Genomic DNA, 72089 nt, shown 5'->3' with positions numbered 1-72089 from the left:
GTTTCGCTTCTCACCTGAGCAGGCTTCATCAGTTCACGCTCAGAGAAAGGATAGCTCGTCTGGCAGGATGGTGAAGGACCCAAGTATTTAGAGGCAGGCCCCAATCAAGAAGGGATGGGAAAAGACAGTTGTAAAGATAAAGTGGACAGAAAACTCTGGCAACTAGTGTTAATTTCGTCAATGAAAACTAAACATAAATAATTTAATCAACACACGTTTTCCACCAAACTTAGACTAGACTAAAACCCTCATTAATAATTATATAATTGAATTAGATTATATAATAATTATATAATAATGATAATAATTAAATAATCAATAACTGGGACTAAATGAAGACTAGATGAAAATGTAGCTCACTTAATAAAAACTGGACTAAAATCTATGGACATTTTAGTTTGTGAACAAAAACGAGACGAAAATGATATGATTTTGTAAAATCTTGTCTCTGCTCATCTGTCACTGTCATGTGACACACGGTGACACACCCCCTTTCAAATCTGCAGCTAGCAAGTGCAACATGCACAAACACATGGGATAGACAGGAGGTGGATTTACGGTGAAAGATTAAAAAAATATATATATTATATTTAGAATGTAACATTAATCCAACGGCTATAACGTTCCAATAATAACGTTAATCTAACCGCTAACTAATGCTGACGAAACTTACTAGCTCATAGCATGGAGCCATAGTAACCAGTTGTTGATATACTGTCATTGTGTGTCAAGTTGTTTTTCAAAGAGATAGTTTTTTTATGTGAAATAGTTTTAGATCTGAAATGTTCAACATCATCTGCTGACAAATAAAATACAAGGGTAAAATAACTGTTCTGACTAAAACTAGACTAAAACGTTGACAGTTTTGTTGACTAAAACTAGACGAATAAAATTATGTTTTCTTGGACTAAAATAAAGACTAAAATGCTAGATTTATAGTCGACTAAATAAAAATATGACGAAAACTAACAAGCATGATTTAATTTGGATTAAAACTGAGATGGATAAAATGAACACTACTGCCAACCAACGAAAGTTGTGAGGGTGTAATCACCTGTGTTAGTATAATCAGAAGCCAAGAAGAAGAAGCAGCCACATGCATTCTAAGCGTAGACACGGGCTTTCATGTTGAGGTATACAGAAATCCCACAATCTCAACTTTTCGACTCAAACCCCCCACTAGAACACAAACTAGGCCTTTTCAGAACCCTATACCACAGAGCTGATAATATAATCAGCGCACAGGCCAAAGACAAGTAGCATTCGCTGAAGAGCTGTGGTTACCAAGCCGGTTGTTTGGAAAAGGTGCATCTAGTTCCAGAAGGAACAAAAGGAAAGTAGATGGGAAAAAAACAAGAGTGGCAGATCAGAACCAGAAGACATAACACATAAGTAGTAAGTACAGAAAGTCATTAGGTACCATTTGTACTGTAGTACCAACCAATGTCAGGCTAACAAAGTGACCAGTGGTGTGTTGAATATTTCCAGGCATCCTCCTTTGCACTTATCTTATTATAATTGCTTACACATTTAAGTGATAATATTTTGAACAAAATACTGTTGAAGGTAGCTATAAATAGAAAAGTCCGATAGTTGCAGGATCGACTCAATTAAATGGTGAATTTTTGTTTCGCGCTTCATCCAATTAATTCCTACAGTCTTTCTCAACATTGAGAGCTTATGTTCAGACTGTATTCCATTAGAGAAACAGGCTGAGGTATTTGCTGGATTGGTAGCTGAACGTTTATGTACACCCCCGAAGTTTAATTGCATACATTAGGAGGATGGGTTTGCTGGCCATAGTCACTAAAACATTCGATCCTGAAAGCCATTTGGAGCCTCGAGAGTAGAATCACTTCTACTTGTATTAAGCCTGAAATGCTGTCAACTTGTCTCCAGAGAAGTTGAAATTTGCATGAACCTGTTGCAAAAATAATTAAAGCGTTGATTGCATTTTCGTGGAGTGGGCTTATTGAGGTGTTGCTGGAAAAGTTAGTTAACACATTTAGCCTGCCACCATCTCATCACCTCATGTGAATTTTCAGTGTCGGCGCAGCGGGTGGTGGGGTGGCAGCGGAGGTGGGGCGTGGCTTGTTGGGATGGGAGGGGATGTTGGGGCCGAGTTCCTATTCATGCCAAATAGGGATGGGAATTGATCGGTGTTTTAAGTGAAAAAAAATAATTATTTGTTTTCCCTTTTTTTGACTGAAGCAACCCCCTTCGCTCCAGGCAGTTTTACTGGATTTTGACAGTTTTTGCACGGACCACAGAATATTGTGTTTGGTTGCTATAAAAACATGGAACCTACCAAAATAAAGATTAGAGTCTCTTCTTTGGTCAGGAAAAAAGTCATTTCTATCTGTTTCCGTTTTGCAGCAATTAGCAGTAAAATATAGCCTTTAAAGTTTCATCATTATTCCCAAATCACTTCAAAACGTTGGGGAAAAGAGCTTTTTGCAACATGGCCCTGGTTAATCTCTTATACTCTGCTGCCATCTGCTGGCCATTTTTGTAATAACTACCATTGCTTCAAGCGTTCTCTTCAGTTCAGTGGCTGCATCAAAGCCTTCTGTATGCTCTAGCATAAAAAAGCATGAAAAACGTAGAAGAAAAAAAAGTATTTGTACGTTTCTGGGAGCAAGCGAGTTGGAAAAATGAAAATTTTTTGGTTACTTGCTGCCCCCTGTTAACAGATAAAGTTTATAAAGTTAAAATAAAGGTTTGTTTGTTTTTTTATTGAATTGAATCGGTAATCACGACGGCAACCAATACCAATCTATATCAGTATTTGAATTAGAAGAATAGAATATTGCCATTCATTTCATGCAACTTTAAGGAAAAATGCTATATTGGGATGGATAGGGTTTTCTTTAAAATAATCAAAAAAATTTAGGATAATTTTTCTGTATTAAGAGTGCTAGGAGTATTAGAACTAGGCATCGGTGTCTACAAGTACTCGTGCTGGTAATGGTTTGAAAAAAAGTGGCATCGAGCATCCCTACCTAAAAGGCAACCCGACTCAGCCAAAATCTCTCACATGGCAAACTTGCTCGCCTTTTGCAGGTGTGTAGTTTGCTTTGATGTTTCAAATTATGTTCAGTAGGACCTCTGTAAAGGTCAACTAAATTCCATCTGGTGCTCATGAGCAACGTTTAGTCTCCAATCTAATCGTTGTGTTTGGATTGATTGCTCTGTGCGAGAGAAAAAACAGAGGCCAAGCTGTAATGACATAATATTGACTTGCTGTGTCTTCCAATCATCAGTATTTCAAACTGCACAAGCCGCATTAGATTCAATGGTGATAGCTCCACTGTAACAATGCCATTTGTAAATCAGGCAACTGATGCGCAAAGTCTGTTTTAATTTAGTCCCTCAAATTATCATGGTAATGTTTTATCTGAATAACCAGTAAACATTAGCATTTACACTCTCTGCTAAAATGATTTCTTTTATGACCATGAAAATGGCCACAGAGCTGCGATGTTATTGTTGCTAATGCATTTTTTTTTGTCTCTTGTTGTTTGTCAAGCTAATGGGAATTTTCCAGCCCTTGTCACGGTAGCTGGAAGTCAATCTCAGAGATGTGATGGCAAATGTGAAGCCCTCGAAGTGTTGGGGAAAAAAAGGAAATAAAATGGTTCTGATTGCCACCGCTGTGATGACAATTTCTGTCATCTCAAGTGTGACAGTGGAGAGCATCTGGCCGGATGCAATGCAATGTAACCTTCAACCTAGGAAACATGTTTCTTATTCCTGAACAAAATGAAAATCTTGCAATCAGGTAAAAAACCATGATAATAGAAATGATAATAGGTGGCCCGGTGGGTGGTGTGTGGTGTCTGGTCGGTGCTGGATTTCGCTTTCCTTTCTTTGGTCCTTCCTCGGGTCTCCTGACGGCCTCACGACTGTGGCTGGAAGTGTTCGGTTTAGGTGAACGGTATGGGATTTTTTAATAGGTAACTAATGAATACACACGCACTCACACGCACGCACGCACACACACACACACACACACACACACACACACACATACAAAATAAAAAAATAAAAAATAAAAATACAAAAAAAAATAATAATAAATTAAAAATTTAAAAAATAAAGCAATGATGATGACATGTCAAATCGGTAAAATTACCGAATGAACAATACTAAGCTCTATAAGAAAAAATAAATAAAATGATAATAGACGGCAAGGGAGCAGTAAAGACGTGGAAGCACGCATCAGGTTGGGCCACAGAAGTCCGTAAAATACTTCAGTATTGCAATATTTCATTATGATGCCATTTGAAGGTTCAAATTTGTTTGCTAATGGGCCGGTGAAAGTTGCCATTGAGCAATCAAAGATAAGTCACCTTTTTGTCACCGAAATCCTGCAGCGCTACTGCAGGATTGAGCTTGGCTTTTAGTTTGGGTTTAGGACACGATGAAGCTGCGAAGATTGATGCTTTCCAGCTCAATTCTTGAGTTTACGTGGGATGACTCGTGCAGGTGGTTTGAGAATGTATGCCATCCCTCCATGGGTGGCTGGTGGGCAAAAATAAGCCTCTCTCCCTTTTGTCTTCTCGTGCCGGGAGTGAGCCGGGGTTGCAAATGAATGCGGTTGCCAGACACCCATATTTTACCTTCTCATTAGAAGCAAAGGAGGACGAGGTAATTACAATGCTAGAACAGCAGCAAGACTCGCAGCTCCAGGAAAGAAGCTCCAAATGATGAGATACGAGTTTTAGTCAGGGAGGATCCCCAGAATGGATAACTACAAAGACAGATCTAACAGCTAAACACTGCAAAGAAATGTGTCTTTAATTTGGCAAGAAGAAAAATACAAATCTTAACAAAAATAATACCAACACTTTGCATGCATCCAAACAAACAAAATATTGGTGCTGCATCCAAATTGGCTAAATACTTGCAATAATTATACTATCATTATTGTGCACTCTTGCCAACAACAGATGAGCCATAACAGATACACACTCAACAACCAATTTCAAGCTGTCCGTCACACACATAATCTTCCTTTTCAGGCCTTTCCAATTTATACCAACATTGTGCACTTTGACTAAAATGTTCAACCAAATAAAAAGAGCTCCCAGCTACATTCTTGCAGGAGATAATGTGAACGTTGCTGAACATAATTGAAAGCAAATTAGACTGTCATAAAACGAGAAGTCGAATTTGACTGAATAACACAATGTCATCCATGTGCATAACTGGGCAGATGACTATGTTTTAAATTAAAAATGATAACAACGCTAGTTTAATCTGCGCCTGCATCATGCAAATATGTTTTTTGTCCGAGCAGTAGAGAGATGACAAAGAAATCTGATTGGACCATGTCGTGAAATTATTGCTTTTGTTTTAATTGGGGATAGGCCGAGTACCAATACCAAGTAGGTAATTGGTATCGGGCCGATACATGGCCTTACAGTATTTCAAGATATCAGTAAAGTACTCGCAAAGACAACTGAAAACAGTATCTGCCGCCATCTTGTGGCCATAATAGGATCAGGAACTAAGGCTACGAAAATCGGGTGGCGTATGCAGCGCCCCGAGATAACCAAAAAAGACTTGTGTCCAAATTCACAAGGCTGGGTCCTCCGAAGGCCCAATTTGTCGAGCTTTGTGAATTCGGACACAAGATTTGTTTGCCATATTCGAAAATGATCAGCAAGTGAGGTATGAATATTTGAATGTCACATTGACCCATTTTTGCACATTTACAGGGGTCATACTTTTGCCCTCTTATCTTAAGAGTCTAGACCAGGGGTGGGGTACTCGGTCCTCGAGGGCCGGAGTCCTGCAGCTTTTGGATGTTTCCCTTCTAGAACACAGCTCATCAGCAAGCTCTGCATAAGCTTGGTAACGATCCTGTTGATTGGAATCAGCTGCGTTGCAACAAGGAAACCTCCATAACCTGCAGGACGCCGGCTTGAGGACCGAGTTTGCCCACCACTGGTCTAGACGGTTAACCTGATTGACTTCAAACTTGGGCTATACCATCTCAACACCTGGAACTACACCAGGGGAAAAAATGTTGATGGGGGCGGCGCATCGATTTAGCATTTCTACATCTTAAAGCTGCATTGTGGATTTTGTCACTTTTTTAACTCATGACTGCCACCTCTGGTTTAAAGCATAACTGCAGCCTCCAGGTTAAAAATTATGCTTTTTCCCCCCTATACATTTGATTAAGGTATTTTAAACATTTTTAAATCATGTTGTTGTTTTAATTTTTAATTATCTTAGAAAAACCTCTTTACTCTTTTTATAGTTTGCTGCCTAATATCTGATGCTGTTTTTGAGGGTCTAATCATACAAAAAATGCTTATCCCTTGGCATTGACGCGATAATTCATATAAATTGGAGATTCCTGCAAACGAGCAGTTTGATGATATTGAACCTGCTGAATGATCTCGTCATACAAAATACACCAGAGGGACAACTTGACCATGTTGCCTCAGCGGCGCCGCCTTTTCAATCATTGTCCACATAATGTTAGCAAAGCTGATTTGTTTCAAGCAAATTACTGACAAGGGATTTAATTAGCAAGCACACACACCCACTGATGAAATTGGATTTTATTGCTGAGTGACAACTAGTATCGTAGAGTCAGCGGCAGAAGCCCGGCGCGCTCACTATTTGACTTCCTGCCGCACTAAGCGAGAAAGCCGTGGCATTACATCAGAGGGAAGCCATTACTTCTGGGTGGTAGGCGAACGTTATGCGTGGCAATGACTTGTGTCATGTCCCATTAATAATGGTAATGATGGCATTAGGGGGGCTACCGCGGGATGTAATTCAAAGATCTGCCGAGCGCGAGTGACAAGGTCATTGCAAATGACAGCACGCAAGCCTGACAGTCACTTACAAGGAGAAATATGCACTACTTCTTTAGGGTGCCTCAAAGTATCACAGAACTTACCAAGTGTCATGAGTCATCAGTCACAATCAGGAATTGTCACATTAACGAAGCAAATCCACCACACGGCTTCCATTTACTGTGGATGTAACAGTATGCAGTATTGGTGGGAATTTTTTAATGTCTCAAGATTCGATTAGATTTCGATTTTTGGGTCTGCGATTCGATTCAGATTGGATTTTCAGTTAAGAACGCTTTTTTGATTCAAAATGATTTGATTGACAACGATTTTTGCTTCAATCTATAGATGTGCAAGGAATTGTAATGATCTACTCCAGTCTGACTCGCTAATGCTAATTAGCGCGGTGCTCGCGGCACTTTTATCACTCAAAAAAAACTGCTTTTATTGGAATAACTTGTTCGTGACTTTTGCCTTCTACCCTCTAATGTGGCTACAACTTAACAGTGTATTAGACCGCGTAGAACCACACTGCCCCTCAGTGGCCAAACCGGGTACAACATGAACAGCGCTCCCAATAAAAGGCACACACAGACAAAGGCAAGACAGTATAAAATTATTTAAATAAAATGGGATTTTGGGACATTTAAAATCGATTCTGAATCGTACTAAATGAGAATTGCGATTCTTATGAGAATCGATTTTTTGGACCCACCCCTAGTATGCAGGTATACAGTATATCTCACAGGTATTATAGACCAACTGTAACTCTTTAGGCCTTTACAGGGCAGTCATTGAAATACTATCAACTATTAGAGCAGTTTTTCATCAACTGTTGCCAAACTGGGACATCTCTCCTGTACCACTTTTCTAAATGTTACAAAGATCAAAAAGTATTGTTCAAAAATAGCTTTTTTATGTTTTATTAATATAAATAAACACAAATCATTTCATAGCGTGTGTCTTGGCTGCCCAGCTTCCAGACGTGTAGTATACTTATCAGTGGTGATTGCTCTAAGACTGCAAGGGAAGCTCAGCTTCCCCTAAATGCCCCTCCTCCAGAAAAAAAATAAAATGAGGAAATATACACTGCTGTGTGTACAATTTATGCGCTATAATACCATCATCTTTTGTTGAGAATCAGGTACTTATCACAAATAACTGACACGACTTCCTTCTAATTCATCCCTGCAGTTCCACGGTACTTTTATTTATTTATTTATTTATTTATTTGCACCGTCGGAGGCTGCTTTGTAGAGTGGCTTGATCCATTGCGCAAACCTGGATGCTCATTGGATACATGCTGGGCTTTTTCCCTGCCCATCGGACGCTCAGCGTCTCTGGGGGTTTATAGAACAATGGGTCGGCCAAGACATTCGGCTCATGCGTGATGATGGGATGATCTGTCTGAGGCGGGGGAAAAAAGAGCTTCCTCTCATTTGAAGGACCAGCAGCTGACACTGTTTTAGATGTGTTTGTCCAATCAGATTTCAGCTTCTATGTGTTGCTATGTAAATATAATCTGCCCAAGACCTTCACAATCCCAAATGCTGGCGTCAAACACGCACATCAAATTTGAACCACTTCCATTTTCAAATCACCATTCAGCACCTTCGCGAAGGCTCAGAGTGACGTCTGTATTTTTCCGTCCATCTGATTGGTTGAGCTAATTTGATTGCCATGTTGACTCCTCTAATTGCTTGAGCTTAATATGCACACCACAATATTTATTTACAAGGGAGGACAATGTCAGACATGATTAGAAATTAATTTCCAAAGGGAACATTTTTAGGCACTTTCAGGGCAGGATGTATTATCACTGCAGCTAGCTTACACAAGCAGGAGCAAAGAAAGCAGATCTGCTCCAGCATATCTGGTGAAAATGTTAATGTTTTTGTCATGTTACTTAAGTATTGATTGTGAAGTGCTATGTTGTAATGCAGGAGTTTGTGATATAATGAAAACCAAGTTCTAAAAAATATTGATTGTGTGATATATTTGAGAGTAGCGGTTTGGACTTGTTGAGGTGACCTGTTGGAAGATAATGCTAACTGTATTTCTTGCCAAATGCCTCTGTCTCTTCTTTAATGCCACAAATAGTTATATTGTATTTTTGAATCATATTTTGCAACGTGGTGGTGTTATTGAGACGTGGATTATTTGATTTAAGTCCCCAATGAAGGCCCGGGTCCAAGACTCACTGCCGACCGCCATGCAGTATTAGGACTTCAAGCGTTATGTGCAAAGAGAAAGATTCGAGCTAACCATCGTTTAGTTGAACCTGAAGATATATAAATACTCATTTCTCCTGGTAGTTGAAGCCCTTGTGCAAGTTTGCATATCACTGGGGAGAACCAAAATGATCTACGGGTGGTGTACACACTAGCATTAGCATAAATTAAAATTAAATTAAATATTGAGAAAAAAATTTTTTTTAATTGAAATTACATGAACATTTGGTTTGGTCTATGTGCTATTCTCAAGAATCAGTCTTGTATTTCTTTTTGTTCACTTTATTTATTAAACTGTTACCGTTCGACGTCACGCTACCTTTTCTTTTTCGTGTTTGTTCGACTAAATCTCCGTGCTAAACTGAGGGTACACATTATGAATATTATTGCTCTCATAACTTGACGGTCCTCTGCTAACGCAGTTGTAAATTGATAATGATAGTAAATATTTGTATGAAATTCACCTTAATGCTGAAAATACAAAACAATGCATTGAAAATGTACAGCGTTAACTGCACCGTAGTTCATTGCACGCCATCCGTAACCTCAAAATGTCACAAACACACTGAAATTGTTCAGTTGAGATTCAATATATATGTATTACTTTATATTTGTGACCCACAATTTCTGATATATTTTTCATTATATTTCTATTCCATCAAAATATCGCAGTCATACTCCCATTTTAGAGATGGCGTTATATGCAAGTCCAGTTAGAAAATGCCGTCCGAGAAAAGAGTTTCCAAATGTGCTTCATATCAAATGGGGTGACGCAACATTTGTTGTGATTTGCTTTTATTCAAAAATGTAATTGCTTTGGGAAAAAATGCAGGTAACCCCCCCCCCCCACCCCCCCTAATGAATGGGAAGAAAGTTCCAAGCAATTAATCCCAACTATCAGGCGCCTTCTGTGCCGCTGCATTCAATGTGTGTGGATTTCTCTGCTTGTCTGAGTTATGCTTCTAATTTACCCGAAAGAGAATCCACAATAAATCCTCATGAGTAAATGTGATCATAAAAGCAATGCAGACTCTTGGATCGTTCACGTCTTGATGAGAAGAAAGCAAACAAAATTTCAACGGACTCTTTCAGTAGCGTCTGGTGTCTAACCTGGAAAAGCCACACACAATGACGACAATAATTCAGACTTTCGCTATGGCGCTGCACATCATCAGAATCCATTTTGTTTGGGGGGAAATTAATCTAAATTTGATCTGCACTCTTTCTGCAGGGACATTTCATTCTTCTGCGAGGACACATTTTATTTTGAGTTACAGTTCTGCAGCAGAGATGTTTTACAGCGTCGCCGGCACAGGATTGATTTCTTTTACTTGGGAGTAATGGCTTCTCCGTGGGAGAGGCATCTTTCCACTGCGGAACATCTCGCAGCCATTGTTCCCGCTGCCTTGGCTGCGCTACCGCAGCGATCTGTCTAACTTTACTGCAACAACACTTGCTGTGGCTGCAAGAGCTGCTTACATCTGATTGAGTGAGGGTACAGTTGACCTTCAGCCATTTTACACAGACTGTATTAAAAAGGCCCAGCCAGAGCTGGTATTTTATGGCTGAGCCATCCCAAGGTCCTACTGACCTGATGGATATTACGAGGATAAATCGAACTTTCTTGCCAGCACGCTCATCCGTAGAGTGATGAAGTATGAGCACGTGGTGAAAGATGGCGGTGTGGCCAGTTTGTGCATCCGTGTGCATGAAAGAGTTTGGTAGTTGCGGAATCAATGTTAGGGTCCATTTCACAAAGCATGTTCAACAACACCGAGACTAACCCTGAACAGCGAGTTGACATATACTGAGAGAGGAAACTCTGCGTTTTCGGTTCCAGGACAGCTGATTTGAGGTGGTTTTATCAACGCAGAGTAGTCTCATCTGGCGTTGCCGCTACATTACAAAGACCACATCAATGGAGCCCCGATTCATTGAGGCACCATGGCAACGGGGAAGCGGAAAGCGGCGCCGACCTCTGCTTCCGCGTTTTTTGTTTTTTTTTACCCATCTCAACCGAAAACCTTAATGCGATCATATGGCGAATTTGAACATATCTTTAGAAGAAAAGTGCTCCTTATAGAGATACTGCTACTGCTCAGGTCAATGCGTAAATTTAAATGGAGTCCTTTGCAATCACAATAATATTACAGGGGAAACCTGTTGAACGGTAGCTCATTAAATCATTTATTTTCGGTGCAATCCTGCAGGGGAGAAGCGCACTTGACTTCAGATGAAATATAAAAACATTCAAACGGTTCTAAGATAAAACACACAATATATGCTGTGATGTGAGCGCATGACTACGGCGCCGGTAATAATGCAAATGTAAGGGCGGATTAAGTTGTGCATGTAGATGATGGACTTTGATGTGTAGCAGTACCGCTCAAAAAGATAACTGCCCAGCATATCTACGCGCGGTCTGATAACAATCTCGCAACGAATATTTAATTCTCAAAAGTGGATTTTACGCTCTGGACTAGAGGCGTATTTACGCAAAAACTCAGACTTTATGAATGAGGAAATGAAATGTCGTGTGTGGCTAAAAGGAGGCTGGGACAGAGAAAACCTTGAGGTTCATTGTGAAAAACCTGCTACTAACCAGGTTTGGTTCACAGATAATGTTACTAGGGTAACTGACCGTTAGCTTAAATTACCTCTTTTTATGAAACAGGCTAAAGTTACCTCTGTCCCTCTGGTTTCAGTTACCTCCCTTTCTGAAACGGAAGATGCAGAGTTTCCCACATTTCAGGGTTTCTGGACTCAGGGTTCTCACTAAACCTGCTTTGTGAAATAGACCCCAGACGTCCTGCTTAACCACGACAGTCCCAGGTTTTAAACCTTGTGTCCCGAGCGCCGGTGGATTTCGCCAGCCCCATTGTTTTGTCCTACTTTTGCACTAGTCCCATCCTGTTATCCTGTTTTTATTTTTATTTTTTTTATAGTCCAGTCAGCAAGCCAATTGTTTGGGTCATGTGTATGTCAATCACACAGTTGTCATATTGATTATCCCATTAAGGCCGGGAGCGCTTTACTGAGTCTCTACCATTAGAGGCGGGAGTGCTCTAGCGCTCTTCTACTTTTAAAGCCAGGAGAGCAGACAGCATTTTGTATTGTTTTGACGAATTCTCGGTCTCTTAGCCGATAAAAGGCATCAGTATATACACGTGCGGTTGACGTGGGCCTCGTAGTATGTCCTGGAATTTTATTCGAGCGTTTATGGCTGACGCAGACGACGACGGCGCGTGGGGACTTCGAATCCGTGTAACCAGTCAACAGTTGCATATTTTTAAGAAATATTTTTGGAGACAATGAGGATGTTGAAAATTTCAACGGCTTTGTAACAGAATGGACGACGACTAATTACCACTCGATCCCCCGATGTTATACAACTACACTCCAGTGTCGAAGGTAAATATAGCCGCAGATGTGACAGTATTTTGTTGATTTAATAAAATATATACATTGAAGGTTTATAATAATAAACTTAGGTTTGTGTGAACGCCACACAAACAGGTCTCTCAAATATTTTTGGAATTATGTTTCGATCTGCTTCAGGAGCTGAGATCAATTATTTAGTAGGCATTGACAATATTGTTGAATTTCCAGGGAAGGTTTTCGGCTTAGGTTTTAGAGGCATGTTTTGCCAGTTGCTGTAAGCCTTTGATAAACCAATTAAAAAGGGATTTAACTGTTAAATGAAACATTTGCATTCTTGTTGTCATCCTAATCGCTACAACTACTTCCTGCTTCCGTGTCTAAGAATCACGGGAAATGTAGTCCTACTAGCCAAATGCTGAGTCAACCAAGATAGCATTTAGCGTTAGCTAAAGTAACAAAACAGGCCTATACTTACATTTTCTGCGAAATTGTAGTGTCCCGGATTTCGTTTTAGAAAGTCTGGTCAACCTAATCAAAGTGTGCTTGACAAATGACTAGTGTGTAGATGCAGGTTTGAATATGCTTGCAGCTTGCAGCTGTCAATCAGACAGCACATTAAAGACCCACAGTTTGACAGTTGCAACATAAGCATTTAGCATCGTCTTCTGTGCATGTGTGACAGCTCGCTTTCATGTGCACAGCTTAACAATGCACACGTGCCACGGGGTGAGCACGGGGACAGTGGCGCACGGCGCTCATATACGCTGACCACATCCTCCCATCCGGGAGCCGGCGAACGTTCCTCATGCGGATTTAAGCCACAGCAAGCTTGATCAAGCGTTCTTCTCTGGAATTACTGAGGTCAGATCATCTTAATGACGCACACGCAGTCAATGACTTCTTAACGCTGAAAGCCTCTTATTTTGGCTCTTCATCAAAGCATATTGTGGCAGCAGTGCCCAAGCTCAACAAATTATTCAAGCGTATTCAACACTGACAGGTATATGCTTGTTTTTATGGTGAGAAAGCCGAATAAAGTAGTGAGGTTTGCAAGATTTATTTCATCTACCGTTGAATCGGCCGGAGCAACCACAGTGGCATATTTGTTCCCTCGCAGCAAGAAGGTTCTAGATTCAAATCTCTATTTAGATCCATTGATGTTCTGTGTGTACTTCTCTGCAAGTATTCCAGCTTCCTTCCACAGTCCCAAAACATGTAGGCTACAGTGCCTTATTATATTAGTATTAGTCCCCCTTGAACTTTCTGACCTCATGCCACATTTCAGGCTTCAAACATAAAGATATAAAATTAGATATTTTTTTGTGAAGAATCAACACCAAGTGGGACACAATCATGAAGTGGAACAAAATGTATGTTATTTAAAAAAAAAATGTTTTAACTAATAACTGAAAAGTAGGATGTGCTGAATTATTCCTCCCCCCTTTTCTCGCAGCGCAGCCAACCGACTCCAGAAGTTCCCTGATGATTTCTAAATGATCCAATGTTGACATAAATGACCAATAATGATATAATCCCATTTGAAATTTGCCACAACAAACGTGGAAAATGGTGCTCGGTCAGATGAGACCAAAATTTAAGTTTTTGGGTTACATGCAAAACCTTGTGTTTGGCGTAAAAACAACATTGCTCATCACCCTGAAAACATGTTGTTCCTTTTCCAGATTATGTCCCGCTTGGTGTTGACTCTTCACAAAAAAAAATCACATTTTATATCTTTATATTCAAAGCCGGAATGGTGGCAGATGGTGAAAAAGTTCAAAGGGGGTTAATTAGTCTCGCAAGTCAATTTATGTTGGCTTCATGGAAGACTCAAAATTGTAAGTGAGAATGTGTGGTTGTCTGTTTCTGTTTGCACTTTCATTTTGCAGCAGTATGTAGATGCTAGATTATTAATCATTATTATTAATCAGATTTCCTTTACTTGTACTTTAGACAGTCAGATTTCAAATATGCCACCGGGTCAATTAGCTGCCACACAATAACAGGAATGTTTTCCCACACAGAACTTTTACAGACAAATTCGACTAGTAAAACAAATAGCAATCTGTATTAATGTTGTTGTTGTTTTTTACACTCACAACAGCTGACTAGGGAGGAGAAATTTACCTGATCCCAGACATACCTACAAATCCATTTTTAAAGCCGACTTTTCCAGGAAAGTCAGACATCACACCTTGTTATTTTTGCGCTTTTGTGCAGTATTGATGAATCCTATAATTGTGGTGTGATAGTGGTATTAAGAGGTCAATGAACTCAAAAGGACAAAGACTTGCGAGAGTCTCTGCGAGTAATGGCTGCTGGCAACATGAAGATAAATTGAGACAAAACGGAGACACAATCATAAAGGAATATTTTGGACACAAATTATCAGCGCTTTTCTAATTAGTCCTAAAGACGGTCTTTAATTCTAAATTAGATCAGAAATATATATATATTTTTTTTCATTACAGGGTTTGTTTTGATAAATCACAATATAATAAGAATTTTTTTTCTTTTCCCCCAATTTTTTTTTTTTTTTTTAATCTTTAGCTGCAAGTTGCTTTACCCTGCCTGCACCGCTTTGGAGTCCAACAAGGATGATCTTATCTGAACTCAACGGGATTTACATATATCAGAGCCATTTCTGACAATGCAATGTTCGATGTCATTTTTTATCACATGCCTTAATCTCTGTGTTTTACATCTGTGATGGTCAGGTGATCCGTCCAGGGTGAATTAGCCCTCTCAAACCTTGACTCTTGCCACAATAACATGTACAGACGTGGATGGAAATGATGTTGTCATAAATAGGGATGTAACGATATCCAAACATCACAATACGATAATTATCACGATATTGTGGGGGGGTTGGCGGTACAAAAAAAACACACACACAATATTGTGCTTTTGTATATCAAAACAATGAAAAAGCTAAAAATATTATAAATATTATATATTAAAAAAATTATATATATTGTTCCCCTTCATCTGACCATTAGCGTAGATTTTAAACATAGAAGGGCAAAAACATGCCTTGTGAAAATTAAACTGCACTATAAAAAAGAAATAGCCACCAGAGGGTGCTAGAACTGAACAAATGGAAATCTATCCGACTTTTTTAACAGATGTGCTGCTTTTAATAACGTGTATTTGATATCACGATATTGCCGTTATAGTTACAGCCCTAGTCATAAATAAAAGGAAATAGTCAACATTATTGTACTTTGCACCAGCCCTCTTTCCTTCTTTCTATCCGTTTGTCATATCTTGATTGGATAAGGAATAAAAGTAGACCAAAACATTCTCCATCTGAACGGCTAATTAATAGAGAAACTAGAAAGTTGTTTTTGTTCATTTCATTTCTGACAGGAGTCAGCACAAGAGATGAAAGCTGGGTCGGCAAATGGTGACGATGGCGTACAGAGAATTAAATGTTCAAAACAGGATAGACTTTCATACAAATTGTATAATGGGTGTCAATTTAACAGCAGCATTGCGTTTCATCTCCCCCAAGAGCATCTTCGACCATTATGCTGCCTTGCCTCTTTTTTTTTTTTTTTTGTCTTTAATCATAAATCCATTTCTCCTGCTTCTGGGCCAGAGCCTCTGCCCGTTGGGATGCTGTGTTGCTTTAAAAACCAATAACAGAAGGCCTCTGGCAAGTTTCCACACCATTTATCATTGTTGCTAAATGTAAGCAGCATGATGGGGGATGCTTACAAATGAAATGGCAGGTTATGAGAATGCGACTTGGGCTGTCCACAAGGTTGCCATTACAATCATCTACAGTCCAAGTCATTATCCCATTTGAATAAAACCACACAAGTCAGGTACGCTTTATGTTGCCGGACCAAGACTGGAATAACTTTTAATCACATGACAGGTTGTCAATGATTTCAAGTTGCATTGCATCCAATTGGATGGACAAATATTCATTTCTCATGGCCAAAATTACTTTTTCTTTTTTTTTGCAGTCTTGCAACAGTGTTTTCATGAGGATAATCACTGAAAAGAAAACACCATAAAATCTGGAAAAAATGACTTGGGCGATTATTTTAATAAGGTGTCAATATAACAAATCAACCTTCGTAAATTACTTCCTGGATTTCTCGACACGCTTTGGAGCCTCTGCATTTTTTGTCACATCCCAAGCAATAACATGGACAATCCGTTCAACTGCACTGAATCATTAGAGATGATTTATTCAGTGGATTTGATTAATTTACTTTCTTACAGTTCAGTCATGTGATTTACAAACACTCTGTACTATATTGACTGTGCCTCAGCATGCATCTTTCCTTTAGATAGCGACTCCAAATCCCAAACAAATGCTCATGATTGATATGTCATACCATTACACAAATCAAAACCATGTTACTGTCAAATGTTTTTGGGGGGTAAAGTGCGGCCACACATAATGCACATGTCAAAAACCGCCACCGCCATCAACATAATGCTGAAATTTGTTGTGCTGGAGCGGAAAATACTTGTGATGAGGCAAAGTATTGATAAGGTTTTGGAAATCTCTCCTGATTGGCCAGAATGAATCCAGTTGTTCTCCAACAAACTCAACTGTGGCGCATAACACACAACAATTTGTCCTAGTCGACTTTTCAAAACATTTTCTCCGCTGCGAAGAAGCAACACTCTGCCTTTAATGAATAAGAGATCAAAAATGTGATTGCATCTGCTCCACTGATGATATCTTTCTATCTCTACTGCGCTGCTATAGTGCACAATGATCCAAAATATTGAATGTGAAATGTCACCAAGATGAACGACTCCATTTCCAGTTAACTGAGGACATTTCCTGCTCATGATGGATGTGTTTATAGTGCGCCAAATGACCTTGACAACAGATGGTGATTACACTTACACTTCTTTTGTGTCTTTGCAAGGCCTCTGTGCAACCACAACAAAGAAATGTAAACACAAACGGAGAGCGGTAGCGACACACAAGCAAGCAAAACGCACAACTCGGCTTTTCGACATCAACTCCCTTTCGCTCACCTTCACCTTCAATCGGGCAGATTAGACAATGACAGACAGGTCATGTTTTACTGTGACCCTACGCTTTCTTATTTAATAGAGGTGCATGCATAATTGATGTATTTGTGCACCTAATCACATTGTGATATGAGGATTTGCAGCCATTTGAAAACAAACAGTCACCTTTAAGGATTAATTGAAGAACTTTATAAAAGGGGGAAACATGTCGCTAAAGTTACAGATCGTGATTAGGCTTTCCATTGATAACCTAACAGTGGGGCATCTTATCTTTTTTTAAATAATAATAACAATTTGTGATGCAACGGATCACATAAGCCACGAATCACAGATTTGAGTCACGGATCAGATCAGAAAAAAATTACAGTAGTAGTAGTAGTAGTAGTCTTCATTTATTTTGTAAAACACTTTTTCCCATTAAATAAAAAAAATCAATTCAAAATGTTTCTAATATATCCGTTTACGATTTAGGAACACAACTTTAAGTGCAAAACATTCTTATTTCATACATGGTCCATATGTAAAATGACTTAAAGTTGTGTTCATAAAATCTAAACGGCTATGTATGTATTGTTTTCTCTTTTTTTTTAATGGTGAAAAGTGTTTTATAAAATAAATGAAGACAAAGTTCTATTTATCTTTTGCTTGTTTTTTTTAATACTAATGAAAAGACCAAGTAAGCCAGTTACCAGCTGTGAAACTCATTTACAGCTACCAGTCAGGCTCTTGTTGGTAATGCTAACAGCTAGCTGCTAGTCACTTACATCGGAGACGTCTGCCGTATCACACAATGACGGCGTAATTAATTAGCGGTTTCTTAGCGTCCTACATTAGCGATTGAATATGAGTTCGGGATAGCGTTGTGTTGATGTTGGTCTTAACTTTAATGTCAATCAAAACTATGATAAAAAAAAATGCCAAACTCTAAAAGGGAAGTCAAGCTAGCCATCACGCCACGACGTGGGCCACCTTCAAAGTAAAAGTCTACTAAGGCAAAAATAAAAATGAAATGAAATGAAGGCTATTTGTATTGCCACCAATGTATTATTTGGTCAACTTTATTTTGAAGTTAGCCTTAGTGTAGGCGGCGTGTTGTTTTCAGCTTCCTTGACATGTCTGAATGGTGTCAAGACAAGCAGCAGGGGAAAAAAATCCTGTACCATTATTTTGAGGACTAATTTCACCCCAAGTTGCCTAAATGCGGACTTTGTTTTTTTCCCACCAACCAATCTGCAGAATGTGCGCGATCCTACCCAGTGATCCGTTGCACCACTAATAATAATAATAATAACTACATCAGCATATTTTGAGCTTTTATCCCCCACAATTAAATGTTCTCGCAGCTGAATATTCCAGGCAGGAAAGGTTTGAAACCAAAATGCTAACAACCTTCATGTTTGTTGTTTTAAAAAAAATATATATCAATTGCTCATTAAAATCAGTTTAGCTCAAAACTTCTGGCGTTGAAGTTTTTATTTTCTCATCATACAGTTACCTTTAAAACTAAAGTCTGCTGTTCGGTTCCATCCATCCTGCCAGGTGTAATTACCCGTTTGGAAGTTTGAGCCAATCTGGTTGCTTAGAGATCTTTTCAAATGAAACCCTTTGGTGTAATGAATGTGGACGTGTTCTCTGGCGGTTGGTTCCCTCGCCTGAGCTGAAAATGCTCGAAGGGAGCATGAAAACAACTTGAAATGGGCTGTTTGTCACTTTCTGAAAATTGGAGCTTGGATCTACTGTAATGCGCTGCCAATTCACCGATGACACTGTAATTAGTTTCCACTGTGCCACAAGTTCACACGCAAACTCTTTCAAAGGTAAATTCCCAGGGCTGATTGGATAAAACACATCACACAACCAAGTGGATAATGAAAACAGTGTTATGTCGAACAAGGTGTTCCAGGTGCAAATGACAAGCACATACAGTATAATAAATAATCTCAACCCTCACCTCAACTTTTTTCTGGGAGGGGGGCGGGGGGGAGCAGTTGCTGGGCAAACTAATGAGAAGGAGGGAAATTGTAGAGCTAAAAGACCCGTGTCAGGTCATTATGTACCCCGCACCTCTGAAACATTATCCTGAGTAAGACACTTTTCTATCAAATTATGAAGACAGAAACGTTTCCATAAAATTATGAAGAAATTGCCCAGTGAATTATAAAAGGACCGGGGGAGATTCTTCCCACTATGTTCCTTTAAAAAAATATAATATATATATATTTTCTAATTGAACTACACCCATGTCAACCCTCTCTAGTGTGTTGCTGCCAAAATGTATACATTTATTTTGCAAACTCAATTTCTGCATGGCTGACAGGGTGGTTTTCTCTTTTAAATTCCATCCATGTCAGGGGAGCACAGAGAAAATTGTTGTTGCTCATTTTCTTTCCTGACCCACCGATCTCATGGGTGAACTGAAATACTTACTCTGCGCAAGGTTTATTGCTTATATGTGTAGATGTTTCATTTTAATATCACTTCTTTCTGTTTTTTTCTTCTGCTTTCATTTTCTAATTACAACAATGTAGTTATACAAGGGCAAGGCTAAACGATGGCATCTTATAAAAAATACAATTCACTGTTAAAAAAATAAAATAAAATTCATATTTAACATAATTGAGTTGCATGGCCGTTTGAAAAATGAATTGCCCACCTCTGACTTGCAGTTTGGGATCCAATGATCAGCGAACTTACGTACATTCCAAAACTAAAATCACTACAATTCAATTAGGGAGCTGCATGAAGCAGTGCACTTTGTGACAGCAAATATAATAGTCAAACAAATAATTTGACCGCAGATTATGATAAAAGTGAAACTTTGTTTGTCTGTGTGACTCTTTTTATTTGATTAGATTTATTTAAAAGGGGACAGTGCAATTTAATAAAACACATAGAAATTCATGAGTTAAAAAAGCCAGAATTAGCCAGAAGGCTTTTTTCCATCTGTAGTCAACTGGCCATGATAGTGAGTATATTGACAGAAGGATGCTGAGTTTCCAAATGCCAGGCAAGAGGTCTAAAGGAAAACCAAAGAGGAGGCTTATGGATGCAGTTAAAGAGGACATGAAGATAGTTGGCGTGAGAGCAGAGGATGCAGAGAACAGGGTTAAATGAAAGCAACTGATTCGCTGTGGCGAGCCCTGAAGGGAAAAGCTGAAAGGAAAAGAAGAAGAAGTCGCCTGGCCATGATGTTAAAAAAAAGCTATAAAATACAAAAATATAAGTACAGCACAGACACACAATTAGTAAAAGCATACAAATGGACAAAACAGGTCCTGACACACTAACAAGACAACACAACTTTGCTGTTAATAATAGAAACAAAAAGCAGAAATGCAATGTTGAGGCTACCAAACCGGACCCCCTCAAAGCCTCGGTTGCGCCTAGAAATTCTGTCCATAAAAGTTATGAACAGAATCTGTGATAAAGGGCAACCATGGCGGAGTCCAACCCTCACTCGAAACGAATTCGACTTACTGCCGACAATGCGGACCAAACTCTGACATCGGTCCTGCAGGGACCGAACAGCCCGTATCAGGGGGCTCGGTACCCCGTACTCCCGAAGCAAACCCCACAGGACTCCCCGAGGGACACGATCAAACGCCTTCTCCAAGTCCACAATTTAGCAAAAATCATTTAGCAAAAATCTGCATATAATTGGGGGGAGTACAAAACAACCCCCCCCCCCAAAAAAAAAACGCTGATAAACATTCAAGATATGTTTTCCACAAAAAACTACTTAAAAAAAAAAACAAAGTTTTTTAATTGAAAAAAATATATCAATATATAAAATCCAGGTTGCCAAGATGGGGGTCGATTGAGTTGAACCCTGTTTTTGCACGGGGGACAGAAACTGGGTGAGTCTGCAAATGTGGGAAATCCGCATAGATTTGACGCCTACTGAAATACAATCGAATGTTTGTTTTTTTGAGGGGGGGGGGGGTTGTAAACACCAAAAATTCATTTAAAAAATGCTGATAAACCACCAAAATAAATTTTCCACCCAAAAAAATAAAAAATACTGGAAAAAAAAATATTCCTTATGTGGCAAACTGTGACTAAGAGAAACATGTTAATCCCCTAAAAATAAAACTTTTTTGTTTGTTTGTTTTAGATTAATCAAGGAGCGACTCATGGGCCACCAGTTGCCCATCACTGAATCAACAGTGCGACAAACCTCCCTCAAGCCACTCGGCTGTTTTATAACACTGACTCAAGGTAGGCGGGCTTCCTCTGGGCTCTGGCCAAAGGTCAAGAAAGGAAAAACATGGAGGATGGCTGAGAGAAAGTAAGGAAAATGTGTGCGGTTTGTTCAAACTTGTTGACGGAAGACGCTGTGCATTCAAACTCAGACCCCAGGCCTTGAGATGAGAACAAATGAGGCTCAGCGAATCAAAATGAGTCCATGCGACCTCATGTTTCCCTTGCAGGCGTAATGTTGATTTGGCACAGGGCTGCGGCCATATCACGCTGTCCATTACAAAGTGTCCTCAAGATATTTTGTATGCATGTCGAGGTCATAACCTCAAAACAATATCTTCATAAACGTATGGCAGCATTGGAATCTTAAGGATGCATGAAAATGGGCTTTCATATCTCGGAGCATGTCCCCGTGGTTGGAAAGAAAGACGACCGGGCAAGTCGCAGGGAGGAGGAGCATCATTGAAAGTCTGGACGATGGCAGGGAGGAGATTGAGGAGGAAACGCAGGGGGCAAATGATGTGAAATATGATTATGTGCTGTTCAAAGGAACCAAAATCAATAGGAGGAGTTCATTTGTCAGTAAAATGGTCTGTCAATCAATAGCAATGTGCAGTTCATTGGACCGCAGCCCTAAAAAATGCAAATGCTAAAATGTCCATTTCATTAAATGTTTGTAATTAATAACTTCAACAACCGCACACTTCTTTTTCTGCGCTTTAATTCTATTGGCCTGCAGAGAATTTGCGCAATTAGACCCTGCTGAATAACCATCAGCGGGTTATTTGAGATTGCTGCCAGCTCTTTCCTCTCCATTTCACTAACTGCCTGACAATAGCCAGCTCATATTTGTCCAATGCATTAATAATTGATTCCACTTCCATATCTATTGCCGCTTCCTCTTCATCATCACTGTAGAAAATGAAAAGAATAAAGAGGAACATTTGCAATTTCTCCTAAAAGTCCAGTTTCTATTCCTCCAATGAAATACATACAGCTGCAACATTTTTGGGAAGCAAAATGTTGGGCCATGGATTCTCCTGCTGCCAGTCACTCGCGGCCTAGTTTTAAATCAGATTTTAACCCTGGAGAACCCAAGAACCCTTTTCTTCTTTGGAAAATTATGAATTATACATTAAATGACTGCTATAAGTTCACTGAACACCAAAATATATATATATTTTCTATTTTAACCCTTTTATTAACTAGCTCAGAGTTGCTAATTTATCAAAATATATATATAAAATATACTCCTAGGCATTCTGCAACATGATATGAAATAGATTAACAAAAAAAGCAAAATGTTACCATCTGATGGTTTGCTGAGAAGATGGTTTTGTTTGGATTGATTTCCAGCTCAACAAAATTGGCATGTTGCCAGCCATCTTGTCACCACCACTCTGCTCATATTCATCCATTCATCGTTGCTAAATGACATCGTCATTCACACGTCAAGGAAGCTGGAAACATACTCACCGTAACACACCGCCTACACTAAGGCTAAAGCAAAAGCATTCCAAATAACACATGACGGCAATGAAAATAGTCTTAGTAAACTTTGACTTTGAAGTTGGCCCGCAACGTGGCGTGATGGCTAGCTTAACTTCAACTTTTAGACGTTTAGGATTTCTTTACCGTAGTTTTTATTGACATTACACAATTGCGACCAACATCAGCGCAACGCTATCCCGAACTCGTGTTCAATCGCTAATTTAGAATGCTAAGAAACCGCTAGTTAGTTACGCCGTCATTGTATGGTACGGCACAGATCTCCGACGTTAGTGGCTAGCAGCAAGCTGTTAGCATTAAACAACGAGTACCTTGCTTTTAACAGTAAATGAGTTTGACAGTTGGTACCTGCCTTCCTTTCTTAGCTTTCTTAGCTTCTTTTTCAATATTTTGGACCAGGGCTACTTTGTAATTCATTTTCCACGTTTAAAGGAAGGGAATGTGCCTTAAATATGCACGTTGAGGTCTTTTCATTATTAAAAAAAAAAAAAAAAACGATAACGAGAACATTGGCTTCATTTATTTTACAAAACACTTTTTACCAATTAAAAAAAAACTCAAAATGTCAACCTTATAGCCGTTCAGATTTTGGGAACACAACTTTAAGCCATTAATACTTTATTTTCCACATGAGCCATGGATAAAATAAGAATGTTGAAAATTCTTAAATCCTTAACGGCCATATTGGATATTTTTAATGGGCAAAAGTGTTTTACAAAATTAATTGAGACAAAGTACTATTTATCTTGTTTGTTTTTCTGATCTGAAAAACGAACTAAAATAAATGTGAAAAATGAGAAGTACTCTGCTGTTTTGTTTTTCTAAAAGTAGCTTGTGGTGGGGGAAAAAAAGGTTGGAGACCCCTGCTTTAGGCTATACTGTAGAATAGCCAAATTCTCTTTCAAGTGTACAGTCCTTTAGTATTTGTGTAACGTTCCAGAAAAGCTCAATCAAAATGAAATAGCGTGACTTTAAATCAGCTCATCAATAAGGCGCATATTTAGACTTTCTAGAATCTAGAAGAGATGCAGCATTTCATGTCTGTATTTACAAAGAGCTCAAAGCAGGATAAAAGTGGCCAGAGTTCAACAAAGTTTAATGTGACAACTATTATGTCCGTTTGACACGGCATCAAGGCGCAGGCCGCCGATTTAGGGCAAGTGCAAGATGCTTAGAGGCTTTCATTGTGACTGAGGTCAATGCAATTAGCCCAACGCCAATGAGTCGAGTGACCTTGGGTCGAGCAACTTTGTATCAGAGTGGATTTTGCGCTTCAGTGTCAGTGAGAGGAGGTCAAGCACCAGTGTGCAGTGCAAGACATCAGAATTGTAGTCAGCCATCAAATCAAAGATATTTATGGATTTACAAATGAACTGACAAACATGACTCGACCTTATAAGACCATGTCTACATGTGGTAATAATGATAAATGAAATCTCCTCGATGGATTCCGAACGCTCTATCAAGCTGTATACTGACATTTTTATTTCTTGAGTAGTAAACTCCATTTTTAGTCTTGTGACTGTCAACTGAGAATCATCAGAGACCTAAGTGAGACCTAAGTCTGCAGCGTTTCATACCAGGCAGAATAGAACATACCCCCCCCCCCCCCCCCCCCCCACACCATGCCCAAGAGGCTCAACTGCTGAAAAAACTGCACCTCGCGTTGTACAGGTCAATACTCCTCCATACACAGTGCAACTCTGCCTTCAAATGTTGCAATGTTTTCTTCATGCACAACACGATTTGCTCGCCATTCACAATCAACACTGAATAGCAGAAGAACAACACAAACAGCGGCCGCACACCATGCAAAAATGGGGGGGAAGGAAGGGGTGATGGGGGGCATCAACAATCAGTGTGATTTTCAGATTTGAACCCAATCCGGATGTAGGGACAGACATTGCGATGAGAGCCCAATAATGAAATTATTGGGCTAAAATGAGTTTGATAAACATAACTTGTTGACTGCATTGCATATTGCCCATTTACTTTACATGAAAATTCTGTAACCGGGACTAATCTCATAATTGGATCTGACCTGTTTACATGCACTTTAGAAATGCTATAATCACACACGCACGCACGCGCACACCCACACACACCCACACACATGCGCGAGCACACAGCGAAGAAACTGCACTCAACAAAAATACAATTTCTGAAAATTGGTGATTTTAATTAAGTACTTCATTATCAAAAAGGGTTATTACACGAATACGTGAGTGCCATGCAATATGCATCTTAAAAAAGGGCCTATAGATTTTGTTTTTTTGCTTAAGAGAAGAGGATGTTTTTTTGGGGTTTTTGGTTTTTAAATCAAAATCTGATTTACAGATGCACAAAGAAATCAGAGAATTGGATAAAAAACGCACTCTGGCATCTCATTATCAAACAATAACAGTTATCCGTTAAATTGCAAATTGTTACGTAATCCTGCTAAATGGTTTACTTAATTTAACCACTGTCCAGGAACTCAGAATCGGCCGATCTCAAAATGAGGCGACTGACTCGGGTCCAAAAAAGTGTGACCGGGACAGCCCTAATTCAAAGTTTATAAAAACTACTACTAACCTAACTTTTTTAAGTTGGTGTAACTTTGTATGCTTGTATGAGTCATTTGTACTAATTATTTTTTATTAAATTGAACTATACTAGTTTTGGGGTATGGATAACTTAAAAACATAAATTAGCTGTAACTTAATCAAATTTAGTTATTTCATGATTACAATCATGTTTCTATTATCTCAAAAAATGTAATATTTACAAATAAAATTAATTTGTATAGTACATACTAAAAATAAAACTATGTACCAGTATGTAATGTAATTTTTTTTTAAATGTTTTGCGTATATGTCTCATAATTTATTTGACTTGCCTCCCAGTGCAAAGGTTGTGAGATTGAATCCGGCCTTCCTGGGTGAACGTTTCATGTTCTCAACGTTCTTGCGTGGGTTTTCTCCCGCGTTCCCTCCCACGTTCTGAAAAATATGCATGGTAGGTTAATTGAACACTCTGAATTGTCCCTAGCTTGTTTATCTGTGTGGTGTACGCTTCAATTGGCTGGCAACCGGTTCAGGGTATACCCTGCCTACTTCCTGAAGACAGCTGGGATGGGCTCCAGCATTCCCACGACCCTCGTGAGGACACCGTGTACTTGTGGTTTGGACTTTAACTTAATCCAGTCATTTTAAAACTAACATTTATAAGTTAGTAACTGAGAATAATTGAGTTGCTGTAACAGAAAGCTTCTAAGTACACGATGTATCAAAAAAATGAAGTTGGGTGTAATCCAACTATTCAAGTTCTGGAAAACTTTAACTTTTGAGTTGATCGCCTCACTTTTTTTATTTTGCTTTTTTAGATCTGCTAACTTATTCGGGGCTAACTGCATTATCTGCGAGTAGAGATCTTCTTGCAGTTCCTTGAGTTGTCTGTGCTCACTCCCACAACGGCGCACAACAAGACAAACGCCCTCTTCTATCTGCGCTCGTGAGGCGAAATACCAAAAGAAAGAATCCACCACATGTTTACATTTAGACTGCGCTTTTTGTTATAGAGTTGCAACACGTCTGAGGTTTGGAACACTGAGACAAGAAACAACAACAACAATTCAAAGTTGGCTAAACGAGCAGGCCCCTTTTTACAATCTGCCTTGCTGGAGGATAACCTCGGGAAACTTAACTAAATGCCACTGATGCATATAGAGTAGAGAAGAACAATTAAGAATCACATTAATGACTTATCATTTACCCCGTCAACCTCTAAGCTCAGGTCACAGTGAGAGTCTTGTCACGAATAATTAAACCAATAGCCAAGTGAATTAAACGGAAGGCTAAGATGTCTCGTTAGCTGCATGATCACACAGTCTGGAGGCTGCTCAACGACAATATGGAGATCTCCAAACAGGTTAACCTGATTCCGGATCGACAGCGATGGTGAAAGGAGACACATGTTGATGCTTTAGCACTCACTGTGAACCATCTGGCTGCCCTGACCTGCTACCTTTGTGCCACGGACACTCTTTGCATATTTGAGCATGTGCTGATGATTGGCACGCGATGAACTATTTAGTGAAATGAAGAAACAGGTCCGTTCGGGGCCCCAGACTTGCACCGTTTTAACATCCCAGACAGAATACTTGTCATGCATGAATATAAAAGAAATGTATTTCAATAACATGATTAATTTCCTAGTAATAGCACATGGTCATTAAATTTAATGGTGACATGAACAGGATTTAAATTGAGGCCAAGGCCTTTTCAAAATAAAATGTAATGCGAGCATCAGTAGTACACAGAAATTCTTCATTGAGGGCAGCGAGGGAGATTAATGAATGAATTAAATGATTTAGTGATCCCTGCTGGGAAATTGTGTTTGTGTCTGCACTGCACTGTCAAAAGGTCAGAACGCTGGCTCAGTAGCAGAACTTCTGACCCGGCCCGCGCGCGCGCGCGCACGCACACACGCACGCACACAACCCGCATCCCAGTCAGCAACAAACGCTGTCTCACTGTGCTTTTTATTATTTCTATTCTCTAATTATACACTTCCCTGCCTTTTACACTTTGCTTTGATTTGTCATAATCACAGCTCATTATGTTATTATTAGTTGCTATGTGATCATTAGCAGCATTGGCAACAAACTTCATTAGTGCCAGCAGGTATACCTGTATTGGGCTCCCGCTTCATTCTTCATAAGATAGCGCTACAATTATTGTGCTGTTGCGTTCAAAAGACAGAATGCACTTTAAAGGCAACAAGCAGCAGAAGATGAAATATGTTTTGTCTTGCTGTGTATAATTCATTTTATTGCCAACATTTATACAGATGTACTCTTGTAGCATGATTAATTTTTTTTTTTTTTAAATCATTGCACTCCTACAGATATTCTAAATCAGTTTGCACTCTAAAAACAACTCAAATATTCCTGCCGATTTGTTTCTTTCTTTTTGTAAAACCCTACAGGCGAGGCTCCGTGTGAAACAGGACGGGAGACATCTCAAGATGATGTCGAGGGGAAAAAATGGATTGGTTGAAAAATAAAATAAAAATCTCCTAGGTTAAGCTCATATTGGCTTGATTAACCAATAGATTGGCCATTCCGGGTGGTTACGGGCTAACCATATTTTTGGGTTAGCCAAACAACCAATGAAATTGGTTACAATAGAAAGTAAATCTAGATAGAACGCTTGGAAATATATTTATTGGATTAATTTATTGTATTCTAAATGTATTTATTAATTATTATAAGTGATTACAATATAATATAGTGTTTAAAAATGGAAATGTGTGTCTAGATAGACCACTAGGCGAGACCAGCTCAGTGACCTAGTGGTAGAGTGTCCTCCCTGCAACTGGGAGGTCGTGGGTTCAAACCCTGGCCGGATTATACCAAAGACTATAAAAATGGGACGCATTTGCCTCCCTGCTTGACACTCTGCATTATGGGTTGGAATGGGGGGGGGGGGGGGGGTTAGATCACTAAATGTTTCCCGAGCGCGGCCACTGCTGCTGCTCACCGCTCGCTCAGGGGATGGGTCAAATGCGGAGAATTCAGAAAAAATGTCAGCCTCTAATACAGATTAACCAATATTTTGGTCCGAATGGCCAATTAGTATGGTTGGCCCAATCAGCAATATATTTTGGTTGAAAACACCTACCAATCTCGAGCGGTTGTTTTAACCAAATGATGTGTCAGACACATAACTACCAGCGAGATTGGTCAAATTTAATCTCAACTCAAACTAACGTTAAGTCGTATTATTTGTATTTTTGAGTATATTTTAACTAAGGCGGCCGTCGGCGCTTTGGTCACCACCGGAACACGTGACGTGACCCCCATTTGAACACCACAAGTTGTAGCGCCAACAAGTGGCGAAAGGAAAGGAAAACGGTTCTAATAATGATGGACTTTGTTACATTCTATGGAATACGTGTGTGCGCTGTGCTCGGAACAGATTGTGTTGAGAGCAGGGGATGTCTCACACATGACCTTGAGGTAGTGATCATTCGGAACAATAGCAAGACTTTTAATCCGTTGCCTGAGGGGAAATCACTTCCTGAACTTGGCTCACGATCGGCGGACTGGAAGATAGAAGTCAACAAACAACTATGTTCCCTTATAAGGACACAAGTGATGGACTGAGCTAACCAGCGAATGGTTGTATTATTATTATGATGATGATTATTACTTTCAAAATGCAATCTTCTTATAGTTTTTTTTCCAGGACTTTTTAACTTTCTGCAGTATTCATCTTTTAGACTACATTTTACTTTTCTCCGTTACATTTTAACATGAGTATGTGTACTGTGTACTTTTTAGTCAATGCATTTTCCAAACAAGGTAATTACTTTTTTTAATTCAGTTTTAAATACACGGGCGGGGGGGGTAGACTTTGAAGAAAAAGCAGCCGTCAATGTTTCCTACACATTACATTTCATTGTACATTTCAGAGCTTGTACTTTTTTACTTTTACTTGAGTAATTGTTTGAGTGAGTACTTTTACTTTTACCAAAGTTGTTTTTTACACCAGTAACTTTTACTCAAGTAGAGAATGTCAGTATTTTCCTATCCTATTCCTATTTTCGGTGAAAACCGATGTTTACAAATGTCTTATTTTGATTAAACACATGAAGGGACTGCAGAAATCATTGAACAATTACTTTTCATATGCTGAAATCAGAAGATTTTAAATTTAAAAAATGGCTCCAAACGATTCCTCGATTATTAAAATAGTTGTCGATTAATTTGATAATCAATGACTTGTCGATTATTTTTGGCAGCTCTAGTTAATACTCATCCATCTGTTTTCAATACTGCATTTATGCTCACTGGAGTCACTGGTGAGCTGGAGGCTATTAACATGTTTTTGTGGGAGGAACACCGGAGCAAGCACAGGGTAAACGACAGATTCAAACTCGCAACCTCAGAGCTGTGAACCACTCCTCACCGTGCTACACTGATAATATAAAGATGTACAAATAAGATATTCAGCCTTGACTGTAATGTCTTGTCTGACTTTAGACACTTATTTTTCATGGTCCATTTCAGAGTTGATTGCCCAAATCATCTTCTGGATTCCACTTCATGAATTACATTTTAAAACTATTCACCGGCGTGGCTTGAGTATATATTCCTTCACGCTGCAAACACTCTAAATTGAGCTAATGTGCTGAAGTGTTGTGGATCCTCGAGTGTTGTGGGTTGCCACACCACACTGGGAAACCTTAGGTTAATTTGTAAGTATTATTACGAGTGCAATATGGAGATTTTTTTTCAAGGCGACCTTTGGCTGCTTGTTGGATTCTCGCGGTGTGCAAGCCAGGTCAGGTATTAATGGGAGCTTGTCGATATCATTGAACACTAAATACAGCTACAAGGAACTACGGAGCTGCTTGCACTACGTCTTGGTTGCCTGGCAACATTGATTTATTTATTTATTTCCAATGTTTGCCATGTATTGAGGATAGTGCAGTGACTGCAAGGGGGTTGAAATGATTGAGTTAACTTTCCTACATTACGTAATCGCTAATCACATGCTTTTGGCACTTCATCTTCCAATGAGTTGATAAATAGAGGACTTTTGACTTTTGACCAACGGTAAAATGTTTGACCGTCATACAACTGTTTAAGTCCAAGAGCACATAAATAAGATCGTTCATCTATTCCAACCGGTGTTAGTCTAAAAATATTCAAACCAGCGGGACTGATGGCAGAACGAGGGCATCAGCGCAAAATGTTATATCCAGTAACGCGTGGGCAACAACTGCGTTTTAATGAGAATGTTATCCATATCACAACATGCACCGACATCACCACACTTGTTGGCTTTATGACACTGCGGCATTAGTTTGGCCATAGCATAGCCAATTGCGAAATAAGCAAGTCTATCCTCCAATAGAAGAAAAGCAGAAAATGTCTACGATGTCCCATTTTATAACAGAAGTTAACCTTTTTGACCTTGGGTCCAACTTTTCCTTTTTAAAGTCACATATTATGATTTGCGTTGACTTTTATTGTGCTTGTATTCAATAACTAAATCAATTCAGCGTACAATTTCAAAATCCTAAATGATATCAAGTAAATAACATCTGCAAGTACACAGAAAATCCGTCATTGGTAAATTTTCCGTGTTCAATCAAGTATGCAGTAAGCAGAGTTATTTTAACCCTCTTTAAATAAAATGTTACACTGTCAGAGTAAATGTCCTTGAGCATTGGGATGGATGTTGGGTGCAACCTGAATAGCACTACCTTGAGAGTTAAATCCACCACTACCCTCATTTCCGGTGAAGGAGAAACTTTCAAAATGTCCAGCGCGATGTCAACATTTCAATAGCGATTGATCCAGTTATTGTTGTGGAGGGCGGGAGACTGGTCGCCTCGCAACCCCGAGAGCGTGGGTTTGATCCCAGGCCAGTGTGACTATGTCAACGTATCCTTGAGCAAGATACTGAACTCCCAGTTGCTTCTGATGCTGTGTCATCAGTAGTCAAAATATATATCGCTTTAAGGGCCTTGGAAGGAGGAAAAACACTATACAGTAGGGGTGTTATAAAAAAATCGATTCGGCAATATATCGCGATATTACAGCGCGCAATTCTCGAATCGATTCGATATGCGCCGAATCAATTTTTAAACATCAATTTTTTATGGGAATATTCAATAAAACGTCTTAGTTAGGGTTAAACGGATTCACACATTAAGCATGGAAGAATGTTATATTAATGGAACATTAAGCCTTAATATTTAATTTTGGTGCTGTTCAAACATAAAACAGACTGTTTGTTAAATGCAGTGGCTCAGTTAAGCCAGAAATTTCAGAGAAATAAATTTCCATACAAATTTGACAGTGTACATGAGCAAGTTTACTGATCAGTATTTTCTAAATTTTAATTTAAAAAAAAATCTCAATAATCAATTTGTAGATTTGCATCGGGATTAATCGGTATCGAATCGAATCGTGACCTATCAATCGTGATACGAATCGAATCGCCAGGTACTAGGCAATTCACATCCCTACTATACAGTATAAGTGAAGTACAATTTACCAGAGTAAAGTGTAGTTAAAGTTAATCTTTTAACACTGACACTAGTGCAATAATACTTACAAGTGTTTAAACACCAGTTTAGTGTAGTTGGGCAAAATTTAATGTTTAACACTGACACTAGTGTAGAGTACTTTCAACACTATTCAGTGTTTACCAGTGTTTTTTTTTTTTTTTTTTACCACTATACGGTATTTGAGTAACACTGGTTAAGTGTGAAAAAGTAACACTTTGAAAAGTGTAAGATTTACACTCATTGGTGTGGACACATATAAACACTTTTCTAGTGTTAGATTTAACACTCTCAGTGTTAATCAAACACTGGCGATTTTGCTGTGTACAATGTGGTCATCAAAACGACATTTATTTATTGTTGCCAAACAGGCAAAGAATGAGAGGCACCAGTTGAGGTGGCTCGGGCATCTGGTTCGGATGCCTCCTGGACGCCTCTCCCTGGAGAGGTGTTCCAGGCATGTCCCACCTGCGGGAGGCCCCGGGGACGCTGGAGAGACTACGTCTCTCGACTGGCCTGGGAACACCTTGGGATCCCGAGCTGAAGTGGCTGGGGAGAGGGAAGTCTGGGCTTCACTGCTAAAGCTGCTGCCCCCGCGACCCGACCCAGGATAAGCGGTAGATGATGAATGGATGGATGGAAGTTTGGACGGGGCCACGGCCCTATGGTTAACAATGCCTGCATGGCTATGCTCCGGAACACAAGATCAGACCGTCTGGCTCGTTAAAGAGAAAATCATGCGCAGCGATCCCACCAATAAGTAACTACATTCAATATAAGGTGACATATATTGTTTATCATTTGTTTTTATATTTAAGTCAGGTCGAATATGCCTTCATGTGAAACCGGTCCATGGGTTAAAAAAAGTTTGGGGACCGCTCTGCTGTGCTGAAAAACATTTAATAGCATTGGCGTTTGAGAGACTTAACCTAACATACCAGTAGCTAACTTTAAAAAAATAATAATAATAATAATAATAATAATTTGACACCTAGTGAGTGCTAAAAGAATGTGAAATTTGTCTCACGAGCCTGCATTATCCATTCTTGAGACCTGCGTCGTTTGCCTGGCAACAAGTGAAATGGGTGCACCCCATGGTCCAACTCATTGAGGATTTAGTACAACACCACATATAATATATACACCTTTGTGTTGATAGAAGTCGCTAGTCTCTTCTTCTTTTTTTTTAAATAGCCACTCGAAGCGTCAGGAAAGTCCATCAAATAGCAACAAAGTTGTGAAATTGGCAACACTAATGATGATCGAGAGAAAGAACGAGGGCTGTGTGAAAACAAATATGTTGGTCTGTATTGAGCGAGGAAGAGGAAACAGACTTTAAAAGAATCGTGAAGGATTGATGGCCTAAAAAGAGAGCAATTACTCGCACCAGCAGAACAACAGTGCTGTGAATTAAAAAGTACACACAAAAAACTCACAAAGAAACAAAAGTGCCCTTCCTAAGGTGAGACACAGCTAGAATGATCTATTTCATGGTTTTGTTTTGGCAAAACAATCACTCAGACTTTGGCTGAATAGCCGTAGACCCCAGAAATAAAGTTTGTGTTAATAATTGATGCTGTATTTGCGTGAACAAACATGTCGGCACCCTCATGAGCAAACGCAGCGAAAATCATACACGCCAAAGGTTTTTGTTGAAATTTGTCTTAGAGGCAGCAATTAATCGTGCAACCACTTTAATGCTCGCCATTCGCCTTAAAACATACATCAAGATAAATGGAAATCAATTAAATGTCTGAGCAACACAGGAAAATCCCATCCCTGATAAAGTCCATGTGGGTTTAAGGGAATGGAAAATTGACACAGCTGGTGTCAGCTTCACTCTTTCTCCAAACTCAATCTCATACAGCCAATGAAATGCTACAATCGCTGCAGTTTTTAGATATGATATTTACTCATTTCTGTATGCAAATGAGTCTATTAAAACAGTGATTGGGGTGGAATCCATTACGGTGGCGTCACAATGGCGCCACACCATGTTGACGTTATCCAGGTCAGAGTTTGAATTGAAATGAATTGTAATATTTTCAGAATGTACTTGTTATTATTAAATGTTAACAAATTAAAAAATATGTATATTTTTGACCTTTCGTTATTGGTCACGGACATACCGGCCCAGCCAACCTTGAGATCAAATTTGGGAGAAAGTGGCCCCTAAATTCAAATGAGTTTGACATCACTGGTTTAGTCGATATTTTCCTTCAGCATACATTTCAGGTTTTATACAGAAAATTATAACACACCTATAGTTTAACACGCGAGACGGTGTCTTTGTTAATTGTTTCAATGAAACATGTTTAACTGACAATAATATAACTTAGTTTTCACCGAAATAAATAAAAAAAATGAATAATTGCTTGAAATAAATCTTACAGCTGCTCAATGAATGTAAACATGTTTGAACATGAAATAAAGTAAACAGTTTCTGAGTGGTTCTTTTCTCCAACACGCGTTTCATTCCTTCTGATCGATTGTGTGAATTTTCGTCCCTGTGTTGTTTTCATTTTCATTTTTAGTCATTGACGAAATTGTCAGACAATTTTAGTTATCATTATCGTCTCAGTGAATGGGTTTTATTTTAGTTTTAGTTTCATTTTCTTCTGAAAAAAACATTTTCGTGACGTCGATGAAATTATCGCTGCCTCAGAGAAGGTTCACTGCCAGCTTCAGCTTTTGTAACCGTTCGTGTAATATTGGTAGTTCCTCGAGGCTCTAACCTGTAAGACGGAGAGTCGGCCAGGGCTCCAGTACTGGGAATAAAACCTGGTTGAGTATACAGAACATATTGAAATTACTTGGTGAACAAATTCCTTCCATCAGGAGAAGTCAGAGCATCTACGGCAATAATATATGAGACAAAAAGAAGAGGCTGGCTATCATATTCGACAAAGACCCTCCAGCTGCAGCACAAAGAACAACGAGCCGTGTGCCTGCGGAATTTCCTGCCGGTGTTCTTTCTTTAAACTCGGGCATCTGAAGCCTGGCAGCTGAATTTATTTGAGGAGTTGAAACGGCAATCAAACAGACAAAGCCTGCGATCATTAACTTGCTCTCTCGTTCGAACTTCCTCTGCGGCCGAGCACATCTGAAGTATGACGATGAAGCCGACTGTCTGCTAATGTCTGGCTAATGTGTGCGAGGGAACAAAAGACTTGCAATAACCTACGTACTCTTTTTTTGACATTTCAATCTGCCGCGATTCGACTCCTGAAAATTCCAACTCAAGTTTCATTTTGCAGGACATGCTCACCAAAAGATGTTAAATCAATGTTGAATCCATGTTGAGAAGGTTGATTTAACATCGATTGATTCAACCCTTTGCTATCTGGGCTTGCATCCTTCGATTTATCTGAATACGGCCCCGTAAATGAAAAGTTTGGACACCCCCTCAGTATGGGCATCAAGGTACTAAAACAGAGGTATAGTATCAAAGTTTTGACTTTGATACTCACCAAATGACATGTCATGACAACATTGATCACTACAGTGGTTCCTTGAGGTCTGGCTTTATTTCAGAGGATGAAAAATTGCTGACGTCGCAGACTAACCTTGTAAGAACTAATTAGAATTCGATTGGTTAGAAGAAACAAGACCGTTGCTAATATAATTAGCATGAATGCTTATGCTTATTGACATGGCAGCACATTGAGGCTAAATATGATTGGATAAAAGAAAAAAATGAACATCCACAAACAGTACTACTAGAAGCAGAGCAGTAAAACAAAAATCTACAAAAAGAAGAAAATGTATTTGATGGAGCAAATATTGTTATTTAGGATTTAAATGTAGATCAGTAGTTCAAGCAAATAAGGTTTTGCTGGCCCTGACTGTACACAATCATCACTGAGTCAACATATCAGAAGAAAAAAAGAAAAAAAAAAGTAAATTTCCTTGGATTTGCTGAGGTTTCCTCCCACCCCAAACACCATTTTTAAATGTTTGCATGAAGCAACGGCGTGTGCTCAACAGAACTTTTTTTAAGTCAAACCGGGCCCTCCATCTCATTTTGTATTAAATAAAAGAACACAACAGTGTGGCCGTTCAATATTTAATGAGTGGCACGGTGCACATATCTCACACATGCCCAGCATGCGATCGGCATAGGACAAATAAATATGTAACGACCCACCAGTTGTCACTTATTCAAACTACCTACAAACCTATTCAAAGTCGCTCTAATGAACCGACAGCATATTAATTGCAATAACTAATGAGGCCGTTCTGAATGATAAGCTTCCCCACCATTCACTAATGAGCGCATACTCAAGCTTCCAGGCCTTCTATGAACCCAAATTGCTATCTTACCTGCCCAACACCGGGACGTCTATTTCAAGACACACATCACAGATTGTAGTATGAACTTTAATCATGTTTGGGATTATTTTGTAGGCACAGAAAAGCAAACCTTATTTAAATATGTAGAGTAGAAGTTATTCAAAAGTTGAATAGTACAGAAAAGGGTAAAGGAGAAAAAAAGCTGTACAATTATCGCCGACGTCAAATAGATGTCTTCTGTCATCATGTTACCTGGCAACGCCAATGCTATGCACGTAAATCTACCTGAACTTACATTTTTGTTAGTCATACTGGTTCACAAGCTGGCTCCTTCCCACTTGATTGCATTCGACATTTAAACCGCTATAGCAAGAATATATCTCAATTCGCCATCGCTATGACAACACCCTCAGGTGGACACACTGATGACGCCAAAAGCCTGGAATTCATTTTACAATATGCACAATTAAATGTACCGCATGTACTATTGCAGAGAGTGAATATTCATAACGACCAACCCGTTTCATGTGAGCCGGTGCGGCTTGCAGCCTTCTCATAAGCTTGTGGTGCAGTTATGATTTAGTAACAGAACTGTGTGTAAAGGGTGTGCCGTTTCTTTCCCAACACTCAGATTTTGTTATTCTAGCTTGTTTACTGTAGTGGGCTTGAACTACCGGTGACAGATTTATTGTGATTTTAACTTACTTGGCCTATAAAAGACAAGTCTCTCTCTCTGATTTTTCTCAACTTTATTCATAGAGCACTTGGAAAAACAAGCATTACTGCATACAAAATACTGTACATCAAGTAAAAATCTCTGGACGTTCCGTGGACGAAGCTATTTGCAAACCCGGCGCATCTGGCAGTGAGGTGACAATAAGTAAACTCTTGCTAAAACCAGGTCTAACTTGTGGCGCAGACGGTGTGACAGAATTTTGGTGGATTTCTTCTTTCTTTCTTTTTTACTGAGAGAGAGCTCAGTATTGTTCATTCTGTAATTTTACCGATTCGACATGTCATCATCATTGCTCTCTCTTTTTTATTTTTTTTGTATTTTGTATGTGCGTGAATATGTGCGTGTGTATGTGTGTGTGCATGCGTGTGAGTGTGTACTCATTAGTTCACCTAAAACCTATAAAAAATCCCATACCGTTCACCTAAACCGAATCCAGCTAGAGTCGTGAGGTTGTCAGGAGACCCGAGGAAGGATCAAAGAAAAGAAAGGAAAGTAAAATCCAGCACTAACCAGACATTACCTACCACCTACCGGGTTACCAACCAGAGTCTTTCACCAACCCCAGAAACATCTCAATTCCAACAAATTAGGGAGAATTTTGGTGGATTTCAACGACGCATAGACAGATTGGACCTGAAAGTTCCGAATGGGGGGTGGGAGGTGCTTTTGTGAAAGGTCAATTCCCCCCCCCCCCAAAAAAAAAGAAAAAAGTCACATGCACGATTTACCTGCGTAAACCCACACTGTGTGTACGCTCTCAAGAACAAACCCTAGGGATAGTAGCGGTCGTGAAAGTGGGCCAGTGGGACAACTGATGGATAACATTATGCCATCGTAAAGACACCATGGATCATAAACAAACGACATAATAATCATGAGTCAGTGTAAGTGGAACAGGGGCAGAGTCGTTGGCTGTTGTGGCCATCCACCCACAACGCTACGTGCAGCAGAAGGTGATTAATCAGCAAGCCGTAAACAGGAGAAAGGCCAAAGCTGATCCTCTCATCTCATTGTCTTGAAATCCGCCCTCATGGAATTTTGCACAAGAACAGAACAGCCCTCTTCTCTCACCTTTGCTTCGGCTGTTCAAAAGTAGCCTTTGGGCTTGCTGAGCTACATTGTTGACATCGACTTGTAAGCGCAAAGTCTGGACCGGATCTTGTCATAAGTTGGTGGCACAAGACTGGAACATCATTCGTCACAAACGACCTCAAATTGACCCCTCAACAATGATTTCCACACGTGAGAACAAATAGTTAGCGAGAGGTCTTATGTATCATCTTAATAACGGCTCGTGACAAGGAAGCATATCAAGGGACAGCGGGAGCCTGTTGATTCTCCTGATTTGCAGCTCAAAACGGGAGAAGCACGCGGGGCAATTGTTGCCCCCCCCCCCCCCGATACATCACTTAATTTCCTGATGTAATCTCCCTTTTGTCACATTCTCATTGTTTTTCTCTTTTAACTCTCCAACTTTTCAATTTAGATTTCAATCCAAGCAAATGTGATTTGTTTTCGCTTGTTGTTGTTGTTGTTGTTGTTGTTGTAGCCTCACAACAGGAAACTGAGAATGTTCTTTCACAATGCTGTCCAAAGAGGGTCCGCCTAAGTGAATCACAGATTGCAGTTAAACACTGGTTACACATTTGTTATTGCAATCTTTTTTGCCCAAAAGCCACAACAACATTTTCCAATCCTGCGGATCTGATGAACAAATTGACAATCGTTTGCATCCAGTCTTTTGATTAAACCGCCTCTCAGCTTGCCAATTACAACCATTGCGTTATTATTCTGACAGTTTCCAAATTGTGGGCTCTGACGCATTTAATTGAATTCATCCACTCAGGTTTCTCTCTTGAATATATTTCTTTTTTTTTTTTTTTTTTTTTTTTTTTTTTTTTTTTTTTTTTTTTTTTTTTTCTTTCTTTTTTCTTAAGAGCTCAGTATTGTTCATTCGGAAATGTCATCATCATTGCTCTTTTTTTTTTTTTTTTTTTTTTTAAATATATATATATATATATATATACACATATATACATACATATATACATATATACATACATACATACATATTTTTTTTTTTTTTTGTGTGTGTGGGTGAGTATGTGTGTGTGCGTGCGTGCGTGCGTGTGTTTGTTAGCTCACCAGAAAACCTATTAGAAAAAAAAATCTTATACCGTTCACCTAAATCGAACACCAGGAGACCCGAGGGGACCGAAGAAAACCAAGGAAGGTGAAATCCAGCACCGACCAGACACCCCCCACCAGAACTCCTCTCTTGAATATATTTCAATGTGTGACACAGTCTCACAAAAATGGCTCCTGCAAATGGATCACATACAGTGCAATGATCAATTTTCCCTCAGCACAACACAGCAGGTCCCAAGTAATGACTTCAACTATGCGGTCACAGTCCAGCTTTAAATTTTTGGGCCGCAGTGTCACGTTGCGCACCATGAATGAAGGTTGACATGCGCTTGGAACAGCTACGGAAGCCCGCTGGCAGGTGCATTGTGTCAAAGATTGCCATCACGGGCACAGCCACACAATAGGAAAGAAAATGAAAGAATGTTCACGTGTTATTTGGCGGAAACAACACTTTTTCATATTCATAGAACCAAGGTTCCCCCCGCGGGGCCTAATAAAGTTTTAAAAAGTCTCAAATTCAGAAACTTACATTTTAGGCCTTAAATGTCTTTAAAATCACCCAAATTTCCATCCCAGGTCTAAAATTGTATCTACCCAAGTCTTAAATTCTTATATCCGCTCCGTCCATTCCGAGAACTGTACGTAGAAAAATAAATAGTGCCTGTTGCGTTGTTGTTTGTCCTGTCTGCGTGCTGAAAAACGTCCACAACAAAAGCGAAGGGGGGCATTTGCAGTTCGAGCGGGCGGGTAGTTCGTACCGGTTAGCATAACAGCTAGCTTGTTGCATTCGGATCACAGCAGATGCAACTCTTCGATCGCCGCAAATAGTTTTAAAATCGGGAGGGGGTCGCTGTCTGTGCAGCATTCTCAGCAATTAGTCTTGTATTTGTCTTTATTCATTTATTAACAGCTTCAATTCAATGTTAGCACATGACGCTATCGCGGCTCTCTTCTTCGGCTGTCTATGTAGTACGTACGTCACTATGTGGGCGCGACCCAGTGTGCCACCAAGTGTTCAGACAAAGACACTGCAGTTTGTGTGGAAAACGGTTAAATGTGAGCTACCCTTAGGCACGCTGTTGTATATTGAATTTAAATATTTGCACTTGCCTTGAAAAAAAAAACTTGTACAACTACATATTTTGAATGTGACTTTTATGGTCACTAGATATATATATATTTTTTTTTTTACGTATTTAGTTTTTAAACTTCATTTTATTGCGCCTGTGTACGCTAGTGAAACACTAGTAAGTAAGGCGTAATGCTCCCTCGTCCCTACGCTTTTGGTGTGAATGTCACCTTTCAAGTTTTTGTTTCCACTGAATGTATGCAGTTAATCAGAATGGGGAGTGTGGACAACGTGTTTCAGTAAAATGGGTAAATGTCAGTTTAACAAGAATTGTCTTGAAAGTACAGAGTTTTCCAGCTGATTGGAAGAGGTAGCAGGCAATCGGCACTCAGCTCATTGCAATGTATGCAAAAAATATATATAAAAAGTTGGGGACTTTGGGTGTGAAGGCCAAAAGCCGGAAAGCACCAGCTTGTTATGACTTGAAGTTGGTCTAAAATCTTTCTCATAATGTTCTAAAAAGGACTATAAAAAAAAAATGTTTTAAAGGTCTAAAATTTAACTTAGTGATTCCTGCAAGAACCTTCCATGCCAACATGTCTATTAAACATGCTTGATAACTCAGAAAGCTTTCATTAATAGCATACATCTGAGGCAAAGCATCTATGAGACACTTGTACCGCATGTTTGGGGGTGCTCAAGCAACCCTAAATTGAATCCCAGCACCCCTAAAATATCAACGCCTTCGTAAAATAATCACCAGTCATTTTTTCAGATTTTTGGACACACAAAAATTAGCATTATGAGGAGACAATAACAAATATTTTTGGTGAAATTATTATTTTTTTAAATGGTCAATTATTTTAAGAGGGTGATGATATGAGATTTTATTTTATTTTAAATTTTTGTCTTTTTTTTAACCATCTACAAAAGTGAATAACCATACAGTGCTGGTTATAATGTAAAAGTTTAACAAAATTTAAAAAAGACATGCGCACGCACACGCGCACACGCACACAAACACCCTTTGAACCCTTTTAACAGGAAGAGTGGGTGTTGCAACATCCACACGAGGACAACGCCTGTTGCGATTTTCAGTGATGCACCATTTTAGTAAATGACTGGTGATTAAAATGTTCTAGACATCCAGACAGTTTCGTTTGCCATCCAGTAAATGTCATGATGAGCGACCAACACACAAAGCGGGTGGCCTTTTCAAAATGATTTTTTTAAAGCATTTATTATTATCATTATTATTATTTGAAAACATACAAATAATTGCCATGGTCCCAAAAGCATATTTAGACTTTTTTTTAAATTTATGCTAGCATACAGAAGGCTTTGATGCAGCAGTTATTAAAAAAATGGCCAACAGGTGGCAGCAGAGTATAAGAAATCAACCAGGGCCATGACGCAAAAAGCTCTTTTCCTCAGTGTTTTCAACAGGTTTGTGAATAATGATGAAACCTTTATTCTAATCATAATTGCGGCAAATACTACAGCGAACAGCAAAAAGACACTACTTCCCCTTTTTGGACTTCTTAGGTGTTCAATAACCTTCCTGACATAAAATGGCGCCCCAAAGGACACCTTAGCTGTCTAACAATGTGCCTGATGGAAAATAATTGAACTTGTAAAATAACGAAGTGAGCACTAAACTAATGCTGGAATTTACAACAGGAAGAAAACATTATCATCGCGGTCTGTCTGTCACCTCACCTGAGTTCTACAACATGGCCTACAGGGGCGGTCTCGTACAGAGCCCCACCCATACAATGATATACTATTACAAGTTATTTGTGCAATGAAATTCATCTAGCTGTTCCCTCTTAATTATAAACAAGCTACAAATGTATTGAATAATGTTAAGTACAGTCCAACTATTGGCTTGGCTGACTGCGTTTCATTTATGTTCAAGTATCCACAGTCTGTATGTATAAGTACAAATGCAGCGCAAACTACAATCTGCAGGTCTGCCTCCACAGAGAGGTCAGAGGTCACGGTCGGCTGATCCCGCTCAAGGACACGACAGAGAGCCGATATGGGAAGCTATGTCAAAGGTCAGCCTCTATTTGAGGCATGCGACTGTAAACGCAATTCATCACTGCATGAAATGGATCTCTTGAATACATACAGGTAAAAAGAACCGCTACTTCCTTTGTCCTGCTTTGCGGAAAGGAACACTGTATCTTTATCATTGTTGGCCCGTTTGCATTTCTACCCGGCTAGACTTGTCTATTTTGTTACCTCCGCCAAGGTTTTGAGTGAGTTCTAATACATTTAAAATTTTGTTCAAGACATAAATAAACATGGGGGTACAAAATTTGTGCTCACTTTTTTGCCATTACAGTCTACTTGCATCGGGGCAAGGCCAAGCAGTGCCAAGGCTGAATAAGCAGATAGACAACTGCCTTCAAATTTTTCATATGTTTAAGATGAAAAGCTATTAAAATGTTTTTGTCATTGCACGCTGTTGCCATGGTGATGCGCTGCTTACAAAGAAAAATGATGCTGTTTTTGAGTGTCCAAACCCAGGTGGAAACTCATGAAACTTAGATTTCTTAAGCAATTTTCACCAAATGGCTTAAATGTGACCCCTACAATTTTGAACAAATCGTTCGTTTCACCAATATATACGAAAAATTAGGAGGCATATGTAACAGCCCAAGTCCTACAAAAACGTCTTTTGGAGGGATATGTTTAGGAAGTCTCACCATTTTTAATTAGTTCTGAAATTGGGCACCATTTTTGGGCTTTTTATAAGGTAATATATTAATGAATTACTTCCAGCGAATTTAGCCGATCCTCTTCAAACTTTGGGTGTTTCATCTGAAGATGTTTAAGATGAAAAGTTATTGAAAGCTTTTTATTTCATTGCTAGCTGTTGCCGTGGCGATGCATCGTTTGCAGAGGGAAATTATGCCGTTTGTGAGGGTCAAAACAAGGCGAAAACTCATGAAATTGCGTACACACATCAAGCCTGGCAAAAACATGTGCCAGTACCCCAACGTGGCCAGCAGGGTTGGGAAGGCAAAAAAAAAAAAAAAAAAGGCTTAGGGTGAATTGTTGGGCCAAAAGCTCTACAAAGTGTTCTTCAACTTTGTATTTGATTTTGTGACTTACAGGCACCAGGGATGCAGTTTGGCATTGACAATCTAAATGGAATCTCATCGATTCTATCTACGGCGAATCACACTGGAGCAGATTAAATATTTCCTTCCTCCATACACCGCCTGGCACACGTTCACTAACTCGCGCTGTTACTAATGCGTATCTTGTTCGAGCAAAAGAGAGATTTTGTGACGACACATCAGAAAAGATGACAGGCGACTCATTTAACGCCCACATTCAACCTTTCCCCTTTCGCTGCAAGCATCACAGTCGTCAATCTGAAATCGGAAGGTACCAAATTCTCAACGTGTTGTACATTTTATCAGCTTTTCCACACCGACGCGCCTGTCGCAAAGTTGCTTCCCATTAACGTCCCCCTGCTAGGGCTCCGAAGCAATGATCCATGACACTAATGATTCATGAGAGCGTGACATGTAATGTTTTATATTGCTGTAATGAAACTTTTATAAATGCCACCGAGAAAGGACAGCAGAGCTGCAAGACTGAGTGCTGTTCTATTCGCGGATGCAGGGTGAGCTCCAAGTCGCGTTGCAGGAGACAGAGACAGAGAAAAAAAAAAAGAAGAGATATAACACCCCCAGCCCTTCAAAACGAATGAACAGCTTGGATATGGCAACAAAAAGAGTCATGTTGAGGTGGTCATCATGAAGAAATATATTGCTATAAATCAATGATTTCATCAATTCATCAAGCCTGATGACCATCTGTAAACATGCTCACTTTGTATGAAGTAGTGTTCAACACCAAAGAGTAAAACACGAATAGACAGACATGCACACAGCAGCTTTTTTTTTTTTTTTTTTTTTTTTTTAAATGTGCTGCATTTATCTGGGAAGATAATCTTCTATCACAGTGTGCACAGAGGCAGCTTCATCCCACAGAGTTGATGAGTCACAGGCCAACTTCATCGACCGTCGGAATGTTTGAGCTCATTTATCGTAATGACCCCTCCCAACCCAATGAGATTTCTTTAATTATAGTGCCGTTTCTTTTCATAAGACAATGTGTAACTTTCGTTAAATCAATAATGTGTGGTTTGTTTCCCATTGACAACAACATAGTGGCTCCATTTCTTATCCTGTTGATGATTTCTTGGCTCTGCTGTTTGTAAATGTGGTTTTGAATACCCAACACAGCACATTAACTCTGCGATATTGCACTTCTTTCACTCTCGTAGGTGTGAAATACAAGCAATGGGGCGGCATTAAGTCTGCCATTTTTATATCTTGGCTCTAAATTGCAATCAGCAGACATCAAATGTTCTGCAACCTGCAATCATTGAAATAATTTACAAGTTCCTGATGTGAAAGTACGCTGAATGCAAGCAAGCATGTGATGTTATGTAATTCTGCACACACTGAGCATGCTTTAAACTGTTTAACGAGTTGTCGTTTACTAAAAAACTACACAAACAAAACAATAACTACACATATGGTTTATTTAAATGCAAGCAAAGCTTTCGTTTGAAAACATCACCAGTGCTAATGCTCATGTCAATGTTATATCCTATTGAAATGCTAACAAAGTTAGCATCGAAGTGATATGTCGTCAAATAACAAATATTCACACACAAACACTGAAGGAGCACATATACACAACAAAAATATAAACGCTTTTGTTTTTGCTCCCATTTGTTACGAGATTAACTCAAAGATCTAAAATGTGATGCTGATGAGACACCATGGTTAGTGCACAGGTGTGTTATTGTTTTGTTTTTTTCATTATTGATATAGTTTTAGTTTATTCTTATTTTACTTTGTTACTAATCTATTTTATGATTATTCTTTCAAGTTATATTTAAAGTTGAGTTTAAGAATTTTTTATTGTTGTACAAACAGAATTGTACATGAAATGGCATAAAATAATATGATACCGGAAGTCCCAGGTGAGCCCTGTAAGTCCCAAGAATTGAGAAAATAAAAATTGAACAACAAAATGAAATGGTACACTGTAGAGCAGGGGTTACCAAATGGCGGACCGCGGTCCAGATCCGGACCCCGGGACCCTTTCATCCGGACCTCTATATGTACTGGGGGAGTATATTGAGTTTTACCATTAGACGATTTTTGAATAGGCACCCGCGAAGGCCTTTTGCTGATTCCGAAATAGTCGAGGAATGTTTGGAAGCAATGGCAGACATGCTATTTGAAGAGAAAGGAGAGCAACTTAAGGTCCGTCAAATTCCCTTTTCATTCACAACAACACCAACAACAACATGCTCTCAGAGGATGTGCACCCCCAGATGGACAGCGCCATCCAAAGTGCCCGGTGTATTGCGTTAGCTGTGGATGAATCAATCAACTGACGTAAGTGACAATCCTCAGCTTTGGTTGTATTTACGATTCTATCACGAGGAGACTAAAACATTAAAAGAGGACATTTTGGGTGTCACAGCTTTAAAAACACATACGAGAGGAGAGGACATATATTTAAATACTGAAAGAGAAAGGAAATAATGTGAAAAGTGAAAGATTTAACAATTTAATATTTTCACCCCAAAAAAAAAATGTGAACAATAGACTAAAAATAAGTTGAATAATTTAAGAAATTGAATTTTAAAAAAAGCAGAAAATGAAATGATTGCAGTTGGGTGTTTTTCATGTCCGGAACCCGGTCAATTGGGCTTATCGGGTTAGTGGACATCTTGCCTATTTAGTTGGGGATCCCTGCTCGAGAGGGTAGAACTCAACCAAGGCCCACAAATTTCATTTTTCATTTAACCTTTATTTAACCAGGAAGAGTCCCATTGAGTTACAATAACTCCTGTCCAAGACAAGCGGCAAACAGTTGCATAACAAACAAGAGACAAAACAAAACTCCACGTTACAATCCCAAATCGAAAAATGTCTGTCTGTTTTTGTTTTTTTATCGGAAAATGTTTAAAAGTTAAAGGTGATGCCGTTACCTTTCAAACCTGTAAGTTCACAATGAAATGACAAAGAAACCATGAAAGGGGGGGGGTTCAAATTAGCCTCTTAATTGCTTAATTTATACAAACTTAGAATACTCTAAATTAAAATGTTTAACTTTAACTTGGATAACAGAAATAAAAATAACTTTTTACTAAATTCACCCAAAAATGGAGATTCCCGCTTTGCATTTGTACCCTTCAACTCCTCCACAGAGTTTCCAATCGCTTGACGATTAGTTGTGTAATTTTGCAGAATCCAATTGAAAAACAAACAAAAGGTGACCCGAACAGCACCTCTTGCCCTGACATCTTTGCCCTGAGCGGGAGGTCGTCAAATGATAAGAGTCTAACATTGCGCTCTTCAATGGCATAGTTGCACCTCATTTAACGCTTAACACACATCAAGCTAACATGGGGGGAAAAAACTTTTCTCCTCGTCAAGCCTTGTGGTCTCACCCGCACCAACGTCCTCTAAATAATTCACAGCCGCTGAAACCGTGCTAAAATATTCATGTTAGCTAGAACAAGTTTTCTAAATAATCAATTAAGCTCAAATCCTGCCATCTAATCAGAGCGTGAATGTAAATTGATGGGCTTGTTTTTACAACTTGTAAACTTGCACGCTGCAAATCAAGGTATTTCCTCAATCACGTTTCTGCCACGCACTGAATGAATTCCATCCATTCCCTTTGTAAGCGTTTGTCCTCATCAAGGGTGCGGGTGAGCTGGTGAGCTGGTGAGCTATCCCAGCTGACTTTGGGTGAGAGGCAGGGTGCACCCTGGACTGGTTGCAGGGTAAACAGCCTGTCCGGAACCCGGTCAATTGGGCTTATCGGGTTAGCTTACCTAACTTGTGTTGCACTTCATAAACTGTCAATAAAGAAGAAGGGATGTAACACTGCACACATGGTAATTAACCACAGGAGGTTTGAACTGCTCTCCATTCTGATTTATCATTTCGGAAAAACAAGCGATAAAAAGGAACGATTCTTTGATGACAAATCAATGGGCTGCATTGCTGTGTGTCTTGCTCTTCTGTTTCGATTCTGGACCAGTGCGGTTGGTAACCAAATACTGCACATCTGTTATATTTAGGGATGGGCGAGTAGCAATAGTGGATATCGGGCTGATACTGGCCTTATTTCAAGGTATCAAGTCTTGCAAAGGCTCCGATACCACCCACTGGTGCCCTCTTGTGGCCGTTTTACAATCATGAATTAAATGGTATGTATGACTGACAGATATACATGCATATAGCGGATTTTTTATTTATTTTTTACTAATTTTGACTAATTTCCCACATAAGAACAACATGGGGAAAATATTTTGGGGTTACCTCATGTTTTTATTTGTTATAGTAGACGCCAGGATAGTAATGGCTGTAACGTGTTGTAAACTTACCAAGCTTATATGCAACATTTCTAACATGAACATCATGCAAATCAACTTGCGATTGTGATTGGTTAGCTCGGATCCCATCATGAACCAGAATTGTTGACATCATCCAAATTATGCGTTTTGGTTCGTTTTTTTTAGTTTAGACATGCAAATATGTCATGTCCACTGCAATCATGTATGGGTCCGAAGGGGTTAAAGTACATACTTTACACTTTTACCCGCTTTCATCAACTGAGAAAAATAGAATGTTGTCATTCAGTGCGTTATCAGCAAAGTTTTTTTTTTTCCCTGTTGAATTCAGTACAGGCAACATTTACTTACGCGTTTGTATTATACAGAGTCTTATACTCATCTGCTGCCTACTTTTTTGTACTTGTATGTACCTATATGAATGGCATTTTTCCTCTGTATGCCCTTGTGTATTTTATGTTTAAACAATGTAACACGTTTTATTTATTTATTTTGTAAGAAAAGAAAGAATATATAGGTCCAAAGTCATAGTATGACTGTAACTACTGTAGCACTGTAGCAGTTAACAGTTCAACTTGTATTACTTTGCATTTCAATTGATTTTGAACAAAGACTAAAACTCGGGGAATTGTCAGTCTTGTTTTGCCCTTTTGTTAATTTATTACAAATTAATCCTGACTGAGAATGTGATGTTTGTTTGGTTTTGACTGTTCTGCCTGCTGTCATAAAAAAAAAAGCTATTTCTTTAAATTGATCTGACATTGGTTTAATTAATAGACATTATATGTATCAAAATACTGGTGGAATCAGATATTTGGTATCAGTATCGGTGAGTACTCTGAGTAAGAAAAGTAAGTAAGTAAAAAACTGGTATCAAATCATCAATCAATCCTAGTTATATTGTTACAGTATTATGAAGGGCAAACCAATGTGTGTACCGTCCCCAAATAAAGGAAACGAAAGCACACGGTTGAAGCACTTCTTTCTTTGCTGAAGGCAAAACTGCAGTCTCTAGAAAAAAACTCAATACGGTGCATCAATGTCTTAGAACGCAGTTTGAATATTCCCATTCATCCAGCTCATTCAATCGATTACAACTGGACTGTTCTGGCCACAGCTGTCCCGTCTAGCCAATGTGCATGGACGGATCAAGTCGGCTCAGATGAAAGGCGGGACAGTCCAGTTGCAATCGATTCAATGCCCTGAGAATGTCTTAGAATTGATTGAGAGGGATGCTGCGTTAGTTCAAGAAAACATGACACCGCCATGAACAAGTCTCGAGTGTCCCCCGTGACTGTCCTTGGACTCTCCTTCCTGCCAGGCTCATTTTGGTTGCAGCAAGCATGCAGCAAAGGAGGCTTTTCATGCAACAGTTTTGAACTATAACGGAGGGTTTGGGCGTTTCATGACCAGAACGTTTTGGGGCCTGAAAAAAAAATAATCAAAAGGAAAGTTTTTGAAAACTAAAATTCTAAAACAAAAAAAAAGTATGATACAAAGAAGACACATTACTTATATTTGTCAAATTCCAAATCCATATATACACTATGAGGTATTCAAAACAGTTTTTGTATAAGGCCGGGGGGGAAAAGCATGTTTTCTACTATAGGGCTTTTCCACCGCCGGAATTTTTCGAGAACTTTTCAATTTACCTTGGTAAAATTCAGTTTGGGCGTTTTTCCACCTCAGTCAAGCTTTCTGAGAAAGCCATCCATAACAAATAATCCAAACGAGGCCATGATTAATGATTGGTGGGAATGATTAATTTCTGCCGACGTCTTCTGAAAAGCTGTGGGAGTGTTGGAAACTCTTCCTCCAGTTATTGCAACTGAAGTAAGTGCTGATCATACCCCTGGTTACCCCGCGCCCCGCCCCCGGTCCTCCTCCTCCTAAGCGGATTGTAACTCTGTTTTGATGTTTTTGGCACCTCCGGTCAATGATAAGGACGACCCTGTCACCTCCCAGAAAGCTTCAGGCCAACGCCGACTTCTCTTATGAGTAGCAGCACGTAGCTTGCTCATATTAATATTAGAACCTCCACAAAGTCATCAAAACATGTTGAACAGTAGTTTTATTGCTAGTTGGAAAGAAAGAGCGCAGGAGGAAGAAACGGGCATCAAGGACCTTCCAGTCTGCTTTTCGATTTGATTGAATTCAAAGAAATGAAAACAGTATTTTAGTGCTCAGGCGCTCTGAGAAGTGACGCTAATGAAGGCCTTATGTCACAACACTCGTCACATGCTCTGCAATTAAATGAATGCTTGACAAAAGAAAACCGTCTCCTGCTATTTGAATGCAGCCGGCAGCATTTAATTTGTTCAATTTTCACCATTGAAAGGGTACCAATTTGCTGAGAAGAGGAGAGGAATTATCAATTTCGGAGAAGTCACATCTAGATTGATTTTCAACACGATGGAGAGGAGCCTGCATTTCACATCAGTGAATGGAAGGGATGCTGACAATTTTAGCACGGCACTTATGACAGGAGAGTTTGGGCAATCATTAAAAGCACCTTACACCGCAGCAGCCGTCAAATGCTACCTTCTAATTTGTGCGTCTATGACACTGATTGTTTCCAAATGTATGGCCTGCTGGCGCCCGTTTGAGGCCCCATCCACACAAAAGCCCGTTTCATTGTATTCGCAGTTTGTCCACACGGCGGCGCCGTTTCAGAGCTTGAAACCGGTCACTTTCGGAACCGGGCTCCAGAGTGGAAAGATTTCAAAACGCGCCCCGTACATTCCGATGTGGACACCATATGCGGGATACTCCTCCATTTTGATGACAAATGCTCCAATTCTCGCGTGACTGCCCGCAAACCGATAGCCATGTCGTATGTCGTTTTTGCTTTTACAGCCAAATATTTTTGCGTGATGTTGTTGTACTGAAATCACCCGCCATTGTCGCTTCTCCTGTGTTCCTCTCACTGATCTGTATATACTACTGGATAGCCGACAGACGCCCGGGAGAGCAACAAAAAGACTGTCACTCCACGGATTCACTTGAAAAAACTATGGGCTCAGCGCCACCACGCGTTACAATAACCGTAGGCTTCTGCGGCATCAGAAACATTCACCGGCAAAAACGAAAAGTAGCGCCACCCCGTGGCGTGGTGCCACACTGCTGTTTGTTACACATCTCGCGAGCAGACTACTGTATAAACCACTGGCGTGCACAGGCGGACCCCTAGTGGTGCTGACACATTTACCCCTCTGCCCCCTCTCCAAAAAGTTTTTTTTTTTTAGAAACTGTTTACTCAATGTTGACACAATCTTTTAGAAAAACTGCCCGATTAAACTTGTGGGAAACTGACCTGTTAAAAAAATAAATGCTAATAGGCAAGGTTTCCTGTGAATAACGGAGGACAGCAGAAATTTTTTGTTTTTTTAACTCTGACTTCTTAGGTGTCATACCAGGAAAAAGCAGGGTTCCACTGTATACCTTTGAGGGTGCCATGAGATTGACAAGCCATTGTAGATCTCAGAGTGCAAAGATCCTGCAAGTGCGCCGTTACTGACCACAGAGCCGACGTCCTCGGCGGGCGCAGCTTGCGTTAGGCCTGGGCCAAGTTGATTGATAGTGGCGGGGGCTAATTCCTCGGCAAATGATACTATTATTCAGGGGCTCAAATTGAATTACTCCATCCTTTGAATCTGCTTAACATTTTCCCCATGGATAGTTTAGCAACCGGTGTAATCTCCCCTACTTACTCACAAGGCCGGTTTGTCATGCCAAGCGCTCGGTCTCCCTCCCCGGCTTACTTTGAAGCGCCGCTGCAGTGAAAACATGATTCATCCTGCATGTGACCACATACGCTTGTAAAGGTAACACAGCATCACACGCCGAGCCTGCAAAAGTGATTATGCTTCTATCAGGCCGGAGTAAACACGCAGCAGGTGGTAAACTAAGATCCAAAAGGGAACGGTCGAGCATCAAGAAAAGTTCATTCGGCGCTTTATCATTAGCATTTTGCGTATTGACCTAAATGTTGATTTAGAATTTTTATTCTACACCCTGCTTGCGTTTCATACTCTTCCTAAACTGTGTTTCATCTGCGCGTGACCCCATTCTGTCAAACTAAGTCTGTATTTTGGTTGTTTTGCATGTTGATATATATTGTTTTAAGACACACACACAAACACCAATCCTATTTTTGTCTTTGTCGCCCTTCCTCCGCACACCGTCGCTGTAAACTGTTCTCAATTCCCACAAGTTCTCACCAGTTTTAAACGCGCATCCTTTGACACACAAATTCTACTTCCATGTTAGCCAGCGCGCGCGCGCTTGTCTGCCGAATGACCGCCCGCGTCATATTTATGTCGCAAGCTGCGTCTCCCGCTGTGACAAGTGATTAGGAAACTTTTATTTTAAATCAGTCGCACACAGTGATGCAGTTAAAGAGACTCGCACATGCACAACAACAACAACTTATGTTACAGGATAAAATTATTTATCACATTGCAGTACAATATGAGTGGAATTCTGTTTTTTATTGCCAAGCTTGTTAATGTTGATAACTGTCACCAAGTTCTAATAAACAATGCACTTTACACATGCTTAGTTTTCATTGAACCCAAATAATATCATAAAATTAATTAATAAGTATACAAGTAAATAAAATTAATATTAATACATTAACAAGAAATAGGTAAGTGAATACGTGCACGTAAATAAGTATCAATAAAATAACAAATTGCAGCATGCAGATGCCATAAAACACTGAAACAATGCAAAGTCTCATGCTGAGTCAAAGATCAAAGAATAGAGATGTCTGACAAAAACCACGAGATATGAATTTTTGTACAGCCTTAAATCCAACCAGCATAAAAAAAAGCAACTGCTCGCCACTCGCAAATAAAAGGGGCTGGGTCACAGAGTCATTTCTTCGGACATAGTTGTTTACAGAAATGGCGTTCGGCTTTGTTGCTAACGAACTTTTGAGTTGGATAAATGCACACAGAACTACAGCATTGTTTTTCGTCTGTCTTTTAGATTTCATGATGAACTGTCGCTTTTAAGTGACAGAAAATATTTCTCGTCTAATTTGAGTAGCGCGATGAACAAAAAATAAAACTTCGGGTACACATTTATTTGGTGTGCATTTTCATAAAGACAGTTAAGCCAGCATGACAGTAAAATTCTGGCACCGCGGTGAGAAAATAAAATCTTCTCACTACAGTATACTCTAATTAATTACGCTGACATTGTAGAATGTGGTGCTTGTTCCTGCAGCGTTAGGGGCGAGAAGCTAGCACCTAGCTGCTAATCAAGTAGGTTATCGGAATACTTTTCAAAGTTAGTTTAATGGGTGAAGACCAACGGCACGATTTATGATGTTTTAAATGTGTTAAACATAAACAAGCGGACTTGAAACATTATACAACTTGCCTTAAATACATGTACAAATGGCATCCTTAATGATGTTTACAGGAGGAAACTTGTATATTTTTTTAATTTAAAAATTATAACTGTAATTCAAGACAAGATGTCTCTGCCAAATCGAATATTTGGGTCTAATGAACTTCAAAGGAGCACATACCATGCCGTCTAAAAAATAGTGACCACCCCGCCACAAGCTACAGTTATTCACAGATCAGTGGGCCGCTGCTGCTTTATTGGCGTAGAAGAAGAAAATTTAACAGCAGAAGAAGAGTGTCTTTCGAGTGAAAGCAAAACAAGCTCAAGGGAAACAAACTTCTGTTTGTTTCATGACTTGTGCAAAATAAACACATAATGACAGGTCAGATAAAGACTCGATTTATGTTTTTCAATCTCCAATTTTAAACAAGAAACAGAAATGGTTCGTTCCTGTTCAACGGAGACAGTAACACTGCCTCCCCGTGGACGGCGGAGGAACGGACCATGGACACGTGAATATCTGAGGATTGCTGTGCGTGAATATCTCAAGACAGCGTGATGTTTGTCTCAAAAATAAATGTGCGTGCGCAACAATCCACAAACGCACTTTTGAGAACTCGCAAGCAAAAGTCATAGAAAATGCACACGCAAAATTAAAAAAGACAGAAGAAAATTGCGGATACATTTGTGGATCTGAAAAACACGTGAAAACCAAGAAAATGTTTGTAAATTTGAAAAACACGTGAAAATGACGAATATGTTCGTGGAGCTGAAAAAAACCCAAGTGAAACTCGCGAAAAATATTTGTGGATCTCAAAAACACGTGAAAATAGTTTTTAGACAAATCTCTCCCCACAGCCATTGCACTAGCAATGAAAGCTGTCACCAAAAAGCATTTCCAGAATTCCAACGATCAAACTTGCTGACAGTATTCGACTTGTGTCTTTGTATTTGTGTCACTTTCATCCAGCCAGCCAGCCAGCGGGCTTCTTTATGTGAAGCATGAGCATAGTTGCACGCAGCAACAGAAAGCAGCCGTCTTCCCCCACAAATCAGCATAGCTTGTCAGTTCCATCTACACTTGGATAATCCCAGAGCTATCATGTGTGTGTCCACCACTCTCATAAATCACTGATGCATCGCTTTCTCTCTGCTCCAAAACAACCAGCTCATTATCCCTTTTCGAGCTTTAGAAAGGCAACACACGCATGACGTCATGATTACACTCCTTTCTTTTGCCAAGAATGTCACACTTCTGTTTCCTATTTTGTTTACTCTCCTAGAGGACAACAGGAAGTCCCCTGGCTGTCAAGTCATAGTACGATTAAAGGATGGTAAACATTCAAATGCATGATAAATTACAATAACATGCTGTAAACGAGGCACAGCTTTGGTCATCCCGTGTATTCACATCAAAGTCTGTTGTAGCAAACAGGCGCAGGTTCACCCGCTGACCTGCATTAATGACATCATAATATCATATAGTGTAACCATCTGTGATGGGGGGGGGGGCTAAATGACCCGTACTCGCTCACTTTGGACACTATGCGAAATGCACTCTTCCACGAATGCAAACCGGGCATAATAATGTTTAACAGCTGGTGCTTTCATTCATTGCTAATGTTGACAAATTAGCAGTTAGCAGCTAAATTGCACACAGTAACGCACTGTATCAGGATCAGCTCGGATCTCCACCACCCACATTCAATCAGCAGCTTGGGAGCAGATTTAAAATGATAAGTTATTCATAACCAGTCCCATTTTTCATATAAAGTCACAAATAACTCAAGGTAATAACAAATTACTGTAAAAGTAGCTAAGGTTTATTGCATCTTTAGATTCAAACTAGCAGGTTGGAAAAAAGAACCAAACAATTGTCTCAGCAACCAGAAAGGATTGCAGTTATGTTGCCAGGAAACTGCAGATCCTCAATTCTCCTGTGATCCTGTATCCACCTGAGATTAATCAAAAATGGTTCGCCTTTCAGTGAAAACAAAAGTTAAAGCAAGCTTAGACAAGAGGGACATTGTACTCACTTTTAAACGTGTCCCCATTCAGCCGACATTTAACCCACAAATTCTCACAATATACAATAATAAACATATGATCACTTTTGCATCACATTTTGACTACATATGTAATAGTAAGAGTCCTATATATTTATTAAGGTCATTATAAAAACTAAAATGATTTGCATTTGATTTACACTTGTATGACTTACTACCATATGAATTATGAATGAAAAGGCACAATGCACGACGTCCATCGAATGTCTTTACCTTATAACTTCATTAATTTTGGGGGGGGGGGGGGGGGACAATATATTTTCAATTGTGCCACTCAATTTAGGGCTGACCCGCTAATAGCAAAAATCTGTGAATAATATGACTGCAATTTTTTATTTATTATTATATACAATGATTTTACCAATCCAGCCCACTTGGTAATATATGTTCCTCCATGTGGCCCCTTAGCTAATATGAGTTTGACACCCCTGTTTTAAAGCTACTGGACGCTGAAAATTGAATTTCAAATCGCTACTGCCACCTGTGGCCAAAAAATAAAACTGCATTATTCCCTTCTTCACAAACACAGTGCAAAACATGATGTCACATCCACAGACATTCTGTCTGAAAACTATCGGCCAGAGGCTTGCAGGAGCACCCATTGTGAAAAGCTAAAGTGACAATCTACTATTAGAAGATGTTTCAGTCATAAATGGTCGAATAGAAATGTGATTATAAAGATATTTTTGGCAAAATTGTTAGAGAGCATCTTAAAAATAAATCATATTCATGCATTTGCTATTTGTTATTCAATTGATCCCTTTTCTAAGGCAGTATGGGAAAAAAAAGTCAGGCTGTTAAGATTAAGAGGAATCTGAGATTACACAGCAATCTAGGAAGCATGAACGGGAGGAATCAGGAATGTTATCAGACCAGCATCTTTGGCCAAATTTACCTACTTTCTCTCTACATATGCAGTGTCTGTAAAATGTCTTCATGCCCCTTTTTTTAAATGTCAGGTTTTTGCGATTTAAAAAAAAAAATGACCACGATAAATCACTTCAACATTTTTCAAATCACTAATGTGACCTTTAACTGTATAACTTCATTTAAAAAATATATATTTTCCGGGGGAGAAGTAATAATAAAAGTAAAATGTGTTTGCACCCTCTCCTGACTGTGGGCGAGGCTGTGTTGAAAAGTGACCACACATCACAACTCATGTTAAGTTGGAGTCAGCACCTGCCACCATATAAATTGCACCTGATTGATCCAAAATAAATTTCATATGTTCTGGATGGCTTTTCCTGACATCTTTCTAGTCCCAGGGTATGGCACAAAAGAATTTCCAAGGTATTAAATATGCTGTGGAGCAACTGTCATCATCAATTAGAGCACGTGTGTCAAACGCAAGGCAACATCACCCTTTAAGGCCTTTTTTCTTCAGCTGGAACGCGGAGAACGAATTTCACACCACTTAAGTGGGTGTGACAATCAGTGGTATTTTAACTTTTTTTTACTTCCCCTCCATGAACAGTTCCTAATAGCAGTTAGTGTTACCACAAAATTTTCAGTCGACTTCTAGAAAGAAAATCCATGTCAGGAAAAAAAAACCTACTAGAACAGTAGAAGTTTATTTGGAGTAATCCAGATGACGGTTAATATATATATAATTATTAGTAGTAGTGGTAGTATTAATGTGTTCATTTTTAATAAATTATTAACTGATTTAAATTTTTTATAGTTGGTTTTACTAGATTTTATGTATATGATCTCAATGTGCAGCACTTTGGAAACGCTTGTTTATAAAATGTGCTATAATAAAGTGGATTGCAGTTTGTTCAGCCACCTTATCTCTGTTTGTTTGTTTTACTTACCCTCTCTTAGATTGTATGGATTGTACGGCACATTAATTTGCACATTTTTAATATAAAAAAAACTGGCATTGGAATGGGGGTGTGACTCTAATTTACACAAAGGATCACATTTGACTTGCATACTGTGAAAAATGGTGCTCTCCATTCCGAGACGCATTAACAATTGAACTTGTCAGCGTCAGTTCAGTGTTATTTTTTCCACCTAATTGCAGGTTAAAAGAGGCTCGTTAGCTTGCTAATTAAGTCATGTTCGGCATTAAAATAACATCATATTTTCTCAAGGTTGGTGAGTCTGCATCACAATTTAACACACATCTCCATTTCATCTTCAATCTTCATTGCCGTGAACCTTTTTAAAGAGGCTGAAAGGATCAACCAAACCAGCTGGCTGTAGTGATAATGGGGAATGAGAAAACACATCAGACCAAGGGACCTTTCAAGTCTTTGGGACCAAGCAGGCTTCCCTTACGCCCAATTCACACTGACTGCGGAACCGACGCGGTGCGTTTTCTGTACGGCATCCGCACGGACTGCAATTCACACCGCGTGCGTTGCGGCTTTGTAAAGGAATGGACGACGGATAATTACCCCGATCCCTTGAGGTTAATACAACTGCGCTCCAGTGTTGAAGGTAAATATATTTGGAGTTATACACCCGCAGATGCGACATTTGCATATTGATTTTTTTTTAAATATGTATTGAAGGTTTACAATAATAAACTGAGGTTTGTGTGAATGCCACAGGTGTAAGCTCTCAAATGTTTTGGGAATTATGTCTCTATCTGCTTCAGGAGCTGAGATATAAATTATTTTTAATATTGTTGAATTTCCAGGACAACTTCAGGTTTTTGGGGGTGACTCAAAAGTCACCCATAGGTTTTAGAGGCATGTTTTGCCAGGCACTTTAGGCCTTAATGGGTTAAACAGAGCTATTTTTCATGTTTTTATTCTGAGCTCGTTTTTGTCTTAAATGTCCGACTCATGTCATGCTATGTAGTTAGCTAGCCTCCCTTCCCCCAAAAATGAGTTTGCAAACGGTTTTATTTTGAAATATATCGGATCTACATTGATGCCAACCCTCGACTTCCTGTCCGGCTCGTGTAATTTCTTCAGCTTCATGAAAATCCGCATGCGGCGTCCGGAAAAAATAAACGCTTGCTTTTTAGCATCTCAACATGTAGTTGAGTCTGATTAGTCGATTAATTACGACTAGCCTACTGCTGGTAATTTTTCGACTAGCAAAATAATCATTTGTGGCAGCCTTAATTGTTAATACTGTATGTTACTGCAAGCTGACAACACTGACTGTGCTTTGTAAACTAGCACCTCTCTTAGTGGAAGCAGAGCAAGTTCCTTTCTATGAAACAGGTCATGAATATTACACAATCAAAATGAGGTATGCACCTGAAACGGAAAAAAATTAAACCCTTAAAGATTAGGAGGAACATATTTTATCACTGTAATGAAGTATATTGTGCCTGTGAAGCAGTGGTGAGCGGTGGCCTTTTAGAGTAGGCATGCTGTATAGTGACACACATGTACCCAAGGGCGCGAGATGACAAAATTTGGGGTATTTATTAGTGATGCACCGAATATTCGGCCACCGAAAAATTTCGGACGAAAATGGCAAAAATGTGCTTTCGGCATTCGGACGAAATAAAATTCAAACCGAAAGAAGATGTTGTGGTGACGCAAGCAAAAAAACAACAACAAACAAACGCTGCAAGCAAGTGTCTGTTTGAATTGAACACCAAACACGGGAGTGAGCGTTCGCCTCGCTGCTCGCTGGCGTTTGTGAGTACCGGCAGCTTCATTGTGCACACCGGAGGAGGAGAGGGTCGCTTGGTAAGCTATGTCGAAAAAGAGAGCGCTGCCGTGTACTGCACTACAGGCGAGCTACTCTTTCTCCTGCAGCGAATTCCTTATTTTCTTTGATGAGAGCCCCTCGAGCGCATTCACTTTTTCACTTGCATCCCCGTGGTCGTGCTAAATACTTTAGCTAATGTTAGCACTATTGCTATCAACAGTTTTCAACAAGTTAACACTTACAACTAGCTCCAGGTGACTACAAACCTGTACGGGACGCCGTGTGTGACTTTATAGTCCGTTCCCGAAGCCGATTAGCTGGTGCGATCAAATGTATTTATTCATTTTCAAACTTTTCGTGAATATGTGAACGTGTTGATTTTATATTATAATATAATATTATTTAATTATTATTTTATACCACTATGTAGGTAAAATTAAAGCGAAAATTTTCAGGACTGACGCAGGTTGATGCGCACGCACTGTAATGTAACCAGCTCAGTGGTGAGTGAAATAACAAAATCACATGCCCACAAATTTGCCAATACATTGGAATTTACTGTATTCGGAACTGGCTCATGCCCACGAAGCCAGTCTCCCAACCCGGGAGAGGAAAAAAAGACATCGCAGCAGAGCCGCAAGAGGTTTCAACCGACTATAAAGTTTGCTAACCTGTGGACAGATGAGCCAGCTAGCCATTTATGTTTCTCCTACGTCCTTGTGCTTGAAAGTGAGGGAGGAAATTCTTCCCCCGTTTTCATGATGATTAGGCTACTTCAGTAGGACGACCACTTGAAAGTATATTCTCGCTGGAGCATCCCTGGGCATGAAATCGGGCATTTGCCGGCCCTCTATCCCTGGGATGCAAGGCCGCGGACGCCGACGGGCCATACACAGTTGGAAAGGTCTCGTCGGGACGAATCCGGGGATGCCCGTATGTCCCCAGTAGGACGTAGGGTTTGGGAGATACAGCCGGCCAAAGACCTCCAGGACACCAAGGATTTTCAAAAATGTCCCCCGCCGGCGATGGTTCCCATCCCGGGTAAAAATCCGGCCTTTGCCGGCCCTCTTCTCGTCCACTGAATGTTTACCAGAGAACAAGCCAAGTCAATTAATGTGCATGCGCGTTGTCAATGCTGCTTTACTGACAACTTTTTTGCCATTCAAAAGGCGCACACACAGAAACGATGGAACTAACACAACTTGGTTTCTCATTGTGCATTTGCGAAACAAGTTGTCGGCTTTCCACCTCTACGCAAGGAAAATGGGACAAATTACACAGGAATTTAAGACCAAAGCAGTAGAAGTAATGTATTGTATAATAGAGGACACTGACAGATACATATTTTTAATGATCTTATTCTTGGGCATGCACCGCATTAATAGCTTATTATGACCGCTCGTCACTGCTGATAATGTTGGTGCTCTTCTCTTTTTAAGAGAATATACTGTATGCTAGTTGGGTAAGGTTAATTTTAAAAACAACTAAGAGTGCAAGCACACACACGCACGCAGAGTGATTATGTGTGTATTGGGGGGGGGGGCTGCGGTAGGGTTTCGTAGGAGGTAAGACTGATGGGTGCTGGTAGACAGGCGTTTAGGGAGTAGTCCGTCTGTTGCACAGTGTAAGCAGAGCCGGCCACCATCCATCTCCATTACACACGTCCACATGCCAATGGGCAGGGGACAACTCCTCCGAGAGTGACCCGGGGGAGGGAAGGGCGGCCAGCGCAGGGGAGGAGGGAGGTGCTTGTCTGTCAAAACGTATGCATGTTGCGCTTGTGTTTAATCACCGGTGGAGCACGACGGGCAAGAGGAGGGACATGACGAGAATACATCTTCGCCGTCTGCTGCAGTCTCTCTACAAGCAACACGTTTCTACTTTGCAATTCATACAGTGAAACGTTAGCGGTGGCAAGCATGGAAATACAAACATTTCATTACTGGACTTCAGATTTTCAGGTACTATACATGAGTATTTATTTTTCAAATTATTAAAAATGTTCGCCTTACATTTGTAAACGGATGCGTGCAGATTTTCGTTGTTGTAGCCACATTAGAGAGTAGAAAGAAAAAGTCACGATCAAGTATTTCCAATAAATTTTTCAGCGTGGAGCCATTCTTTTGAGTGATAAAAGTGCCGCGAGTAGCGCGCTAATTAGCATTAGCGAGTCAGACTGGAGTAGATCATTACAATTCCTTGCACATCTATAGATTGAAGCAAAAATCGTTGTCAATCAAATCATTTGGAATCAAAAATCGTTCTTAATCGAAAATCGATTCTGAATCGAATCGCAGACCCAAAAACCGGAATCTAATCGAATCATGAGACATTCAAAGATTCCCACCTCTACGACCGATGACTAAAACCTCTGTGCTGGCTAACTTACTAGCTCATAGCATGGAGCCACAGTAGCCACTTGTTGATATACTGTAATTGTGTGTCACTGTCAAGTTGTTTTTCATCAAAAAAAGAGAGAACATTTTATGTGAAATAGAATTAAATCTGAAATGTTCAACATTATCTGCTGTCAAAAAAAAATAATAATACAGGGGTAAAATGATTGTCGTGACCAAAACCAGACGAATAAAAAAAAAATTTCTTGGACTAAAATAAAGACTAAAATGCTCGATTCATAGTCGACTAAAAATGGACTAAAGAAAAACGGGGAAGAGGTTGACTAACTATGATAAAAACTAACAAGCGGGATTGAAACTGGACTATAACTGAGTCTGAATTTAAAAATGTCGGATAAAATGAACACTACAGTTTACCTATGCTAAGGTGTCTTACTGTTTTGAATATGAGTTTCATCACGTTGTATAACCTCTTCTCACATTCTTGTTCTGCTAAGCCTGCTTGTTAAGGCTGTTAAGGCACATAGCTATGCTTAAAAAATAAAATGAAAAAAAAACACAAAAATCAGAAACAGATATAGAAGCTATGTCTCTTGTCTCATGTGATGTCATGCATGGCGGCGATTCGGCCTTTAAAGCCTTTTTTTCAAGAAAGTTTGAAAATACCAGAGTGACAGGTGCCTCACAAATGCAACAACGGAAGCACAGCAACGGTGATGCTTGCAGTGTTTAATGAGGCGGAATTTATCTTGTTTACTGAGATCAAATGAATTCTCCACAGTTCTCCTCCTGAAAATATATCACAAATGATATACATGTTCCGTGGAGTCTTAGCAGCCCGAACCAACATCCTGTAGGTTTAAAGATGCTAATGTGTTGAAGCTTGGAGAGAAAATTGCTCCACTGGATGTTTTCCTCTGCACTCCTCTCACGCGTTATTACTACAAATGCAAACACGGGGAGCTTCTTGCCTCCTAAATCCTAAAGTAAATATCATTCTCAGACTCACAAAGCTGATGACACAAACCAAACCCGGTGCGATGTGTATTTTATAAGCTAGCATGAGCTTGACAAATGAGCAAACAAGCACACTTTTATGAAATATTTAGCCGTGAGCTGCATCCACCGAAGATGAGTGAATGAATACAGCAATTTAGGTCAACTCTCCACAAATATATTGTAGTAGGCTGGCAAGTGACAGAAACATAACCGAATCTAGACACTGCAGCGTACACAGTGTTAAACCTTTGAATGAAAACTGTTGAAAACTTGTTTGAGAGCTGCTAATAATGTGACAACAAACATACATTAACTGGCAAGTCAAGTCAAAATGTGTGTTTGCAGTTCTATGTTGCATACAATTCTCACTTTAAAGTCAGAATTCTGAGAATAAAGTCAGAATTTTCACTTTAAAGTCAGATTTCTGAGAATAAAGTCAGAATTTTCACTTTAAAGTCAGAATTCTGAGAATAAAGTCAGAATGTTCACTTTAAAGTCAGAATTCTGAGAATAAAGTCAGAATTTTCACTTTAAAGTCAGATTTCTGAGAATAAAGTCAGAATTCTGAGAATAAAGTCAGAATGTTCACTTTAAAGTCAGAATTCTGAGAATAAAGTCAAAATTTTCACTTTAAAATCAGAATTCTGAGAATAAAGTCAGAATTTTCACTTTAAAGTCAGATTTCTGAGAATAAAGTCAGAATTTTCACTTTAAAGTCAGATTTCTGAGAATAAAGTCAGAATTTTCACTTTAAAGTCAGATTTCTGAGAATAAAGTCAGAATTCTCACTTTAAAGTCAGAATTCTGAGAATAAAGTCAGAATTTTCACTTTAAAGTCAGAATGTTCACTTTAAAGTCAGATTTCTGAGAATAAAGTCAGAATTCTCACTTTAAAGTCAGATTTCTGAGAATAAAGTCAGAATTCTCACTTTAAAGTCAGATTTCTGAGAATAAAGTCAGAATTCTGAGAATAAAGTCAGAATGTTCACTTTTAAGTCAGAATGTTCACTTTTAAGTCAGAATCCTGCTAACCCTTTTGTTTCTCTTCACTGGCCTAATCCTCTTCCGTAGTATTGTGATTAATATTGCGTTTGTGGAATATGAATTAAGCAGCAAATTTAGGGGGCAGCCATTTTGTCACTTGCCGTTAACTGATAATGACATCACAGTCCCTAATGCTGCCACCCAGGGAAGTGGGAAGTCAGTGTTTCCTGACCACCAACCAGGAAAAGTGCACTGATATTTTGAACTGGGAGGTCAGGTCACAAAGTCAGAAAAAAACATTTGTATCTATTTCCGTTTTGCAGCAATTAGCATTAGAATATAGCTAAGTTTAATCATTATTCACAAATCTGTTTAAAACAGTGGGGGAAAAGAGCTTTTTTGCAACATGGCCCTGGTTGATGTCCTATACTCTGCTGCTGCCACCTGCTGGTCGTTTGTGTAATAACTACCATTTCTTCAACTGTTCTCTGCAGTTGAGAGGCTGCATCAAAGCCTTCTGTATGCTCTAAAAAAACATATCAAGTAAATATGTCTTTGGGAGCAAATTAGTTAATTAGAATGACGTGTTTAGACTAATGGGAGCGCTTAGAACATATTACAACAAGACCATTTTTTATGTGTCTTCGCTTTTAATTGAACAAATGCATTCAGAATTGCTTCGGATCAGGCAGGACCACGCTTCGAGCAGAAATGGACTTTTCTGGCTGAAACTTGCAGCATCTGTAACCAGAAGGTACTTTTGTGCAGTGAGAGATAAGCGGGCTGCGTGTTATTATTGTAACCGTGGACAAAATTGCTACATCAATAAAAGAAGGCTGGGGTAGTGAAAATGAAAATCAAAGTAGGTAAGAAATGTATGACCATTTTTAATCTGAAGTTTACTTAAATAATAGACTCAATATCGGTCTTGTCATCCAGAATGATGATTTTTATGTTTCAACTTTAAAAATGTGAACCTTGAATGAGCTTTCATTCATAGCATTAAGAAGAGTACGCTTAAAGGGTAAGCCAACCCCCCCAAAAAAATGTTGGACTATAATATGTTCGATGCAGCCCCACTTGTCCAAATAAGGTATTCTGGTTAATATTGCGTTAGTGGAATACGAGTTAAGCAGCAAAATCCAACAGTTTTTATCCATCTCAGGGGGCGGCCATTTTGCCACTTGCTGTCGACTGAAGATGACATCAGTGTTGCTCAGAGCTCAGGCGACAACCAATCACAGCTCAGTTTCAGAAAACAGGTGAGCAGTGATTGGTCGTGGCAAAATGGCCGCCCCCTGAGATGGATAAAAACGGCTGGATTTTGCTTCATAACTCTTATTCCACAAATGTAATATTAATCAGAATGTCATGTTTAGACTAGTGAGGTCATATTTGACATATTATTTTCATGAAATGTTTACGGTTGACTTCCACTTTAAAGTCGTTCCACATTATAAATATCAGGATCACTTATTTTGGGGACTGATAATTAGGGATGTCACAATATTCATGATAGCGCCTCAATATGGTCATATACAAAATAATGACCCATTCTGCTTAAAATGTCATTTTGAATAATATTTTGTCTTTTTGCATTTAGTGTATGTTACCGAGCGGTCAAAATGAACATGCGGCTGACTGTTTTTATCGTCACCTTCGAGTGTGTTTATTTGAAACTATCATTCAGTGCCCTCGCTGACACAAACACAAAGATCTGAGTTTGAGCAGCGATAGAGAAGTTTGTCATGAATAAACAATTGTATGGCCTTGCTCAACACCCACACTCAGCAGTGTAAATAAGCTCAGCTAATGTAGCCTGGTGAGCAAGTGCGCAAATAAATACTGTCCAATATCAACGTGAGAGACGGCTTGTAAATATTCTCCAGCAGAAGTCAAAAAATACATTTGCATGCTGAAGGTTAAGTGGCGATCTCCACGCGACGACAACAAATCGGTGATTAGTCAACAAAGCAGTCGTACTCTTTAGCTCAAATATGAATTCTTGCAGCCACAATGCTAATCACGTTAACCAGTATCTGCTTGACAATGTGGGCATTACTTTTGCCCAAATGTTTTTTGGGAATGAGTGAGCAAATGAAAGGCATGCTCTACCTGACTTGACATTGAAGAATATAATATAATTTAGTTTCAAAAAGTCTTCAGTTGCTTTAGCAGAATGTTTCGGATCATTATCCATCGGCAATTAGAAAAATATGTTTTATTTTTGGGGTCCAAAACAAACAAATTGTATTTGATTTGTGGATGGTTGTTTTTAAAATATTTTCTTTTTTACTACACGATACTCACTGTGATTTTTTTTTATTATCTTGCATGCAAGAAATACACTAATACTAATACTAATACTAAAACGACTAAAACCTCAACAAAAACTAAGCATTTTCCACTTAATAAAAACGAACAAACCGGCTCTGAAGAATAATTCAAACTAACTCAATTTAAAGAACATAACTCAAAACAAAATAAAAACTAAGTACTGTATAATGAAATGCTATTAAGGGTGTCAGGCGATTACATTTTTTTATCGTTATTAAACGCATGACTTCAATAGTTAACTCACGATTAATCACAAATTTTATTTCTGTTCTAAGTGTACAATAAAGTGTACGATTCTAAGTTTCATACTCTTAACAAATAGAAATATGGCTGCATCTTTTAGTCATTGATACAGTAATTTCATAACAATTCATCAAATTGAGTTAACATTAAAAAATATATACTGTACTGTAAAACATTTGTGTGATATTGGTCTTTTATTGAAGTCATTATCTGCCACTAGATGGCATAATTGCATTTTAAGACATTGGTGACAGCTGAGTGCATTTTCTTTAATATGAAGTAACTCTTCATTTTTAATATATGCAGTATTATTACATTTATTACTGCTAAATTTGTCTGCTGCGTTGCGACTGGAATTGCCCCGTACAGGCTTTCCGAGGAAGGGACGGTCATTAATCGCCCGTTAAAAAAATTTGTGGTGGTAAAGGAACTCAAACTTAACTCAAAATTAACGCGCTAATTTTGACACCCCTAACTGCTTTATATGGTATGTTTTTGCTTTTGTCAGAGAGTCAACTCCATTACTGCATGATGACAAACCAACAAAAGCTATTTGAACTCAACAAGTGCTTTTCCCTTTGTAGGGATATTAAAGCCAGATTCGCCACCGTCTCTCTTTTTGTGTCACACACACACACACACACCTACAAGTGAAGCAGCCCACCGCTGTCCACGTCTGAGTGATTAATGGTTGTTCTCTGCTCCTCCCACTCACCTGCACTCAGCAGTTTGATTGATGGGCCCGGGGGCTTGACAGATGGACAGATGCGTCATGGTGGAGAGCTCAGGCAGGCAGCGGAACTTCAGTCCCGCCGGCATCAACATCATTTTCCAACGCAGCTGGAACGCTGGTGTTTAATTCCCATCCGGCCGCGTCATCCTTCTAAATGCACAGAAATGAAAACGTGGATAGGATGGTGACATAAAAGCACTTCTTGTAATAGGGCTGAGTATCCATTCTAATTTCCTCAATCGATTCGATTCAAAATAACTCATTTCAGTTCGATTTCAATTTTTTCACATCAATTCTTCTAAAACGCATTCACTCGCAGCTATTTTCACTGAAGCAACCCCCTTCACTCCCAGCTGTTTTACTGGATTTTGACTGATTTTGCGAGGCCCACAGAATATTGTGTTCTATTCCTATAAAAACATGCAACCTACCAAAAGAAAGATTAGAGTTTCTTCTTCCAGTAATTAGCATTAGAATACAGCTAACTTTCATCATTATTCACAAATCCATTTCAAATTGTGGGTAAATTAGCTTTTTTCAACACGGCCCTGTTTGATCTCTTATATTCTGCTGCCAGCTGCTGGCCGTTTTTTGTAATAACTACCATTGCTTTGAGCGACTTCTTCAGGTCAGAGGCTGCATCAAAGTTTTCTGTATGCTTTAGCATTAAAAAAAAACATTAGCGTTTTGGGGACCAAGGCAATATTTAAAATAGAACGTTTTTATATCTTTTTGGGGAGCAAATGAGTTAAATATCAAGTACATGATTAAAAACTCCACAAACATTAAATTCCAAAATAAAATGTGTTGAAGCAGTAACTGGTTAAATTATTTAGTTTATTAATGAAAGTAACACATTTATAATCATTTAAGTGTTACACAGCAAGGATGATGATGATGAAAATATTTTCATAATTCAAATTCAATACAATAATTGTCAATATAAATGAAGAGGATTCTGAATTGTCTTGAAGTGCAATTAGTCAGGTCTTGCATAAATGTAAGAAAATACTTTTGAATTGACATGAACAGTAAATTTCAAGAAAACCGTAAGATACAAAAAAAAGGGCCTTTGAAAATACATTTTATATAAATCATTTTTTATGATGTAAAGAGATATTAAAATAATAAATTCATGGTTTTATGAATCGATATCAGGCTCCAAAAGGAAAATTGATTCGATATTGATTATTTGATTTTTTTAAACCCAGCCCTATCTTGTCATGTTTACTTCAACTAATGGTACCAGCCGTGTCCATATTCACAATTATTATTTGGATTCTTCAAAGACAAGTCTGATTCTTCTGACATTGTGCAAGAGGTGAAAGATAAAAATCACAACGTTATAATTGCGTTTGGTTTATTTGAGATTTTGTCTCATAATGATCATCTTCCAGGACACATGGAGGTTAAATAAGATGATAAAACTAATTACTTGCTTCAAATTAAATCCCACCCACTCATTACATGCAAACCTGCACAAGGTATGCCCCCCCCCCCACCCCTCCCCAATTCTAAATTTGCATTTACAGCAGTGGATTATAATGAAAACGTCCTCCAGTTAGATCCAATCCAGAGTGTCTTTATTTCCATCAATCATTCAGTCTATTTATAACAGTAAGACTTTTTGGTTGTGACAGGAATCCTCCATTTGTGCGGGTGAAGCTCACACTGCCATGTTTGAGTAACAAGACAGAGGCAGCGGGATGGAGGTTGCCTCTCTCTCCTTCCCATATCTCTATTCAATTGTAAAGTGAGAGCAGCAGACCGACAGTGCCATAAATCACACGTCTTACTAATGGCACTTCCAAATGAGGCCTCTCATCAGACAAGACAAGTGCCGCTCCGTGTGCTACTTCCAGCTACGCTGTAACATCTGTGCGCTCTCAAGCAACTGTGCCTGCTATGTGTGCCATCCTCGCATTCATTAGGAAGTGTCTGCTGAGCCTGAACAGTTCAATTCCGTGTCATCTGGCTTGGATATTTTTCCAAGATTCCATCGGTTCGGTTTCATCAATTCAAAAGCAGGTACGGGTCTCGGCAGTCCTGCACTCACCATTTGTGTGTTCAGGCGAGGATTGTCAGGAACCGGGTCATGGGTGATGGATGCACGAGTTGATAAGTTGAAGTTAATGCAAAAATGTCAAAATAATTCTTTGATCAACCTTATCTAGCGACAGGCCTGTTGTCATCGCTGAGTCCACACACAATGTATAATTTCATACAATTAAGAGGCGGCCATCTTACTTTTAACCCTTGACCCTTGCAAGCAGTGCAAATCTCTAAAGTGCAGTAGCCATGCCTGGCCAGTGGGGGGCATACGAGACAAAACATACCATATAATGGTTCAACAGCAGAACTGAACTGCAACAAATTTCATTTTGTATTCATTGCAATCATAACAGTCAGTTTCATTTGAATTCCACAGCAAATAATGTACAGGTTGTTGTCATATTTTCCTATTGATTAAATGCCCTTCATTTGTTCCAGCCTTTCCCCCCCCAAAAAAAAAATTATAATGGAAAAATTGCACTCTATTTTATTGTTGAGATACTTGAGAATCAGAATTTTTGTTGACCAAACATGTACAAGGTTATACATAAAAAAAAAAAAATCAAATAACATGACCAAATCAAATGCATTCTTTCCTTAAATTAAAGTGAATGTAAGTCATGTAAGCTATTCAACTATTCAATTCAACCCGCCTTGGCCACTGGTAGGCAGCATAAGACAATTATGTAGACTCAGTTTTAAAATACGGTAATGTTATTTTTCATTGAGGAAGGCAATTCTTTATTCCCATTTCTCTCCTGGCCACACATTACGGCAAGTATTACTGAGTTAGGTTTACAGATTACGTTGAATTGTGTCGTTTTAATGACGATATTTTAATATTGCGAAGCGAATCCTGTATTTGTGCAACTGCACAAAGAGGGCACACTGCTGTTAGCAATAATTGCTGCCCACCATAATGTGGCTGAACAGAAAAATACAAACAATTGAAAACAGTAAGGTTATTGAAATAGAAAGTTCATGTAATAAATAAATAAATATACATGTGAATGTACTAACATATAAGTTATTTAAAAAATAATAATAATACAGTATATACTTTGGTGACCTGAGTGCTATGTATGGTCAAATGTTTGGTCATTTTCTCATATATTTGAAAGGGACTTTCAATCAAGTTCTCCTTTATGATAAATAGCTGATATTTCAGTTTCATGAACATCAAATCATTTTCACTTTAAAAAGGGGAAATGCTACCTGTAAAGTAACGTTTTTGTTATAGGTCTGTAGAATTTGGATAATACCAACCAATAAGTTTGAAATTGATCAAATGATTCAAACACTTTTATAAATGGTTAAATAAATGGCAAGGTTGCTTCAGGGAATCCAAAGATGATGTCAAATAATTCATTTAATAATAAATTAATTTCAATTGGAGTCTCTAAATGTTGAAATATATTTAAGTACATATTAAGCATGCAGGAGATTTTTGCACATAATGTGCTGTTTATTAACAATGTACAAAAAAATCAAAGTCTATGAAATAATTAACATCAGTGTTTAACGTGAATGAAATTTTAACGCATACATTTGTTTAGTTTAATTCGTTTAAGGAACAAGTCACATTTTGTCCCCTTATTTCGTTTTCCACACACCCTATGATAAAAATAAATCCTCATACTACTACTTTATTTACAGCATATAATGTTATTAATGTACTTAAATCGCCCAATTCTAGACTAAAAACGTATATATACTAAGCGTTACGTATTCTTCAAGCTGTTTTGTGTGATGTTTAAATGTTATTTTGAAATGATTGCTTCTAATTTGGAAGGCCGCTCCGTAGTTCTGTTTCCTGTCTCACGTCTCCGTTCGTCATTCAGATCGTGCATTTATATTTAGCTTGTGCAAAACAACATTAACTTATTGATGTCCGTCCAAAACAATCTATCTGAAAATACTGTAAAAGTTATTTTAAACAGTCACTTACGTCTCACGGGGAAATCAACATGACATTGCCAAAAACATGTCATCTTGATTGGACTCGGAAGATTCTTCTTCTCCACACATTTAGTGAGGTGGATTTCAACATTTTATGGTAAATAGCGCCAGCTACTGTGCAGGAAGGGCATAACAATTAGTAGGCGTCTGATTGATAGAAATGCCGGTGTCGGTACCAGATGTGAAAGAAAATATTAATGATGTCATTTAAATGGGTCTCCGGGTGGCGGAGTGGTTACCGTCACTTGCCGTCGGTGCGGGTTGGTGCGAGTTCGCTTCCCCGCTTGGGAGACCATATATATGAGTGTGAGTTCACACAAAAATTAAGGGGGAAAAAACATGTCATTTAAATAACAAAATGTATGGACTGAAATTGTCAAAAGGTGAATAATCCTAAGAATATAAAAGCGGGATACTTGAAGATTTGATAAATAAATAAATAAATAAATAAAAAGATTGAAGTGCCGTCGACCTTGCCGATGACGTCAGTCCAGCAGCGCTAACGAAATGCCGATTCAGACGTGTTCACTTTGGTTTGGTTTATTTTCTTTCTTTCTTTTTAGCAGTTCACAAATCACAATACATCACAAAAATAGTCTTAATTATAATAGGACCACAATAGCAATCTAAACTGACAATATTTGTCACATCTCAGACAATTTCATTTGTGTATTTATCATTTATTCAATCTATTTGATTATTTATTCAATATATTTTGCTTTTATATTCTTCTTAATGTTTGTCATCAATTGGATGATTTCTAGCCAATCCTGTAGCGTGACGTGTTTGTTAGGCGACCCCGATACAATCTGGCAGCCCGATCACATCTGGTACCGACACCGGTGTCGCTACAGGATTGGCTGGAAATTATCTAGTTGACGTCAAACATTGGAAAGAAAATATTAAAGATGTGATTTAAGCAGCAAAACGTACAGAATGAAATTGTAAGAACGTAAACAAACCTAAGAATATAAAAGCTAGATATATTGAATAAATAATCAAATAGATTAAATACATGATAAATACACAAATTAACTGCCTGAAATGTGACAAATATTGTCAGTTTAGATTGCTGATGTGGTCCTAGTATCATTAAGACTATTTTTGTGATGTATTGTGATTTGTGAACTGCACAAAAAAAAAAAAAAGACACCAAACCCAAGTGACCTTGTCTGAATCGCGCATTTTGTTAGCGCCGCTGTAATCTGACGTCATTGGCAAACTCGAAGGCGCTATAATCAATTTTTTTTATTTCTTCAGTCTTAAAGTATCCTGCTTTTATATTCTTAGGTTTATTTACGTTTTGACAATTTCAGTCCATATATTTCGTTATTTAATATTTTAAATACAATAATAATATTTTAATATTTTCCTTCCAACGTTTTGACGTCAACCGGATTTTTTTTTCCAAATAACTTTATTGAACATTTGTAAACGGATCATCTCCAGATAATCCTGTAGCGTGACATCATCAGTAGGCGACCCCGCTACAATCTGGCAGCCCGTTCACA

At 39.0% G+C, this 72089-nt stretch overlaps 1 long non-coding RNA gene across 2 annotated transcripts; it reads right to left on the bottom strand.

Moving 5' to 3' along the window:
* Positions 1-25473: 25473 nt before the first annotated feature.
* LOC147179970 (uncharacterized) lies at positions 25474-70643 on the bottom strand. Of its 2 annotated transcripts, none has more exons than XR_015094174.1 (3): positions 70568-70643; positions 66550-66717; positions 25474-26127 (listed from the first exon to the last, which is right to left on the bottom strand). It is a non-coding gene; the product is annotated as an uncharacterized LOC147179970 (long non-coding RNA). The 2 variants fall into 2 exon arrangements; XR_015094173.1 differs by lacking the exon at positions 25474-26127 and adding an exon at positions 63897-63995.
* Positions 70644-72089: the final 1446 nt, after the last annotated feature.

Source organism: Leptonotus elevatus, chromosome 2, assembly GCF_054856555.1.
Source record: "Leptonotus elevatus isolate MCC_2025b chromosome 2, RoL_Lele_1.0, whole genome shotgun sequence".
NCBI lineage: Eukaryota > Metazoa > Chordata > Actinopteri > Syngnathiformes > Syngnathidae > Leptonotus > Leptonotus elevatus.
The sequence above is the reverse complement of the archived record's forward strand: the minus strand, read 5'-3'. Positions and strand labels throughout refer to the sequence as shown.